Raw genomic sequence first — 72,089 nt, 5'->3', positions numbered from 1 at the left:
AGCGTCAAGACCCACTATCCAGAAGGAAATACGCGCGCGGCCCTACGGCCTTCAATACACAATATGTATGTATGCAAAAACAAAGTCTCTCAGCTGTGGAAGCAAAAAGTACAAGGAATGAAGCTCAATATATATACATACAGGAATAATTACAGTAATACGAATGTTCAAAACCGATCACGGAAAACGGGATAATGCAGTTGTCAATTCAGCAAAGCAAAATATTTTATTTGTCCTTAGTGCGAGATCGCAAAAAGTATCGGGTTTTCCCAGAACGTGTCTGCTCGTCGAACAAAGGATCCGTTGAAGAGACAGCGTCCTGCTGATCAGTTGAGTGTTCTGGTCTTGAGTTTTTCAATGACAATTGTTCAACAGTGTCTTTCTGCTGCGCTGAGGATTCTCCAACAGGCTGCGCGTCACTGAAGGGCACAAACGCCGGCAATGTTTCTGTTTCCGTTGACGCAATGCCTCTCCTTACCCACGGGTCTGCCGGCAAAGGGATGGGGACTCGTTTAGTGTGGGTGGCATGCACCCAATTCTTACGTCCCTCGAGACGAACGGCAGTCCTCGTGGCCAGGAGCACTTGATAGGGTCCGGTGAACCTCGGGTCTAGGTTATTTTTGCGTGAAAAATTTCTCGTCACCACCCAGTCTCCTGGCTGGAGCTGGTGGCCTGGACCCTCCGTCTGCGTCGGCAATGCGTCGTAAACCTGTTGGTGAATTAACCTCAGTTTAGCAGTCAAGTCATGTAGATAATCGATCAACATTGGGTACTCAAGATCAGAAAACATTCCTGGCCTAGGAACCCCCCACACATTCGCAGGACGGCCGAACACTATTTCATAGGGGCTAAGCCCTACTCGGGAGTGTACAGTCGCCCTAGTTGACAGTAATGCTAAAGGTAAAGCGTCAGGCCACGAAAGACCAGTCGTAGCCTGAATCTTCGCTAGCTTTAGTTTAAGGGTGCCGTTGTACCCCTCAACCAATCCAGCTGACTGGGGATGATTGGCGCTATGGAATTTTTGATTAATTCCAAGGCCCTTACACACACTCTTCATCACACTTCCAACAAACTCACTTCCGTTATCTGACCACACGACTCTAGGCATTCCATACCGAGGAAAATATTCCTTCAGTAGGATTTTCGCAGTAGACAAAGCAGTATTGTCTTTGAGAGGATAGGCCTCGATCCATCGAGAGAATGCGCAAACCACAACTAAAACGTATTTCAGGTTATTGCATCGCTCCATATGGATGAAGTCCAATTGAATCACCTCAAAGGGACATGAAGGGGGAGCAAAACTGCCAGGAGGAGTTGGGGTTCCTTTGCCAGGATTGTACATCATACACACCATACAATTCTTTACCAGACGTTCAGCACATTTCGTAATGCCATCATTCTTCCACACAGGAGACAACAATTTACAAATACCTTTCACGCTGATATGTGCTAACCCATGCGCCATTGTCACAACGGCCAGCACATACGCATCGGGCAACAACCATCTTTTCTGATCCGACAAATCAATCCAACAACCACTCGCATCCAACTTTCCCGTGCTTTCTTTCCACTTCGCCTTTTCAGTCTCGGTGGCCTCATTCTGAATTTCTTTCACGCTTTCAATAGTGTCTTCACACATGTTCGATTCTGTAGGCCACCTAACCGAACTCGTCACATACATCCGAGTGCTAAGGTTCCGGGCAGTCTCCTTAGCAATCTCATCCGCAAACGCATTACCACGACCAACATCATCCGTCACCTTACGATGCGCACTACATTTGACAAACGCAACTTGCGTAGGCAGCGTCAATGCATCCAAAAGATCATTCACCAACTGGCCATGCTGAATCTTCGTACCGTGCGACGTCAAGAAACCTCTCTCTCTCCACAATCGTCCAAAACTGTGAGCGACTCCAAACGCGTACTGGCTGTCAGTAAACACATTCACACGTTTCCCTTTCGCTAACACACATGCTCTAGTAAGAGCAATCAATTCTGCAGCTTGGGCAGAATTTTGATTCAACCTCGCAGTCTCAACAACAGTATTCAACGTTACAACAGCATAAGCAGTAGTCACATCACCATTCGGCAACTTAAAACATGACCCATCCACATACAAAGTACCATCCGGGTCTTCCAATGGGGTGTTTTTAAGGTCCACTCGACCTTTCGTTTCCTCTTCAGTCCTTAAGTAGCAATCATGTTCTGCTACTTCATCTGACTCTGCGCTAATTGGTAACAAAGTTGCCGGGTTCAGAACGTTACAACGTTTTATCTGAATGTGGCTTGCCAAGAGCGTCAACTCGTACCCAGACAACCTCGCACTCGTCAAGTGCTGAGTTTTCGTTCGATTCAAAAGAGTATCGACTGCATGCGGAACCATCACCGTAAGCATATTATCCATGACCAATCCTGCTGATTGTCGGATGGACACCGCAGCTGCCGCTGTTGCTCGTAAACAACTCGGCAATGCTCTAGCTACTGGGTCCAAGGTCGAGGAAAAATATGCACATGGACGCTGTTTACCACCAAAAGGTTGCGTTAAGACACTCAAAGCACAACCTTCTCTCTCGTGAACATATAATGTAAACGGCTTACTGTAGTCAGGGGTACCTAACACAGGTGCCGAACACAATGAATCACGCAGTTCAGAAAAACTTTTCTGACATTCTTCCGTCCATGGTAAAGGAGTTGAAACATCCTTGCACGTAAGAGCCACCAATGGTTTCGCTAGCAATGAAAAATTAGGAATCCATTGCCTGCAGTACGACGTGATACCTAGGAAGGCACGCACATCTCTTTGGGTTGTTGGCACAGCCATTCGCGCAATCGCTGCAATTCTCTCTGGGGTCAACCTCCTTCCCTCCTTTGACAATAAGTGACCTAGATAGGTTACTTCTTGACAACAATATTGGAGTTTAGTAGGTGACACCTTGTGATTCAACTCACAGAGATGTTGCAGCAACGACACCGTAGCAATTTTGCAAATGTCCTGAGTATCAGCAGCCACCAATAAGTCGTCGACGTATTGGATCAAGGCCGCACCGACCGGCAACCTAAACGCATCCAGTTGACCCTTCAAGGCTTGGCTGTAAATAGATGGACTTTCACAGTAGCCCTGAGGAGCGCGTTTGAACCGGAAGCTACGTCCACCGAGAGAGAAACCGAAAAGGTCCCTGCTCTCCTCGGCAATCGGGATGCTGAAAAACGCATTTTTCAAGTCAAGCACCGAAAACCAGGATGCAGAAGCTGGAATCAGAGTCAGTAGCGCCGTGATGTCAGGCACAACGGGAAATTGAGGAACAACAATTTTATTCACCTCCCGTAAATCGATAACAAAACGATAAACAGGTGGTTTTGAAGGATCAGTACGTTTTAGAATGGGCAGTACAGGACTATTGCACACGTTTCCCCGGGTCTCCTCAATAACATCTTTCTGAATCAGATCATAGATGATCGCTAACAGTGCCCGCTCACCATCAAGGGATATACGATATTGGGGAATACGTGGCAGTCGCACATTATTTTTCAACTGAACAACATAAGGGGAGATATCAAGTAGGCCCACGTCATTTGGACCTGTCGCCCACAAAGACGCAGGAAGAGAACTCAATTCCAGTGGGAGCTTGTCGAGAGACAAGTACATGGGAGAGACAACCCTTTCTCCTAACGTAAGCTTTACACCCGCAGGAGAACAATACAAAGTTGCGTACAAACGTTTAAGCAAATCCAGGCCCAAAAGATTTTCACCACAACCTGTGGTTAGAATCAATGGAGCTTCTAGCTCACGTGGCCCAATTTTAAGGGGCAAAGGGCGTGAAACTGGATTGCTAACGGGGGCGCCAGAGAATCCAACGGAAACATTTGTTAAGCCAGACAAAGGTGCGCCAGGGAGTTTCGAATGCATGATAGAACTTTTCGCTGCACCAGTGTCCAACAGAAAAGGCTCAACGACGCCCGATGTAGCAACCGCGACGTAAGGCCCTCTCTGATCAACCGGAACTGATACCACTCCCTCTCCTTGTCTTTGGCTGTCCTAGTAATTACTGTCGTCAGTTCCCTGATCGACGTAATAGTCGTCTACATTGTACTGCGCAGATCGCCCTTGCGATGATCCACGTTGATCGAAACAATTATTATTATTAGAGGAGTTATCAGAACGATCATTCTGGGTACCCCGACCTCTACCGCGTGATGCCTGCTGCGAACCACCACGACCTCCTTTAGATGAATTACCACTATTATGTTCATTCAAAACAGGGCAATTGAATTTAATATGTCCCTCCTGTCTACAATAGGCACATTGATTGTACCCTAACGACGATCTTTGGGAGGAGGAATCATTACGTGGCTGCGATCGATTCGATTGCGACTGCGATCTATTCTGTTGGGATGCATTCTGATTTGAACGCGGAGGATACGCTTGTTGCAACAACACTTTAGTTTTGAGCTCTTTCGTCTTTTTATCAGCACGGTCATTCTCTTCTTTTTCTCTATTTTCATAGTATTGTGCCGTAGCCAATATCTGGGCCGAAGTAGAAACGGCCCATGCACTTTCTGAATTCTTTAATTTATTGCTCAAATCGGGCAATAAGTTTGAAACAAATTTATCCACAAACAATCGCTGACCACCCTCGGTACCCATATCCTGTCCACTATGATCGATGAATGCTTCCTCGAACCTCGTAAAGAAATCGGAAACACTCTCATCTTTCTTCTGCTTGCAGGCTGACAATTTGTCCCAGTTTACTCTCATAGCTGGCATAAGCGTTTTCATTAATGTTATTATTCGTTGAGGAAGAGCAGCAATCAACTGCTCAGGCTTAGCGCCACCAACTTGCAACCCATCTGCCGCTACAATGGCCGCCCAATCACCACCTAGTTCGGTCGCGTGATTTTCCTGACGAATCTTAGCCCATACCGGTTGCGGTACAACATTGCCAAACAACATATCGATATCGGCAAGATTCATTACCGTAGCATCTCGAGCTGCGATAATTCTTTGTAATACCCTGCAGGATTTTTGCGAGGGTCAGGCAAAGATTGCTTCACCTGTAACACTTCCGATCTTTTCCATGGGAGATGTATCCATACTCTCTGAAAATATGGCGGGACCGGAGGGGCAGCTGCGGGGTTACCTGGCATCCAAACCGGTGGAACTTCACGCATGGGATATTGGCCAGACTCATCTGGTTGTTTTTCAATATCCTCAACAAACAATGCATGAGGGATTGGAGCGGGACGAAAAGATAGCAATCGTTCAACAGCACGTCGAACGTTAGTATCCACTATCAGCCCATTTGCGAACTGAAGCTGAAGATCAGCCAGAGCGGTGAGCACCTCGTCAGGCGCATCGGCCGCTATCTGATCATGAAGGAACTTACACATTTCGTTGAACACATATCTCTGGGTTGGTATATTGAATTGACAAAATGTTTCGAGGACAACACGGGGTGGACATCTAAGAGGATTTACCATCCAACCCATCGCCATATTATATAGCGCAACGCGTTCTCTGTTTCCAGGAAGCTGACTACGTCTCTGAGGACCATCGGAACCAGCGGACCCATGAACAGGTCCGAGCGAATGGAAGAAACTAGCAGCAAGAGGAGTAGTGCGAGAACGAGTAGAAGGAGAAGCATACGATACAGGACTAACAAGAGAAGGAGTAGAAACAGTAGCAACAGCAGGGGTTAACAAAACAGGAGCAGTAGCAGGAGCAGTAGCGGGAGCAGGAGTATGTGGAAGCGGAGGAGCAGTAGGGATAGCAACAGGCAAAGGAGCAGGAACAGCCGGAAGAACGGGTGCAGGATGAGGAACAGGCGGAGGAAGAATAGGTGCGGCAGGGACCACAGGAGCTGAGGTATCCTGTACGTACGGAGGTGGCGACTTCATAAGATAAGACATCAACTACCTCTTCCTTCTTTTCTGACTCCGTAGGCAAAGCAGGATAACATTTATCTATAGTCATACGCTGTAGTCTGTCAAACACTTCCTTATCCTTATCCTCCTTATCACGCTGAAACTGCTCAGCTTTCTTCACTATGGTAGCAACATTATCTCGCTGATTACGTTTATTCTGTCTGATTTCTTTCTGTCGGGCTTCTTTGCGCCACAACCGAAAGGCGTCAAACATGGCCGGCCTTGATTTTCGTTCGAACAATTTAATCTCTAGATTATCTAAGATCGGGGCCTCGAAGCTACCATGAGGTGGCCAACGAAGGTCGCCGTCCTTCTTTGTATATTTAATCCAATAATCATTAAAGGTAATTGGGCCTAGCCCATGCTTACTGTACAGGTCATAAGTAGGAGTTCCAACCGGAGGTATCGGACACGAGTCCTCCAGTCGGGAATCCGCACCACAAGGTCTGAAACAACTCAACAAAGTACTACGACCAGGCATCTTGCACACTAGCCGAGTTTCACAAACTTCAAGGGTTACGGGATTTACCAAGTCCCAGCAACGAATAAAACCCTCGGTTTTTGGCGGCTGCAGTCGTCAAACAACACAACAAAGTACGCTAGCAAAGTGTCACCGACAAAAACACTCACACAGCGTTAACAACAAAAACACTCGCTAAAGTGTCAACAACCAAGAACTCTGGGAGCGACCCACAAATACTTAACTCAAAGATCAATGGCGTCACCAGGAAGGCCCGTCTATCGTCTCGCTATACCAAGGTCTACGCCAGGCGCCAAAACAGGTCTACAGTCAGGGCAGCAGTCCGTCGCAGCCGTCCGGAGGCGGGAATCTTCGCGGGAAAAGTCTTCGGGCCACTTATTTCGACAACAGGATCGATGAAGCGGAGTGCACCTTCCCTCGGAGATTTCACACGAAGTTCCTCACGATCGTCGGGCTTGGACCGGTACCACTGATGCAGCCCCACGTTGGGCGCCAACTGAAGGACTGGGTTCTTTAAGACCCAGCGGTGCCAGGGCACAACACCTGAAACCTTCGTGGGTAACCTGCTCCGGCGTACGAATCACAGAGACACAGGACACTTCCTTCGACGTCAAAGATTCAAGGTTTATTTGCTGCAGGGAACACAGAAGTCACGACAAGTACACCACGTGCAACTTGGGGAGACTGCTTCAAATTGGTTCTGTGGATCGCTCCTTTTATACAGTTTTTACCCATAAGACAACATGGTACACAAAGGTTTACAACCCAGTTCCCACCATCATCCCCCAGAGGGGTCGCTTTGGTCACTTTGAAACACATGAGGTCCGGAACATAAGTGCGGAAACATTTGGCGGTTCCCAACTGTAAAACCCATCTTCCCACCATTAGCAAATTCCAATCAGCAGTAAAACAGATCGAAATAGGAACAAGGACAGGTGTAGAGGAAGACGGAGACAGTGAGGAGATCGGAAAGGGTGTAAAAGGGGAGGTATCGGGAAACACGAGATACAGGCATCAAAGGGACGTGCCTAATGAGATGCACGGCTGAGACAATAAGTCCGTGCGGCAAGATGAGCCTCGAGCGGCGCCATCTGCTTTACAGTAGCATCCCCCTCATCATAAAGACACTTACAAAGGACATGTGCCTTCCGCAAATATCTTGGGAGTCCCAGGGTCACGAAACGGACAGCGTCCGTTCGCTGGCTACTTGAGGGCAAGAGACAAAATGGATGCCGTATCTAAGATGGAACCCGTGGGTACAGATGAAAAACCCACATAACAAACGAACGGTTTAAGTTAGTACAGCGAAACCGCGCACACTTACTAAACTCGTCATTTGCGGTTCATAGATACCAGACTCGACTATATTCGTGCGAGTCGAAAACACCACTTACAATTGTCACGGAACCTCAAGTCTTTGGGAAGGAGAGAGGCCAAGTATATTTGCGGGGTTGGCACTTTGCCGAGAAGGGGAAGGAATTTTTAATGAAACTGGAGAGCTCCCCAACTCCTCAAGCGGGGGGTCAATACCCTCCCCCCCCCCATGGATACCAGGGTAGGGAAAGAGGGAAGGATAATGTCCCTGTTTTCTACAACTTGAACCACCTCATCTCTGACCTGTAGGCTATCCTTAAGAGGGGGTATCTCACTAAGAATTTTATCTTTACCCCTTTCCCAAAGGCTAAATAGTTGAGATTTTCCCTTTACTAGGGAAGCCTGGGCATCCTTATTTCGTAGGGGGTTAGACTTAGTTTTAGAGCAGGACCTGCCTACTAAAAGTCTCTCGGACCTCAATTTCTTGGCAGTCATAGTTAGATACAACTGGGCCGATTTAACCACAAGAATGTTAACACAAGAAAGTACAAAACAATAAGCAATAGATAGTCCAGGGGTCGGCACAGCCTCAGCCTTTTCAGCCTCTGAGGGCCTCCGAGGGCCCGCCCTTTGCCCGGGCTATGTTCCGCACGCGTCCCGCGTGCGCGTGGCCTGCAATGGCTTTTATCATGCAGGAGGTGGGGTCGGGAAGAGGACCAGCTGCGTGAGATGGCCAGCTGCACTGCAGGCTGGTCCTCGCAGTCCCGCCAATAGCCCCACTGCCTATAGAACCCTCGAGTCTTGTCAGGAGCGGCTCCCGCGAAGCGGAGGCCGCGAGGGGTGGGGTCAGAAGCAGCGTTGAGAAGCAGCAAGGAAAATCTGCAGAGAAACAGCGGTCCGTTTGTCCAACTATCAGGAAAGAGTCAAGAGTGCTCCGTGTGATGGTTACTCCAACCGATTATGAACTGGCAGGAGGCGGGGTCGGGAAGAGGACCAGCTGTGGGAGATGGCCAGCCGCACTGCAGGCTGGTCCTCGCAGTCCCGTCGATAGCCTCACTGCCTATAGAACCCTCGAGTCTTCTCACAAGCGGCACCCGTGAAGCGGGGGCCGCGAGGGGTGGGTTCAAAAGCAGCGTTGAGAAGCAGCAAGGAAAATCCACAGAGAAAAAGCGGTCCATTTGTCCAACTATCCAGTAAAGAGTCAAGAGTGCCTCACCTGCTTCGCTCCTGTCAGCGCGGCCCCCTGGCTCGGGGTGCTGCGAGGCGGTGCGGGATGTTTCTGTGGTGCTGCTTGGCCCCCCAATGCCGAAGCCGCTGATTTCCGGGCTCTGGAGCTCCCGCTAGGCGACTCCAGCCACTCTCTGCCGCCGCCAGTCCGAGGCATGGGGCGGGGCTGCCAGGAGAAAGCCGGCGGTCGGGTACAGCAGTGCTCGGGCACAACGCTCTATGCCGAACGCTGAACGCGGGCGGGAGGGCCCCTCGACTTCTACGGCTCAGCCGGCCCCAACCCCCGCCGTTCCGGTCCCGATCAGCACAGCAGAGGTGCCTCCAGCGCCTCCGGCACACCTCGCTCTGCTGGGCTCACAGGAACCAGCAAACTGCAAACTGTGGACTGGAGTAACACTTGCAATACCTCTCCGTGTACCGAGACTTGCTAAATAGGTTTTGCAACGGTCTATTTGGAAGGGGTGTTCCTTTCCAAAGAGAAAGTCTCAAAACCATGTACAAATGTTTTGCGACCGCAGTAACAGTAAAAGATTTTATTGCACAATTATTTAAAATCATTGCAATATGCGACCGCAGTTACTACCTACTTCAAGTAGGTGGTAATGCATTACCCCTTCCCATTTGCATGCAAAAATATTTTTTAAAGGTAGGCATTGTTCCCAGGGACCACGGCCTGCCCTTAAAAAATTAAACAAAAAGTTTCAAATGTTTTTTAAATGCATCCCGTTTTCCTTTAAGGAAAACAGGTTGCATTTAAAAAAAAGAAACTGCTTTATTTAAAAGCAGTCCCAGACATGGTGGTCTGCTGAGCCCAGCATGCCACCATCCCTTGGAGGGCTGGCATTCCCATTGGGCTTGCAAATTACAAGAGGCTCATTAATATTAATGAGCTTCACAATGTGCGTCCCTATTGGGAATCGCAAACGCACTGTTGTAGATTTTGTTTAGCTCCTCGCAATTTGCGACTCACAATATGTCGCAAATTGAGAGGCGCTGAATGAAATGGCCGTACATCTGACCCTTTGTTGCTAAAAATTCTAAGGATTCTCTGTTTATGTTTTTTTGAAAACCAAAGGTCATACTGTTTTTATTGCGATTACAGGGCATTTAAGTGAGTGCCAGATCCTGTTTATGGTTCTGCTGGTCAGCGAATGTCTTACTGGCCACTCTCCGCCCGATAGGACACCCCACTCCATAATTACCTACGGACCATGAAAACTAGAAACTAAGGCACTAGAGCTGCGTGTAAAGCTTTTTTAATTTACATTTGGTTTGCGTGTATTGTTGCCGCTAAATATGTTATTGCTATCTCTCGCCACTATGCTTCCCCCACACCCTCCGTGATGCACTCATCCTTGTGTAAATCTCCCCAGTGTGCTTTTTTGCCCACGTGCTTCTCTACCCAAATCAACATTTCTTTTTCTCGCCCATGTGCCACTCTTTTTTTCCTATGCTTCACGTAGCTCTCTGTCATCTCTTCCTCCCCATACTTCCACGTTGTTTCCACTCAGTTGCGCAATTCCCTTTGCTGCTCCAAACCTCGTCCTTCGTTATGTTTCTGCCCCCCAGCCTTCCATGTTACTTCTGCCCCCCTGGCCTTCCATGTTGCTTTTTCCTACTTGTACTCACTGTATACGGTTTCTGCCCCTAACACAAGCGCTCGGGTTCCAATCGCCACGTTCCTTTTTATTTTTGTTTGGTTTCTTCCCGTAACACGAGTGCTCTTTTCAGACACTCCATTCCTGTTTATCGTCACATTTGCTGTGACAGATGTCGCTCCGATCTCCGTTCCTGTCTTTGAGCACTTCACCCATGCACTAGTGTGTGCTCTGTTGACTTTCTATTGATGAGTGCTTTACACACTTGGCAAAATGAAAAGTTTTTTATGCGCTCCCACATGCATAAATGTTTTTTCTTTTTTTAGGTCTCGCCTTGAGTTGCAGCGCATACGCTGATCGCTTTGCGAGGCATGCTGTATTCGGGCATTTTTTAGAAGTGGTGTGGAAGCCCCGCCCATATTTCTCATTGTCTGGCGTCATCATCCATGATAAACTCTGGCTTCCTATTGACAGTGAGGCTTCCTAGTCCCTACTTGTTACTAACTGTCTCCTTTTGTGACCACCCATCAGAACTGGATCTTTTACTTGGGGTGTTATACTGTCTCCTTAATTTACTCAGTAAGCACTATGCCCCCCCCCACCACCACCCTCCGCGCCTGGACTCCGATCAGCACCGAAGACACCATCCGCTTGATGAACTCCATCCATTCCGGATCTCCGACCGACCCCTGCCCTCACCACGTCTTCAACAAGGCCGACGCAGCCATCGCACCCCACCTGCGAGACATCATCAACACCTCCTTCGACACCGCCACCTTCCCTGAGAGCCTTTAAGCACGCCGAACTCAGCGCCCTACTCAAGAAACCCACAGCGGACCCCACCGAACTCAAGAATTACCGCCCCATCTCGCTCCTCCCGTTCCCTGCCAAAGTCATCGAGAAGACCGTCAACAAGCAACTGGCCGCCTTCCTCGAGACAAATGGATCCCTCGACCCCTCACAGTCTGGCTTCCGAGCCAACCACAGCACCGAGACCGCCCTCATCGCTGCCACCGATGACATCCGAGCCCTGATGGACAACGGAGAAACAGCGGCCCTCATCCTCCTAGACCTCTCCGCGGCATTCGACACTGTCTGCCACCGCACCCTAGTGCAGTGCCTCAGCAACGTCGGAATCCAGGAGAAGGCGCTGGAATGGATCATCTCCTTCCTCGACGGAAGAACACAGAGAGTCCGCCTACCACCGTACAAGTCAGAGGCCACCAAAGTCATCTGCGGCGTCCCTCAAGGATCCTCGCTGAGCCCCACCCTCTTCAACGTCTACATGAGCCCCCTCGCGGCCATCACACGCCAACACAACCTCAACATCATCTCCTACGCCGACGACACCCAGCTGATCCTCTCCCTGACCAACGACCCTGCCGCCGCCAGAGCCAACCTTCACGAAGGGATGAAAGACGTAGCCGAGTGGATGACGACCAGCCGCCTGAAACTGAACTCAGACAAGACGGAAGTCCTCATCCTGGGCTCCTCGCCCTCCGCCTGGGACGACTCCTGGTGGCCCCCCGCCCTGGGCAGCGCACCCAAACCGACAGACCACGCACGCAACCTGGGCTTCATCTTGGACTCCTCCCTCACCATGACCAGACAAGTCAACGCCGTCTCCTCGTCATGCTTTAACATCCTGCGCATGCTACAGAAGATCTTCCGGTGGATCCCCACCGAGACCAGGAAGACGGTCACCCAGGCCCTCGTCACCAGCCGACTGGACTACGGCAACGCCCTCTACGCCGGAACCACCGCCAAGCTCCAGAAGAGACTCCAGCGGATCCAGAACGCCTCAGCCAGACTCATCCTCGACATCCCACGACACAGCCACATCTCCGGACATCTGAGAGACCTGCACTGGCTCCCCGTCAACAAAAGAATCACCTTCCGCCTCCTCATCCACGCACACAAAGCCCTACACGATCAAGGCCCGAGCTACCTCAACAACCGCATCAACTTCTACGCTCCCAAACGACATCTCCGATCAGCCAGCCACGCCCTCGCCGCCGTCCCCCACATCCGAAGAAAGACATCAGGAGGAAGATCCTTCTCCTACCTGGCCGTCAAGACCTGGAACTCCCTACCGACCGACCTGCGCCTGACCCAAGACCATCTCTCCTTCAGGAAGAAGCTCAAGACCTGGCTATTCGAGCAGTAGCAGCACTCCCCCCCCCCCCCCCCCCAGCGCCTTGAGACCCTCCGGGTAAGTAGTGCGCTATATAAATGCCTGTGATTGATTGATTGATTGATTCATTCTGCTTTGGCAATGAGGACAGCTTGTTTTATAAACCGTATAAGACTGCCGCCCAACTTTATTATCGCGTGCCCTGGCAAAATGCTTTTCTTTTCAAATGTATATGTTTTATAAAGTGCAGCACGCCAACATTTGTATTCATGGCGGCCTCACACTTATCTCCTGCTTCAGTGTAGATGTTCAAAGACTGAAATGCAGTAGCACCGTACTTGCTTGCAAGTCAGGGAATTCATATGCTACATATTGAAGCCTACATATGTAAGCATGTTCTGGAACTGCTCACGGAGTGTGTTCTTTGCATTTCACAATAAACAAGCATCCAGACTTAAAGCAAAACGACAAACGCAAATGAAATCTGTGCTTTTTTATACACTTGCGGACTTGGGTCTGATTGACTGGACTTCGCCCTGAAGCAAAGTCAGTAGCGGCGTTTGTGATGGAGAGCTTCCCCTCCTGTATCTTTTGCATGACGTGACCAGCGCCACTTGTCCATCTTGTCCCGGCGCCGCTTTCACCACATTTGTCAAACTGACTGTGCCGTTGTTCACTCAAATTGACTTGGGGTGCATCTCTCTTGTAGCTCTCTTGGGAAGTTTGCCCCGGGTGTCCTGGCTGAAGTAGGGCGACTGAATGGGAATAAAAAGTGTGGCGCTTGTTTAGGCAGAGGTGAATGTTAATCCCACTCTTCCAACCTCAGCAATTGCAGGTTGCTAGGCTTTTTTAAATTGCACTCCGACATCTGCTTAAGATCAGTATGTGTGTGTGTGTGTGTGTGTGCGCGTGTGCGCGTGTGTGTGTGTTTTCAGGGGGGGGGGTGGTTCACATAGACGTGTTTTCATGTCCTGAACTCAACCGGCTCCCATGGCTTCAAGCTTACATCCAGACAATCCTCCACTCAAAGTTGACCCTGCTCCAAAGCTCAGGCTCCCCTTCACTCAAAGTTGACCCTGCTCCAAAGCTCAGGCTCCCCTTCACTCAAAGTTGACCCTGCTCCAAAGCTCAGGCTCCCCTTCACTCAAAGTTGACCCTGCTCCAAAGCTCAGGCTCCCCTCCTCCCTTTCATTACTTCAACTTCAGAACCCTACTGCGGCCTTCACATCCAAACGGGCGTAGCTTGGTCAGTAAAATTGGAGAGCATGTGAGCCTGAGATTTCCTAACACTTACCATGGCATACCCAAATAAGATCTACTTTCCTATCTTTAACTTGGGAGCTCGAGTGAGAAACCTGACGTGACCAAAGCACAAAATGAATTTTTAACACGACGGATCAATGCTGCCTATCTGCTGTGATCGCTACAAAAGTAAATAAATAAAAAATAAATATAGCAGGCGCACAACTTTTATTTTCTATTTAGTGGCTTTTGTGGCAATGGCGGCAGGCCACCCTTTAGTTTTAAACATCTAAAGCCAAAGTGCGGCATGCAATTATTGCTTCAAAAGTAAATAAATAGAAAAAAAAGGCGGGCGGAAGGTGCATTGTTTTCCGTTGATGTATTTTTATAGCAATCACGGCACGCATCACTTTACTTTACACATATTCAGCTAAAGCGCGGTGTGCCATGATTGCTACAATAGTAAATACATAGAAAAATATACGTCGGCCGCAAACTTTCTTTCTATTTATTAACTTTTATAGCAATGGCAACACACCACGCTTTAGCGTTTAACATCTGAAACTAAGGCGCGGCGTGCCGCGATTGCTACAAGAGTCAGCCAGGCGGACGCCACATTTCATTCGCATTTACAAAGCCAATAGCTCTCCATTTAACTCATGCGAGACCTATTGCATTGCAAATGCTTATTTTTAATGTAACGTTCAACGATACCGTTAGATCGTTTGACGCTAAGTGCGTTTTATTTTTGGGTTTCTATTTCTGTTTATTTATACGAGTACCAATTCTAGCATCCCCGTTCTGCACTTCTGGCTTTTGTTCCATTTGAGGGTGCTACTTACAGGAATGTTTTACCCAGCAAGTTTATAAGGTGCATTGTAAATTCCGAGGAGCACTGTTGAAATTCAGCGGTGTGCAACATCGGGGATTGCTGAGCAGCCCCTCGCTGGGACAAGAGGCAGCATGGTCCAGCTCCCATTGGTTAACCAGCAAATGGGACTACTTTCACACCACCTTTTTCGTTTGGTGAAAAGGGCTTCCCTACTTTCTTCTAACAAGCCTGCATCCACTTGAAAGCATACTAATATTGTTCCGGTGCATTGCTCCTATGTTTTCCCTTGCATCATTAGTGTGCTGACTGCTGTTACTCCAATTCTCTTTCACATCCGAGTACTGATGTTCCCCCCTCTGGGTCAACCTTCAAACTTGATCCAATAAACACTTTGCTACAATGTGGAAGACAAGAAGGTGAGTTTGACTTTTATGGTCATGTATATATAGGATAATGAGTGGGTTATATGAGATGGCATAATTTTGTTGTGACATTTCTGTAAAAGTATGTGAAATGATGTTAGGGAAGCCCTGGTGTAAAAAGGTACGGGCAGGACTTTGGTTCGAGAAGAAAAGCTCTATACACCGTGGGCAAAAATGTAGCCTCCTAGAAACATCTGATTCCTAAAACAGAAGGATGACCCAGTCTATGGGGACCAAGGTGTTTACTGTATGAGCAACACTTCCAAACAAGCATTTGCAATGCCAATTGGTCTCACATTTGTGAGAGTTTGAGGTATAGGTGATGTACATGACAATATCAAAATGGAAACATGCATAGTCAATCCCCAGTGACATTTGTGTTCATGAATTGTAAAGGGGCCTTGAACAATGCGGGATGCTTCTTTGGTTGCAAATGGTCCTAGGACTCTGCACATCAAAAGAGAGTCTGGTGCACGCTGCCATAAAGAAGAAATGACGCAGGAAGAGAACGGACATAGAGAAGAGTTGAAGGAATAGCAGTTAGGAACTTGTTAGACAGATGTTCTTTTTCTTGTCTAAGCAATCAAAATATTATAAATATTCTTGCTTCGTTCCATCTGAGATTACCATCAAGTGATCACAAAATCTAAGCATGGCTTGGAAAAGCAGTGTAAGGATTTTATGTATGGTGTTAGTCAAGACCTCTACAGCATGGGGCAATGTATTTACCCACTTCAGTTGCAGCCGAGGCCTTTTTGATGTTACCAAACGTTTATGTATAATGTCCTTAGTATAGGGCTTTCAGACAGACTTCTTCATCCATTGGTCTGTCACGCACACTTTTATCCATTCTCTACAGCATTCAGCAATGGGTCACACTTGAGTCATTGGCTAACTTCACAATGAGTAGGAACATTCTGCCCTTTCATATGGAGCACGCTGACAAAAGCTAGTTCCCTTCAGTACCATGGACAATGCAATGTGTGCTTTTTGAGACCCAAAAGTATTTTTGCTTTCAGCTATTTTTTTTTGCAATAGAGTTTTGAAAAAATATGAAAAAAAGCAGCACTGACAAATGAAAAAATATGAAAAAAAGCAGCACTGACAAATCAGAAGGCTAGTGCTAGCGTCATAAGTTCTGCCTTTGCCAATGGTTGTTTGATTAGCCTTGAGCTATTTCTTCAGTGAATTTGACAAACATGAGTGCCGAGTTGAGAATTCCTCTTTTTACCCTGCTGTACATCATGAGAGCTATGAAATGGGCAATGCTCTACAACCTAACCAATGCAAATAAATACCTAAGTATATGTGCACGATGTTGAAAGTCAAAAGCATTAGTTTATGGTACATTACAGAAAGTGTGCCATTTGACACATGAAAGTAATTTTCGAATACAGGGTGATTGAGGTCGATGATCATGTTGTGCTTTTAGAATAACAAAAAGAACTGAGAAACCAATATAAGGGGGTAAGCTTGATATGTCTCCAGAGAAGATCAAAGGGAATGCTTTCAAACACCATGGTAAGAGGTGGCTGTATTTCAACAGCAGGCTTTAGCCGCAGCAATTAGCCTTTAACACTCTCAAGAAGCTGGGTCTCAGGTGAGAGACCGTCATGAGACCAGTGTGCTGTAAAGGAGACAGGCATTGCCACCCCCAGCATACAGCCATTTCCTTCCAATGAAAAACAGGACAACTGTACTTGCGTTAGAGAAATGTCAGCATTCTCTGGCCGTATTTATTACACTTCATAAACACAATGTTAAACAGAAATTAAACAGTTGTCTTTAATATTGCATAACATTTTGATATACATATGCAGCATCAAGTAATGCAGTATTCTCACACTCCATTAGGAGTCATGCTTGACCAACTCACGGCTCCTCGGGGCATCGTTTACAAGGCACACCTTCCACTCGCCCAAGGTGAGGAAGCCAGGGTCAACTTAACGTCTGACCCCGTAAAGAACCATCCATGAGCAACCCAATGAAGGTCCACCCCCTGGCACCCAATCAAGGGGATGAGGCTGGGCAACCGGGCCATACCTTGGTCCCCTGGCGCAGCCATCATCCCCCCTACTCCCCCGGGGCATATCATGGGATACCCTTCAGGGCCAGGGACAATTGCGGCAGCAGGTGCCTCCCGCCCTTCATCAATGACCGTGTCACCCCTGCCCCGGGTAATTCAAAATCAGCCATATCTTGAATCCACCTGCGCTCGAATTTGTGATGCCCCACGTTGACAACCCGGTTTGTGGTCAAAACATGAATCCTTAAAAGCAACAGGAATCGTTGGTTTCATGAACAACTATGACTCCCCCTATCAGTGTGAGAAATGCTGTATAGCAAAGGCAACCAGGTTTTCAATAAAAGGTTTGGTACCATGTACCGATAAATGGGCCCCGCCCTGGTGAAAACACGCCTTTCCCCTGAAGGCAACCAGGTGAAATTGTTTTTAGCCATGCTGTGTTCAGCAATCGTTTCAGTCTACAGTTCAATCATTTGACTGATTCGTTCAGACCCTTCACGGACCGACCGAATTTCCAAATTCCTCTTGGAATCATATGGGACCATGTTATGATTGCATCTGGGAATCTCCTAGCCAACCATGCAATCTCAACCAGCAGAATCTCAAACATGGTCCTTCTCCCCCCAGTCGCCAAATCATTGCCGCCTATGTGACGGAGGCGAAAACCCAGGGGTTGAAATGTCTTCAATAAGTCAGCGGAAGCCCTGTAGATGGAGAAAGCCCTTGCCAACCCAATGGAACTGAAGCCCAGCATCAGCTGCCTGTTTGCACAAACGACTCCGGGCAAGCAGCAAACTTGCACAACGCACGAAGGAATGACCGACGATCCACACACTGGAGGAAGCCATGTGCCCTAAAGAAATATTAGACAAGAAAAAGATTGATGTCACTGAAATGGACAAATATTAACCCGTGTCTCATAACATATTTAGCCGCACATAGCGTTTAAAGCAATTGGATTTCCACCTGCCAATCTTCTTCACCGCTTCTGTGCTAAGTCCCGCTCCAACAGCAGATATTGCTGCCCCTATTCTGAAGGAATGCGTGTTAAATGTACCCTGAATGCCCACTGCCTGGAGGTCATTGTGCATAGTATGGGCAAACTGGCATTTTAACAAAGGAACACCCGAAGCGTGTACCAATAGGAAAGTGGATGCCACTTTAGGAGACTTCTGCAAATATGCATATGTTGCCTTAACTAGACCCCCCAAAAAACTCCTGGCTCCCCTCAAAATCACCTGATACCCTCTTCCACATTGTTACATTTTTGAGCGTGGAATGGTGACCACCAGGGCGTCCCACAACCAAGAAATACTACTGAGTCAAATGCCTCAGTGGATGTCCTGTTTGGACCTCTCCACAATTTTTGAAACCGTGAAAGCCCCATAGAAAGCCAAAGCAAAGGCTGCTGTAAAAAAAGGTTACCTCGTACCCAGTCTCACATACACTGTCCAAGACCCCCCAAAAGTTCTCTCCAATTTGTCAACATCTACAGGGCACCTCTTCTCTGGGATGCACCCCTCCGACCTTTCTCATCCCCTCAATGCTTGACTAACTAAGAAGGATTTCGAATGAACCATGTCTCCCCCCAATTTGGCAATGAAAGCGACTTCTGCTTAATGGCGCCTAGCAGAGGACACAGAGCCCCCTTGAACTCTCAGATGTTCTACAAAATCCAACTAATTACCCAAACAAAAAAGGGAAGTCTGAGGACTGAGCGCTGTAAGCCATATAACGACACATAGCCTTCCTGTAAGCTCCCAAAGTTTTAGGCGCTAGGCTGGCTGCAATTAGCTCAGGGATAGTTGAGTTCCAAGGCTCCAGTGATGTGCCGGGAAGTGTGTGCGGTTCACCTCTGCCTGTTGATAGCACCGAGATTCCTGCAGCTTAAGATGAGACAATGCATCAGCAGCATTATTCAAAACTCCGGGTACATGCCTTGCTTTAAACAAAATGTTATTCATTAAATAGATCAAGACTTGTTCCTTTAACAACATGAGCACCTTCTTGCCCTTTGCATGCTGACAATTCATACTTTCCTCCACAGCCATGTTATCGGACCAAAATGTAACTGATTGATTACGAAATTGGTTAGTCCAGATATGCAAAGCTTCTAATTTTGAGAAAAGCTCTAAAAAGGTGATGCTTTTTACCAAGCCAGGTTCAAACAAAGCCTGTGGCCAGGCCCGGGCACACCATCTCCTGCCCAAAATAGACCTAAAACCGATGCTGCCCGCTGCATCTGTGAACAAACCAAAATCATGACTGGATCGCGGAGGAGAAGGCCAAACCTTGGAACCATTGAAACCTGAGAGGAATGGCAACAACATCCTCAAGTCCTGCTTTTGTTCTGCTGAAGGGTGACTCCCATGGTGTTTTTCTCCCAGGCCTGACATAGCCTGGGCTATAGAACATGAGAGAAGGACGGCCCATCGATATTATATGTAAGTAGTAGAAGTAGTAGTTTTATTGTGTAAGTTAATTAAAACCCTTACAAAATCACTCAACGGCAAAAGATCATCAAAATAAAAACCGCAGTTACATTATTTATAGAGTCAAACAATAAAAAGAGTTGTGGTACAGTTTATTTTGACTACTCAGCCTATTCCATTCAGCTGGCTTCTGCCGTGCTCCAACGGAGTAACAGTTCGCCCGATATGCTTTGAGCGGTCCTTAATTTCCTCTTACGACAGTCTCATAAGGACCCTGTGACAAATGTACGTGAGTAGAAGGTGCCTTTGGGTTGCGTAGGTTTTAAAATAAACTATTTTATAAAAAGGATATTGACCTCATATAGCAGCCTCGTTGTTAGATTTTATAATGAGGATGCTGCAGATCCATAAAGTGTCAAATGCCCAATATTTAACAAGAGGTTATTATGATGTATTAAAGGAAAGGCTTTTTCTCATAAGGACCCTGTGACAAATGTACGTGAGTAGAAGGTGCCTTTGGGTTGTGTATGTTTTAAAATAAACTTTTTTATAATAGGATATTGACCTCATATAGCAGCCTCGTTGTTAAATTTTATATTAATGATGCTGCAGATCCATAAAGTGTCAAATGCTCAATATTTGACAAGAGGTTATTATGATGTATTAAAGGGAAGGCTTTTCGCATCGTGTGTATCCCGACAAAGAGTGCCAGTTCCGGGAAGTGGTGAGCCTGCGTCCAAAATCTGGTTATTGTGCACAGATCTCTGCGTTTTTTCATCTCCCATTCCCATGAATTGTTTGAAACAGCACACCAGCTGTACATTCCTCCTCTAAGGCAAGCCTTCACTGTTTGTCTACAGGATCTTATCCTCCCGGTGTTGAAGACTGTTTTCAGAAGAAGTTGACCTGCAGCATCCAGTTCTCGACAGGCACATAATAGATGCATGATGCTCTCTTATGCTTTCCAGCAAAGACGGCACTTAGTTATTTCCGAAGATCGCTTCCATGGTGGAAGGTGCGGCAGGACAGGCAGGATACCCATTTGGGGGGGCGTGGCTTGGCCGTCGAGCAGAATGGCTGCCTAACTTCGCAGCTCCGCCGACCAAGAAATAAATCCGACATTTATCCGACTTTCTTATGCAGTAACTCGGACCTGCCGAGGCCAAGAGATCGACAAACACATCCGTCTACACTCCCGCTAGCTTGGAGGAACGGAGACCAAGGGCGAGCTGTTACCGTGGATCATCTGATGCGGAGGCGCGGCCTGGTGCCCTTCACGAAGCCGGGTACTAAAGTAGCGGATCGCCCGCGGGTGGTGTACATGGAAGGCCAGTGGTGGCGGTGGCTGGCCCGCTCTGACTACGAGCAGTGAAGCGGAGGCTCGACACCGACCTCAGGGCACATGAGGAGGAACAGCCCATGAGGCTCAGATGGTAGATGGGACCTAGAAGTCGAAACTCTGACCACCGACGATCGCCCATAGGGAAATACCGGGGACATTGAGGTTACCGCGAAATACTGGAATGCACTGGCGTTGGGCAGTAAGTGGCCCCTACGGGTGATGTGTCCCTCGTTGAGACCCTGCAGAACTGCGATTATTACAGGAGTGTCATTTAAGGAATAGAGATTAAAGACGTGCTTCCGCGTCGGGTTGCTTTCGGGAAGCGGAATATAAATGCGAGAGCCGCCATTTTGAGACGGGCTATCAGGATCGTGAATGGCAAGCCTCCACAGCTAAACATGCCCCGATCCTTTGGGATGGACGGTTGGTGATCAGAGAAAACAGTTAGCAAAAATATGTGCCCCTGTGTGAAAATGATGAGGCGGGGGATATACCGTGGATAGCTCATACCGACTGCTGGAGATCTGACATTGCAGATGAAATAGTAGGGCGAAACGGACTGCAAACCATTCTGACGGAAGGTGGGCAATGATTGTACATATCAGGAGACTGCGGGGCTTCCAGTAAGGCATGAACACCTGGGTCTTGGAGGGCGCAAGCGTATAGGGCGCCCAACTGCACACTGGTGTGGCGATACAGACGGCGGAGGCCGGAGTAGGCGTGATTGGACGGGGGGTAACCGAAGAGGTGACTTTCCATTGCAAAAACTAGCCGTCTGCAGACACGGTTCCCTCCCGGGGCGAGACACTGCTGAACAGTCCCACTGTGTAATAGGCTTCGCTGCAGATGCAGAGTGTGGAATATTGTGATTTACGCCACTGAATGAGCGAGTGTACATGTTCCACCATGGGAAAACCAGACACACGCCAGCCCAAAATAACGTTTGACAAAACTAAGCTAAAGCAGCCCGGGGAAGAGCAATCAGGCCAGGAGACGGACGGCGAGGGACCGAGTCAGACATCCACTGAGGACATTAAATCCATGCTCCTAGACTTGGAAACGAGTCTGCAGGGAATAGACACCAAAATGGACACTCTAGCTGCCCGGATGGACAGCATCACGCGCCGGATGGATAAACAAGAAGGTAGAGTGGGAGTGTTGGAAACGCGGGTGACCGAAACGGAAGAGGGCCAGACAGAGCTCGAAAAGAAAGTGAGAGGTATGGACAAGGTACTGGCTGTAATCCAATAAAAAAATGAGGATTTGGAAGCGAGATCGAGAAGGAACAATGTCCGCATTACGGGAATAGCAGAATCTACAGACATATCAAACATGGAGCTCTTTATAGAAACAATGATGAGAGACCTGTTTGGCGAAGGACTATCCCCGATGTTCTTAATCGAGAGGGTGCACAGAACTTTAGGGCCCAGACCAAAGCCAGGAGCCCCACCAAGGCCAATCTTGGCCAGAATCCTGAATTACAGAGATTGGAACACAATAATACGCATGGCCAGAGACATGGATAAAATACAATATAAGGGAAATGACATAGCTATGTATCCGGATTTCACCCTACAGGTACAAGCAGCCCGCAGAGAATTTATACCAGCGAAGAAGATATTCCAACAAACAGGCACAAAATACGCACTGATATACCCAGCGAAGCTGAGAGTGCAGTGGCCTGGCAGACCCACCTTTTTTGTTGACGCGAAGGCGGCGCTACAATACGCCAAACAACTGGCCAAAGAACAGAAGCAACAGGCGAATTCGGAGGAGCGGGAATCAGCTGACAGGCTAAGTGACATTGAATAAACTTTATATTGTGGTAAAATGGTACAGCCTGAACATGTGGGGTGGATACTGTGGTTGCTGAGGGACAGCAGTACACTACAAAGGAGGGGGTGGTTCATGATGATAATGGTCACTCTCTTTTGAACTGAACTGTTAGAGCATGAGCAGGAAAATGAAACCTTCTCTCAACAAACAAACATGGTGAATTTTATTTATAGTTTTAGCTTCCTTGGGCCGGCAATCATACCGCAAGACAGTAGAGTACCTAAATGAATTATTCTAATCTTATTTTACCACAAGATATGTAGGAGAGAGGGCAATATTACCAACAAAGAAGAAGATAAGTGAACTACAGACTAGGGTAGAGGTCGGAAAAAGTCATCTGCCAAACAAAAACCCGTATAATATAAGGAAAAAAAGATAATGCAGAGATAACAAGAATGAAACAAAAATATAATCCATTGTGCTTTGCACAAGTGGGTTCGTATCTCATCCTTGTCACCAGGTGGAAGGAAGACAGCAGGTAAGGGTCAGAGAAACTTTATTTCTCACCAGCCTCCAGGCAGCCACTGCCATCCTGGAACCCAACACCAACATTCCAATACCCCAAGATTCTACCATAAGCTCAGAGCAATCATAAAACCCAACATTAGGGAAATAATAGTACTAAATATTAGTACTGACTGGGGTCAGCAGAGCCCTCGGCAGCTGTGCATGGTGGTCGGTGCCGGCTGACCAGCTACTCCCGGACCTGTCTCCTGAACGTCCCTCTTCTTGCCCTTGGGTGCTGATGTGAGAAATAAAGAAGATAAGAAAAATAGATTAGTGATTTAGTTAATCTCCACAAAACTTTTATGACCAGCAAAAACAGATCGCCTATGGTACTAGTTTTGAGACTACCGATTATCGTTGAGTTGCCTATACTAATTCTAAAGTCCCTATTACAATTTTGCTCAAAAAAAACAAAATTTGGAACTAATGCATTGCTGTGAATGATCGTTGATTCTATTCTCATGTCTCAACCCCCTGCATGGACCAACTCAGTCTCCTTTTTTTGCAATGTATAGATGAATACTACACATCGCTGTAAAAATACTTTGAACTGTACGAGCTAAATAAACAAAGTCACAGAGAGAACACACTACTTAATAGTGGAGAGGTGTAATGCAGCAGCCACAGTGGCTGATTCCAGAGTACGGGGCTCGCGATCCCTGATGGCACCTCAGCTTAGCACCCTGTGACTCGGGGCAATCTCCCTGATGGCCCCCAGTGCCTTGAGACCCTTGGGGGAGATTAATTTGTGCTTTACAAAACCACATACATATATACTAATATTACTGAGTCACTATAGTGACAGGAGAACCGTCTGCAATTGCTTCTTAACTGATCAGCCAAAGCGAGCATCAATGATGAGTACAATTAGGTAGTACCGAACACCTGCCTAGCAGAAAGTAGAAACTCGATCACACAATAATATTCTATGTGGGAGTCAGAAGAAGAAGATGTTGTTTCCTGTCTTTCTGCCATCCTGTTGTTTTTTCTGCTTCCAGCTCCAAAAAGGGTCCTTCTTCCAGGAGAATAAAGCAAATAGTGAGGGAAATGGGTGGGGTTTTTGAAGATTCTAGATCTGAAACTACTATGAACCAATGAAAAGTATTCCTTTAGAGTCACATGACTTGACGTGCGCACTCGGGTGCGCCCACGTGGTGCGTGCAGCCGGTCGTGCACGTCGCTTCAAAATGGCGTTTTACCCGATTTACATAAAAGTTTCATAACATAAAAAGGAGGCAAGGTAGACGCTCCCTGACCCCCTAGAGCTTCTCAGGGGGTCCCTAAAGAACCCCGACGGGCAAAAACCACCTTTTTAAAAAAAATTAATTTGCGAGGTGCACGACCGGGTGCGCGCAGCTCGCAAATTTTTCTTTAGGGACCCCCTGAGAAGCTCTAGGGGGTCAGGGAGTGTCTACCTTACCTCCTTTTCACGTTTTGAAACTTTTATGTAAATCGGGTAAAACGCCATTTTGAAGCGACGTGTGCGACCGGGTGCGCACACCCAGCAATTTAAAAAAAAAAAAGGGTTTTTTTGCCTGTCGGGATTCTTCTGGGACCCCCCGAGAAGCTCTAGGGGGTCAGGGAGTCTCTACCTTGCCCCCTTTCCACGATCACCGCTATAGTTTTTCACACTCTTGTAAATCGAGGTGCGCGCACCTCGTAACTTTTTAGGAAAAAAAATGTTTTTTTTGGCCTTGGGGGTCCTTAATGGACCCCCTGAGAAAACCTAGGGGGTCAGGGAGTCTCTACCTTGCCCCCTTTTCACGATCTCAACTATAGTTTCTCACACTCTTATACATCGAGGTGCGCGACCGGGTGCACGCACCTTGTGATTTTGTAAATAAAAAATATATTTTTTTGGGCCTTGGGGGTCCTTAATGGACCCCCTGAGAAAACTTAGGGTGTCAGGGAGTCTCCACCCTGCCCCCTTTCCACGTTCTGCCCCTTTGTTCTCTACAATATGTTGACTAGCACTGACAAAATGGCGGTCAACACTTCCTGATTTCCACCGAATCGAATGTTGACAGACGTCAAACAGCAAATCAAAATTCCGCTTGGGCTCAGGGGTGCGCGCACGGGTGCGCGCTTATAGATTTATAATTGATTTCAACTTTAATTTTCTCAGCAACTCCTGGAGAGATTTACACCACTTAAAGAAAAGCGTAATCTGCGAACGAGACTCCACCTTTTTGCCAAATTTCTTATAATTCCATTCAGCCGTTCGGGCTGTAGCCGTGTCTAATCGTCCTATGGAAAATAACATGGGGAAAACACGTTTTGGGATCCCCCTTTTATCTCAGTCTGCACTTGACGAATCCCCCCCAAACTTTCAGGGAAGGAGCGGAGCGGAACGGGCCATCTTCTTTGAGAATTTTGCAAAGATTCATCCACCGGCGCCAAAGTTACTCCAAATAGAATGTTGCGGATTTCCTATGGAAACTAGGTCCTAACTATAACTACCTACTGGCAACCGCCAGTAGGTAATATATATATATATATATATATATATATATATATATATATATATATATAAAATGTTTTTTTAACTCAGGACTTCACTTTGCATCTGCAGTTTTGCATGTGCCTTTTCTTCCCCCTCATCACCTGGACTTCCCGGATGCTCTTTTGTGCACATTTTTTGAGCCTGTTTTTGAGCTGGCAGACCCGTGTGTGAGAATATTAGCAGAATCTACGCACACAAGTTTCTGTGCATGCACCTCACATTTCTTCTACCAGTTCAAGCTGTTACAAGCACAGAGCTTGGCAGTTACCCTGCTGCACTACTTCGGACATGACAGGGAGTTAGTTACTGCTCATGAATGTCACCGCTTCCCAGGAACTCAAATGTTTAAGGAGTTCTGCCTGTGTTTCCTTTTTTGCTGATATTCAAAAGGATATTTGGAAACATCCTTACCTCCATCCATTCCTTTTGCGCTCCCGTAGGTGCTAAAAGAAATAGCACGATGCTGCTGTGCCACACCCTGTGATCTGCCATCTGCGGCATTCATTTGTCTGCCTTTGCTGATCTTGAAACTTTAAGAAATTAATTATCAGACTAGCAAGCAGAGCTAATGTTGCCAAAAGAGGGTGGTTTAATCACGGCGTGCTGAAGCTCTAACTGCTACTCCAGACAGTGCACACAAGGGATTATCTAGAGTTTTTACCAAGTAACACTATGGATGACTTTATCCAGCAAGAGGGCTGTGCCAATTCAACGAGGCACAGAGAGAGTAAATGAACAGCGTTCAAATGACCTTGAGGACATCCGTCAATACTTTCAACTTGTGGTAACGCAGAAAATATTCAGAAATGCATTAGGAGTAAGGACATAGGGCCTGAAATGACAAAATGTAAAATATGTTCTATCACTTACCCACCAGTCATCTCAATCCCAATTACAAAGTTGGCAAAGGACATTTTCCACCTTTGTATAACCTGGTGGCAGCATTTCCAGCTCTGTTTGTCGGTCTCTGACTCACATGTGCACTGCTCGGACAACTGGGCTGGAAAGTTACTGGGATGCTATTTTTGTTACAGGCCCTTGAGGCCAATTTGCAACAATGCAAAATCGGAAACTCCAGTAACGAAACCGGTTTCCACCCTTGTAGCTTCCCGGGTTCTGACCAACTATGATGTACAGTGCCGGAGTGGGCCATTGTTACGAAGTTCATTCTGCTGCAGCACTTGCAGCATCTCCCATGCTGTCTGGTGCATGGCCTGAAGTCCGTCCCTATCAAGCTCTTGCAGCAGCAGCAGGATGGCACTAAAGACTTTTGCAGGGCTGCCCTGGGCCCACACAGGAAGCCCTCTTAAGAGGGCAGCCCCACTTAGTGCCACAGGATGGCACACTGTTAGCCTCCCAGTGTTGGGGGAACCTCAAGGGTCAAGGGTCAAGGGTCCCCCAGGAGAGGTCGGCCCTGGGTTTCAAGTTTAAAGGCCTGTTGAGTGGCAGAACTGTTAGGATTTGTGTTCGACCTCCTGGTCACAGGTTCAGATCCTGGTAGGTCCACTAAGCATTTTATCAATCTGAGGTCAATAAATCAAGTACCATGGAGTTGAGAATCACTAAACATATGTGAATTCTCCTGCCCTACAGCCTTAGCTGACAGCCTTGCAGGGTGGGCATTATCATCCAACAAGTGTGCTACGGTCCAAAGATAAGGGAAACTCTGGGTTAAAGCATGAGGCACAACAAAGTATTAGAAAATATTGCTTAAGAATACTAGCAGAAATTTGGGAGGGCAAGGCGTCACATAGGGTGGTGACTGGCTTAGTTCAATGGGCATGCTCCAACGAGCGCTATACACAGAGGTGTGAGTTGAGCATCAAACTGGAGACCGGTGAATTTTGGTGGTCTGAAATAACACCCGGGCAGGTGTGGCAGGGGGCTCGTTCAGCGGAAGCCATGGAAACCTCGCGCAGGAGGGTGAACAGCGCCATGCGTATAGTCACGGAGAATAAGGGTGGTTTTAGCCTGTATGGGTTACTGCACGCCAAGTCCACAGGGTGTTTAGATCCAGATGGGATAAACCTGTTCTAAGGGGGGATGGACCTATTCTTGCTTGATCTGGGGGAGGCCTTGGTGTGGTGGTGAGCCTCAGCAAGGCCTACCAGTGCAAGGGATTCACCCTTCTCTGCACAGAGTCCTCAGACCAATAGGAAGAAGTTGGCACAGACACTGGAATAGAAAAGACAAAGTTTAATAAACCTCATGAGGTGGAACTACATTCACACAACACCCTTCGGTAATGTATGAAGTAGCACACTGACTGGAAGGAGCTTGGTCCTTTTATACCTATACAGGGGCTAAAAAAAGAAGGTGGTATAAGGTATAGAATACTTGTTTCAAATGCATACAAGGTCATACAGACAGTGTGCTAGCAACAAGTGGGAAGGGCTGACAGTAAGCTAATTCTGGGGGACACATCCTGACAGTTACAAGTTAGGGACATCTGTAAGCTTTACTGGGCATGTGCAAAGCAGAGGAGGATAAATATATCTCATCTCTAGACAGATTTCAAGAGCAGTTACCAGGAAGGTAGGACAGAGCACATGGTGAGCACCTGGCAACCAAAATGGCTGCCAGAAATACAAAATAGATTCCATAAAACGGACAAGATAGTCTCTAAATACAGGATGTCTTCTGCTAATGCTTAATCTAATCGCTGCTAAATTAGGACATTGGAATCAGCAGGGTGTAGGTAACAAGGTCTATTGTGGTGGGGGGCCCCGGGGTGGCGGTGGCCACACCCAGTGCTGTGGCGGAGTTACAGGGGGATCCAGAGGCTGTAAGGTACAGTAAGGGTACCCTCTGCAGGAGCACAGTAAGGGTACGAAAGCCAAAAATCCCCAGGGAGGTCCCTCGCGTTGGACCCTGGAGGAGCGACGGTGCCCCATTAGTCCTTCCGGCAGTTGTGGACCTGAGCAACTGGGGTTGCCTGCAACTCTCTGCCCCCCTGAGCTGGGAGGGGCGTGAGTAAGGGGGTGGACTGGCGGTCCACCGGTGGGAGGGGCTATCCCCTCCCCCAAATCGACAAACACCGGTTGACGAGGGCCACTGGGAAGGTTGGCTCATCAGGTGGGCAGGCGGCGAGGGGCTGCCTGCCCTGGGATCGCCCGTAAGATAACCCATCTGCACTGCTCGGACAACTGGGCTGGAAAGTTACTGGGATGCTAATTTTGTTACAGGCCCTTGAGGCCAATTTGCAACAATGCAAAATCGGAAACTCCAGTAACGAAACCGGTTTCCACCCTTGTAGCTTCCCGGGTTCTGACCAACTATGATGTACAGTGCCGGAGTGGGCCATTGTTACGAAGTTCATTCTGCTGCAGCACTTGCAGCATCTCCCATGCTGTCTGGTGCATGGCCTGAAGTCCGTCCCTATCAAGCTCTTGCAGCAGCAGCAGGATGGCACTAAAGACTTTTGCAGGGCTGCCCTGGGCCCACACAGGAAGCCCTCTTAAGAGGGCAGCCCCACTTAGTGCCACAGGATGGCACACTGTTAGCCTCCCAGTGTTGGGGGAACCTCAAGGGTCAAGGGTCCCCCAGGAGAGGTCGGCCCTGGGTTTCAAGTTTAAAGGCCTGTTGAGTGGCAGAACTGTTAGTATTTGTGTTCGACCTCCTGGTCACAGGTTCAGATCCTGGTAGGTCCACTAAGCATTTTATCAATCTGAGGTCAATAAATCAAGTACCATGGAGTTGAGAATCACTAAACATATGTGAATTCTCCTGCCCTACAGCCTTAGCTGACAGCCTTGCAGGGTGGGCATTATCACCCAACAAGTGTGCTACGGTCCAAAGATAAGGGAAACTCTGGGTTAAAGCATGAGGCACAACAAAGTATTAGAAAACATTGCCCAAGAATACTAGCAGAAATTTGGGAGGGCAAGGCGTCACATAGGGTGGTGACTGGCTTAGTTCAATGGGCATGCTCCAACGAGCGCTATACACAGAGGTGTGAGTTGAGCATCAAACTGGAGACCAGTGAATTTTGGTGGTCTGAAATAACACCCGGGCAGGTGTGGCAGGGGGCTCGTTCAGCGGAAGCCATGGAAACCTCGCGCAGGAGGGTGAACAGCGCCATGCGTATAGTCACGGAGAATAAGGGTGGTTTTAGCCTGTATGGGTTACTGCACACCAAGTCCACAGGGTGTTTAGATCCAGATGGGATAAACCTGTTCTAAGGGGGGATGGACCTATTCTTGCTTGATCTGGGGGAGGCCTTGGTGTGGTGGTGAGCCTCAGCAAGGCCTACCAGTGCAAGGGATTCACCCTTCTCTGCACAGAGTCCTCAGACCAATAGGAAGAAGTTGGCACAGACACTGGAATAGAAAAGACAAAGTTTAATAAACCTCATGAGGTGGAACTACATTCACACAACACCCTTCGGTAATGTATGAAGTAGCACACTGACTGGAAGGAGCTTGGTCCTTTTATACCTATACAGGGGCTAAAAAAAGAAGGTGGTATAAGGTATAGAATACTTGTTTCAAATGCATACAAGGTCATACAGACAGTGTGCTAGCAACAAGTGGGAAGGGCTGACAGTAAGCTAATTCTGGGGGACACATCCTGACAGTTACAAGTTAGGGACATCTGTAAGCTTTACTGGGCATGTGCAAAGCAGAGGAGGATAAATATATCTAATCTCTAGACAGATTTCAAGAGCAGTTACCAGGAAGGTAGGACAGAGCACATGGTGAGCACCTGGCAACCAAAATGGCTGCCAGAAATACAAAATAGATTCCATAAAACGGACAAGATAGTCTCTAAATACAGGATGTCTTCTGCTAATGCTTAATCTAATCGCTGCTAAATTAGGACATTGGAATCAGCAGGGTGTAGGTAACAAGGTCTATTGTGGTGGGGGCCCCGGGGTGGCGGTGGCCACACCCAGTGCTGTGGCAGAGTTACAGGGTGATCCAGAGGCTGTAAGGTACAGTAAGGGTACCCTCTGCAGGAGCACAGTAAGGGTACGAAAGCCAAAAATCCCCAGGGAGGTCCCTCGCGTTGGACCCTGGAGGAGCGACGGTGCCCCATTAGTCCTTCCGGCAGTTGTGGACCTGAGCAACTGGGGTTGCCTGCAACTCTCTGCCCCCCTGAGCTGGGAGGGGCGTGAGTAAGGGGGTGGACTGGCGGTCCACCGGTGGGAGGGGCTATCCCCTCCCCCAAATCGACAAACACCGGTTGACGAGGGCCACTGGGATGGTTGGCTCATCAGGTGGGCAGGCGGCGAGGGGCTGCCTGCCCTGGGATCGCCCGTAAGATAACCCATCTTGTTGGCATATTTGTTATGCAAATAAACCTGCAGCAATTTTCTCCCCTAAAATATGTGTTGTGTCTGATTATTTCTCAGAAGTATTGCTGTGGGAGGGATGTTGCCGATATTGGCACTATGCAGGGCTCCCCCGGGCCCACACAGTGGGCCCTCCTGAGAGGGCAGCCCCACTTAGTGCTACAGGATGACACACTGTTAGCCTCCTAGTGTTGGGGGAACCTCGAGGGTCCCCCAGTCATGCGTCACTTCCAGGCAGGAGAGGGCGGCAGAGAGGTACTTATACCTCTCCCGCTCTCTAAGCACCCTCTTTCTCTTGCTGCCCTGATGCCGTTTCCCTCCCCACCGCATACCCGGCGTACAGATGGGGGGGGGGGGTTTACTAACTTATTATTTTGTGTTGCTGTAAGGTACAGTAAGGGTGCAAAAGCCAAAAATCCCCAAGGAGGTCCTCACATTGGACCTTGGAGGAGCGACGGAGCCCTGTTAGTCCTTCGGTCTGTTGTGGACCTGAGTAACCGGGGGTTGCCTGCAACTCTCTGCCCCCCTGAGCTGGGAGAGGCGTGAGTATTTTATGTTATGTTATGTTATGTTAATAGTTTTTTATAAAGCGCACGTACACCCAGGGGCTTCATGGCGCTAATTGACAGAGAATCCAGATGGAAAGGGAGAATGCCTAAGCCGATGAGAAGAGCCAGGTCTTAAGCTGTTTCCTAAATGCTAGGAGGTCGGTGCAGGAACGCATCCCCAGAGGGAGTTAATTCCAAAGTCCGGATGCAAGAGTAGCGAACCTGCGTCCGCCCTGACGTTGCAGTTTGAATGTTGGTGTGACCAGAAGATGGAGATTAGCAGACCGAAGATTACGGGAAGGAATAACCTGGGCAGGAGGATGTTGATAAATTGAGGGATATGGAGAGATTTGAAGACCATACAGGCTGCTTTGAATTTTACTGGCTGAGCAAAATGAAGCCAGTGGAGTTGTTTTAGCAGGGGCCTAGCTGACTGCAGGTGGGGCTGCCGGTGAATCAGTCTGGCAGCCTGGTTCTGAGCCAGTTGGAGATGTTTGCCCAGGTAAAGAGGGAGGCCCAGGTAGATGGAATTGGCATAATCCAGATGGGACAGTATGAGCGCTAGCACCACCTGGATCAAGGCCGACTGGGTCAACATCCGACTGATTTTCCTTATTCTGCGGAGCTGGTAAAAGCAGGAGGGTATCACCGAGCCCACCTGGGCCTTCAATGACAGATCACTGTCGATGATTACTCCCAGGCTCTTAACCGATGCGGAGGGAGTGGGCGGGAGACCTAATTCACGGCGCCAGTAATGTGGGCCCCAGAATATTTGGCTTTTTCCGTTAAGGATAATTTCTGTCTTGCCCGGATTCAGTTTTAAATGATTTGAGTCCATCCAGTGACAGATATGTGGCATGGTCTCTTGAAATTCCCTAATAGAATCGGGAGAGCTGTCTATAGTGAAAATGAGCTGAAGGTCGTCCGCATAGTTAAATGTGGCGGCCTTAAACTTTCTCAAAGATTGGATCAAAGGGACTAGATATAGATTAAACAGAAGAGGGGACAGAGAAGAGCCCTGAGGAACCCCGCAGGTGATCGGGAGTTTAGGGGCAGTAAAAGGGGCCAGGCGGACCGCTTGACTGCGGTCACTGAGAAAAGAGCTGATCCAACTGTAAGCTGAGCTCCGAATACCAGCTTGTTTGACACGGTCGAGCCGGATGGCATGATCGACCTTGTCAAACGCGGCAGACAGGTCTATTAAGACCAAAGCCTGAGGTATTGCTTTGTCTGCATGGGTGCGGAGAGAGTCCATGACGGCAGTAATGACAGTCTTGGTGGAATGAGCAGGCCGGAACCCAGCCTGATGGGGATCCCCATCAGGGCACCGGTGGACTGGCGGTCCACCGGTGGGAGGGGCTATCCCTTCCCCAAATCGACAAACACCAGTTGGCGAGGGCCACCGGGTAGGTTGGCTCATCAGGTGGGCAGGCAGCGAGGGGCTACCTGCCCTAGGATCGCCAGTAAGATAACCTACCATGTTGGCATATTTGTTATGCAAATAAACCTGCAGTAATTTTCTCCACTAAAAATGTGTTGTGTCTGATTATTTCTCAGAAGTATTGCTGTAGGAGGGATGGGGAGAGTTGCTGATATTGGCACTAATCGCCCTCTCTCTTCCAGGTACAACTCCCGGTCTGCTTTGGGGATGCAAAGGAAGAGAACTTGTCCCGGTGAAGGGGCTTCATGCTCAGCTGCTCCCTGACCTTGTTGGTCTCCTCCATGCTGAAGATGAACATGTCGCTCTCCAAGTCGGTGGCAACCGCAGGCATTGGATGGCAACCATTGCCTACTCTGGGGGAAGGGGGCAGCCGGAGGTCCCCTTCCTCCATGGCCTGGCTCATCCTCACTCATGGACAATGTTCCCTCTAATTTTTTCTTCTATGTGCAGCAGAATAAGGTCTCTGTGAGCTGCAGCCAAGGCTATGTGCGCCAGGAACCCAACCACGTGTGTTGGTGCAGCGACAGATATCAGTGCAAATATTGCTCAAACATTTGCTTAATAAAGTGAAAAGACGGTGTATTTCTACACATACAGCACCACATGAAGTGTCTTAAGGAAGGTTTGCAACATACAACAAACATAAAAACAATACAATATTCAAAAGCATAATCTCCATGTAAAGTCTTTTAATGTAACAATGTGTCCCTAATTATCACTTGTCAAATGTGAATGCTACATCCATGAGAGTGTCTGTGTTATTCAAGATTGCACCACAATGGGTTCTGTGAAAATGCATTGTTGTGTCATATCCTTATCCAACCACAGAACATTCCTTATATGCATTATATCTTGCTGCATTCTTCCATGCCTTTCACAGCCCTGCCAAGTACCACCCATCAGGCTTAGACTCACACATTTTATTGTGGTGGTCTGCATCACCACACTAAAATGCATTAATCACACATTTGTGGTGCCTTGACAACACCTGCGTGCTGTAAGGGAGAAGCTGGAACTGTAGCGGCAAAGTGCACGTCATGTGCACTATTGCAGTAGATAACGCAGTCCACCCTGCCAAGAATTTGGACCTTACTGAATAATGTGCTGAACTAGTCTGATGTATTTTCAAACCCCCGGGACACTTTCAGCAGCACCTGGACGTTGTCTGATTTCCATCTGCAACAATTATCAACGTGCAAGACGGACAAGGCTTTCTTATTAAAGACTACTGCTGGGCCCATAACAAATCAAAATAAGAAATATTATTTTTTTGCAAGCATTTTGGAGTCTCTTGTTCTACTATTGTGTTCCAATATAGCAATAATCTTGTGTGGCATGCTGCGATGTAGACCACTTTTTACTTTCCAGCATATTGGTTAAGCTGTGAGTCATATAAAAGTCATACATATGAAATTTTCATAACAGGATTCGTCTCTGTTGACAATGTAATTGCTGTCTTCCTGACAGAACCATTGTAGCTGAGAAAGTGAAAGCGGTGTTGCCGCTGAATGTAGGCGAAGCACGTCATTGTGCCTAACCTAGGAAACAACTCAATAAAGGACACCGTACACATACCTTGTAACAACCAAGTAAAGGGGCCTGCAGCCATGGGAGGTTACAAATGATGACATGGCTGTACTAAGGAGGGACTAACAAGCCTAATAACGACTCATACTGTTGCCACTCAATGCCACCAACTGTCAACAGTTAAACACTAGAAACACCCTTACCACCTTATACTATAACTGGAGGATTTGAGTCGAGGTGGAGTGTGAGGTAGGGATGAGTATTCAACGCTGAGGGTCATTGTCTCTCTTGGGGACTTCCTCCCTGTGATTGACACACTCCCCCCAAACCCACCCCCTCCCACCCCTTTCCTCGCTCAAGGATTATCACTGTGGCTCGGAGGTTGGCACCGCTTTGGCACTTGCTAAGCGATGGGCACTGGAAACTGTAAAACTATTTGGCAGATTAAAGTGCACCGAATTCAAGGTATCGGCATGAAACTGCTGCCTATTTTGCGGATGCAGAGTATTTCATTGCCATATAGAATGGAGAGGCATTCCCAAATATTTCCCCTTAGTTACTGAGATAATTACAACAAGAATACTATTTAATATTGCCAGGATGTGATTCCTCTGAAAAGCTAAAGGTGGAGCCAGGGACAAAAAATTCACAAATATTTGGCTGTTGAACAGTAAATAGTAGGGTGACCAACCATCCGTAAATTTCACGGACAGTCCGTAATTTTGGCTGTCTGTCCATTGTCCGTGAAGGATTCTTTAACGGACGCCATTTGTCCGTAATTTTAACCGGGCACAGCTTGCCCCCACCTCCCTTCTTGACTCCAATGCTGTATGAAAGCTCAGACCCCCAGCAGCACTGTAGAGGCACAGCGGGATGGCAACCCTCACACCTCCAGCCCTTGATGAGCTGTTAAGAGGTGCTTGAAGGTGACAGAGGGAGGGGCTGCAGGTTCAGGAGCAGGGGGCATCCATTCACATGCAAACAGCCCTGAATGCGTCTTGTATCTGCTATTTAGAGGGGGGCTCACACATTCCATTTCTACCCAGGGCCCCAAACATCCTAGACTCGGCCAGATTACACCCCTGATTACACCGAGGCAGCACCTGCTTCTCTTCACCGATCTTAATTACTGTCACTAATTTGTAAGCAAACCTCGGTTCTTCAAACATGCATAATGTAATACAATAAAGAAATGGCACAATCGCACCCACACTGATTAACAAAGTATGGAGGACAATCAGTTCAATCAGTTCTCTTAGAGTATCTCCTGTAAGTACTGTATATCACAGTGGGGGATGGCATTTTGGACAGAGAGCCTGTCTTCTCGGTGTCTTGTGCAGGAGGGGGCGAGAAGCCCAAGATGATACTAGAATACTGCATGCCCACCCCTCTGCCCACCCTGGTGGATCCTGTTCCCTCTCTAGTGATGGCTCCTGTCCCCCCTTGTGATGGCTCCTGCCCCCCCTGCCTGTGGTGGCTCCTGTCCCCCCCCCCCCCCGCCTGTGATGGCTCCTGTCCCCCCTGTGGTGGATCCTGTCTCTGCCCTGGGCGGCTTCTGCCCCAGTCCTGGAACGGCCCCTGCAGCGAGGGTGAAGTTCTTGATGGGCCTCTTCTCAAAAGGGCTTAGCTCAAAATTAATATTGAAAGGTGGGCGAGTAAGTAAGTAAAGGGATGTGTGAATGGCTGGATGAATTAGTGAAAGGGTGAATGGATGAATAAAAGATTGAATAAATGGATAATGAGAGAGGATTGATGGATTGATGAGTGAGGGGAAGGATGGAGAGAAAATGTAAATAGCTGGATGTATGGGTGGAAGGGTAGCTGGATGATTTATGAGGGGAAAGATGGATGAGGGGAAGGATGATGGATGGATGGGAAGGATGGATGGATGAGGGGAAGGATAAATGGATGAGGGGAAGGATGGATGGATGAGGGGCAGGATAAATGGATGGGATGGATGGATGGGTGAGGGGAAGGGTGGATGAAAGGAAGGATGGATGAGGAGAAGGATGGATGGATGACGGGAAAGGATGGATGATGAGGGGAAGGATGGATGGATGGGTGATGAGGGGAAGGATGGATAGATGGATGGATGGATGATGAGGGGGTGGGTGAAAGGATGGAGGATGAGGGGAAGGGTGGATGGATGGATGATGAGGGGGTGGGTGAAAGGATGGATGGATGGATGATGAGGGAATGGATGGATGATGAGGGGAAGGATGGATGGATGATGAGGGGACGGATGGATGGATGATGAGGGGAAGGATGGATGGATGGATGATGAGGGAAAAGGATGGATGGATGACGAGGGAAAAGGATGGATGGATAATGAGGGGAAGGATGGATGGATGATGAGGAGAAGGACAGATGGATGGATGGATGGATGATGAGGGAAAAGGATGGATGGATGATGAGGGGAAGGATGGATGGATGATGAGGGAAAAGGATGGATGGATGATGAGGGAAAAGGATGGATGGATGATGAGGGGAAGGATGGATGGATGATGAGGGGATGGATGGATGATGAGGGGAAGGACAGATGGATGGATGATGGGTGGGTGAAAGGATGGATGGATGAGAGTGGGTGAAAGGATGGATGGATGGATAAGTGAGTGGGTGAAAGGATGGATGGATGGATGATGAGTGGGTGGGTGGGTGAAAGGATGGATGGATGGATGATGAGTGGGTGGGTGAAAGGATGGATGGATGAGTGGGTGGGTGGATGGTGGGTGGGTGAAAGGATGGATCAGTGGATTGGATGGTGGGTGGGTGAAAGGATGGATGAGTGGGTGGGTGGATGGTGGGTGGGTAGATAATGGGGGGTAGGTAGATGAGTGAAATGATGGATGGATTGATGGATTGATAAGTGCAAGGGTGAATGAATGGACATATGAGTGAAAGGGTGGGTGTAAGGATGGATGAGTGAGTGAAAGGGATGGTAGATGGACAAAAGGATGAATAGATGTGTGAAGGAGTGAAATGATAGATGGATGAGTGATAGGGGCAATGGATGGATTTATGAGTGGATGAGTAGATGGATAGATGGATGGGTGGGTGGATGGAAGGATGGAAGGCTAAGTGAAAGGGTCGATGGAGAGAGAAAGGGAGGATGGATGGATGACTAAAAGAGTGGATGGGTGGAAGGATTAGTAAGTGAAAGGATGGCTGGATTGGTGAAAGGGTAAATGGCTGAATGGATGAGTGAATGGATGGATGGGATGAAGAGTGGATGGATAAGTGTACCGATGGATAGGGTGAAAGGGTGGATGGATGGATGGATAATGGATGATGAGTGAAAGGATGGATGAGGGGATGGATGAGTGAAATGATAGATGGAAGGATACATGATGGATAGGTTTGCAAATGGTTGAATATGTTTGGAAATGGCTGGGCTTACTTATATACTATTGCGCGACCTCTGATGTGTCTGTAAAACGTACCTATTGTCCTAAAGTTTTGTCCTGAATTTTGACCTCCTGTCCTGAATTTGTGTCCTGAATTTTGACCCTTTGTCCTGAATTTTTACACTCACCGTCCTGAATTTACACCAATGCCAGTTGGTCACCCTAGTAAATAGCTTCGTAGATACAGCAGTATTAATTCATATGTGCATTTGAAGCAGACTGATTGAAGGGCAGGCAGCACAAGTTGCAGGTAAATCGCTATTTTTTGTATTAAATCATTTTAGTAATTTGGGGATTTGAAATCATGTATCATTCTTGTGGCAGTGATGAATTTAAAATGTTCCAGCATTTGCAACAAGAATTTTAGATTCTATTAAGGACACAGAGGAGGATTATGCTTCCCAAATCTTTACTACTCAAAATAGCAGCCAATGAAAAAACAGTAAAACATATGTAAAACACTCCATGTCCCAGGAGGCTTAGAACCACGCCGCTTTCATTAACCAATCCAAAGGGTCCATAGTATACAAAATAGCGAGGTACCATTTTACTGCCTCTTTCTTTGCAACAAGAAGTCTTTTTCCTCAAAGTAATCAAAGCAGGATACAGTTCAGTCTCTCAACGGAGAGCAACTTCAATAACAGGTCCCAGATGAGACAACTTATCCACAGACATCGAAGATTTTATCACCAAGAGACATTCTAGGTCTAGCTCTGTTTGGAATCCATTCCTGAAATCAGAAACAAGTTCGAAAACCACAGAACAAAAGTTTGGTATTTAAAGGGAGGGGGGAGAAAACACGTCTTATGCATCATATGACAACGTGACAGTTGTAAACCATTCTTACCTGTCCCAACAGGTGGGATAATACTTGCCTCAGTGTCCTTAATAGAATCTAAAATTTTTGTCGCAAATGCTGGAAAATGTTTTATTCTATGGCAGGACCAGAGGCTCAGATTAATGCTGGTTCAAAGCTGACCAACAACAACAGAAGAAACATGTGCAATGGGTTTATAATAAAATACTTTAAACATTGAGTCGGATGACCAATCCGCAGCCTTCAAAATATCTTCTAATCTGGATCTCATAATAAAGGCTTTAGAGGCCATAACACCCCTCGCGGAATACGCTCCATACACAGAAACATCCATACCTGCTTCATCCATCACCCACGTGACCCAACAAGCACCAAAGTGCCAGCCGAAACTGAGCGAAAGGGTTCAGGATTGACAAAAGCAATGGTCCTAAGGGATCTGATATGTGAGACTAAATACGTTCTTCATAGACTTTCAAACATTTCAAGACACATAACCTATCATTATGAGGAAAGCAGGATACTCAACTGAACGAGACATCATTTAGTTCTTCTAGAAATAATGAATGATACACCCTGGGGAGAGAAAATCCTTACTGCAAGATCTAAGGCATGCACATCGGAAAATGAACTACAAGGAATAAGAAATAACAACATAGTGAGTTTTGATTATAATTGTTTCAGTGATAAATCTTTATTGTCAGCAGGGCCGGACTGGCAGTAGGGGGAACCGGGCAATCCCCCGGTGCACGCCACGGAGTGGGGGACGTTTTTGTTAGGGGTCATAACAAAATCGACAGAAAACCGGCCCTGGCAATGAGCTCGGCGGCACCCCCAACCCCCTATGGGGGGCGGGGGGAGGCGAGCACTTTACCAGGGCCGGTTTTAGTTCCCAGTCCGGCCTTGATTGTCTGACCAGGATTGTAATAATGAAAGAACATTAGACACATCCCATAGCATAGTGTGTCTGGGTCTCAGTGGACGAGTGACCCTGATACCTTTCATTAACTTACACACAATCAGATGGATCCCCACTGGTTTCCCATCGATGTGATCATGTCCAGCTGATAAAGCCAACCTGGAATTATTCACAGATCTATAACAAAGAACTGCATCTGCACATTCAGACATAAAATTCAAAATCTCCTTCAAATCAGATCCTAAGGGATCCACCTGCCAGTGAAGGCACGGATGTATGATGTTACATCCCAAACGTTTTCATCGCAAACATTCACATTGCAGTTTTTACATCGCAGACACATTCACAACGCACGCTGTCACAATGCAAACGATTACTTCGCTCCACCATTGAAATACATACAAAACACAATCACTACGCACATAAACACCCGGGGCCTCATTTATGAGGCCCCTTGCGCCATCGGAACTTCACTTTTCATGAAGTTCCGTGGCGCAGAAGCCAGCGTGGTATTTATCAGGCAGCAGTACGCCAGTTTTTGTGGCGTACTGCTGCCTGATAAATATCAGTCCCTTTAACGCAGTGTACTGCGTTAAAGGGGCGTGCAATGGGTGTTGCTGGGGGCGTTCCCAGCAACATCCATGGCCTTTTGACACTGCCCCAGATTTACGAGAAATCGTAACTCTGAAGCAGTGCCAAAAGCTTACGCCTCCCCAGGGGAGGCGTAAGGGAGGCGCAACAGGGAGAAATGTCTTTATTTCTCCTCGTATTTCCTTTTTCTATGTGTGCTGCATTCTATACCACACATAGAAAGAGGAAAAGCCTCTTGTGATTATTTTTGTACAGAAAGGTTTCCCTTCCTGTACAAAAATAATCTTCCCCGCAACGCAGGCACCCTTGCACCATTGTGCAAGGGTGCCTGCGCTGGCGCAGGCAGCCCATTGTGCGCCGGCGGAGGGGAAAAGGACAGGGATGCGCCGTATCTTATAGATACGGCGCATTTCTGCCCTTTTCTTTTGCCGTAGGGAAGCGCAGCAGGAAGGCCTGCTGCGCTTCCCTACGGCAAAAAGTCATAAATGAGGCCCCCTGCATTCTTTAACATCACATTTTTATCCTGAAATAACACACACTACCCCAAGCACGAGCACACCCCTCTGAAGTGGCGGTGGCCCTGGTGCTGGTCGTGACCAGTGGGGAGCCCTAAAAAACCCTTGCGCGGAACTACCAGGTCCGGGAGGAGGGCCTGTGACCCTGCTGGCAAGAAGTGAGTGCAGCGAGGTGTTGTGGCTCTGGGTCCGCTGTGGCGCAGGGCCCGGATCACACTCACGCCGGGGCGGTGGAGTCTTAGCTGAGGGGCCTTCCTTTCTTGTGGCCCCTGCCCCAACAACACCGTTGTGTGCTAGGGTGACCAACTGGCATTGGTGTAAATTCAGGACGGTGAGTGTAAAAATTCAGGACAAAGGGTCAAAATTCAGGACACAAATTCAGGACAGGAGGTCAAAATTCAGGACAAAACTTTAGGACAATAGGTACGTTTTACAGACACATCAGAGGTCGCGCAATAGTATATAAGTAAGCCCAGCCATTTCCAAACATATTCAACCATTTGCAAACCTATCCATCATGTATCCTTCCATCTATCATTTCACTCATCCATCCCCTCATCCATCCTTTCACTCATCCTCCATTATCCATCCATCCATCCACCCTTTCACCCTATCCATCTGTACACTTATCCATCCACTCTTCATCCCATCCATCCATTCACTCATCCATTCAGCCATTTACCCTTTCACCAATCCAGCCATCCTTTCACTTACTAATCCTTCCACCCATCCACTCTTTTAGTCATCCATCCATCCTCCCTTTCTCTCTCCATCGACCCTTTCACTTAGCCTTCCATCCATCCATCCACCCACCCATCCATCCATCCATCTACTCATCCACTCATAAATCCATCCATTGCCCCTATCAATCATCCATCTATCATTTCACTCCTTCACACATCCATTCATCCTTTTGTCCATCTACCATCCCTTTCACTCACTCATCCATCCTTACACCCACCCTTTCACTCATATGTCCATTCATTCACCCTTGCACTTATCAATCCATCAATCCATCCATCATTTCACTCATCTACCTACCCCCCATTATCTACCCACCCACCATCCACCCACCCACTCATCCATCCTTTCACCCACCCACCATCCAATCCACTGATCCATCCTTTCACCCACCCACCATCCACCCACCCACTCATCCATCCATCCTTTCACCCACCCACCATCCACCCACCCACTCATCCATCCATCCTTTCACCCACCCACTCATCATCCATCCATCCATCCTTTCACCCACCCACTTATCGATCCATCCATCCTTTCACCCACTCTCATCCATCCATCCTTTCACCCACCCATCATCCATCCATCCATCCATCCATCCATCCATCTGTACTTCCCCTCATCATCCATCCATCCCCTCATCATCCATCCATCCTTCCCCTCATCATCCATCCATCCTTTTCCCTCATCATCCATCCATCCTTCCCCTCATCATCCATCCATCCTTTTCCCTCATCATCCATCCATCCATCCATCTGTCCTTCCCCCCATTATCCATCCATCCTTTTCCCTCATCATCCATCCATCCTTTTCCCCCATCATCCATCCATCCATCCTTCCCCTCATCATCCATCCATCCTTCCCCTCATAATCCATCCATTCCCTCATCATCCATCCTTCAATCCTTTCACCCACCCACTCATCATCCATCCATCCATCCTTTCACCCACCCACTCATCATCCATCCACCCATCCTTTCACCCACCCACTTATCCATCCATCCATCCTTTCACCCACTCTCATCCATCCATCCTTTCACCCACCCATCATCCATCCATCCATCCATCCATCTGTCCTTCCCCTCATCATCCATCCATCCTTCCCCTCATCATCCATCCATCCTTTCCCCTCATCATCCATCCATCCTTTTCCCTCATCATCCATCCATCCTTCCCCTCATCATCCATCCATCCTTTTCCCTCATCATCCATCCATCCATCTGTCCTTCCCCTCATCATCCATCCATCCTTCCCCTCATTATCCATCCATCCTTTTCCCTAATCATCCATCCATCCTTTTCCCCCATCATCCATCCATCCATCCTTCCCCTCATCATCCATCCATCCTTCCCCTCATAATCCATCCATTCCCTCATCATCCATCCTTCCATCCTTTCACCCACCCACTCATCATCCATCCATCCATCCTTTCACCCACCCACTCATCATCCATCCATCCATCCTTTCACCCACCCACTTATCCATCCATCCATCCTTTCACCCACTCTCATCCATCCATCCTTTCACCCACTTATCATCCATCCATCCATCCATCCATCTGTCCTTCCCCTCATCATCAATCCATCCTTCCCCTCATCATCCATCCATCCTTCCCCTCATCATCCATCCATCCTTTTCCCTCATCATCCATCCATCCTTTTCCCTCATCATCCATCCATCCATCTGTCCTTACCCTCATCATCCATCCATCCTTCCCCTCATTATCCATCCATCCTTTTCCCTCGTCATCCATCCATCCTTTTCCCTCATCATCCATCCATCCATCCTTCCCCTCATCATCCATCCATCCGTCCCCTCATCATCCATCCATCCTTCCCCTCATCATCCATCCATTCCCTCATCATCCATCCATCCATCCTTTCACCCACCCCCTCATCATCCATCCATCCACCCTTCCCCTCATCCTCCATCCTTTCACCCACCCCCTCATCATCCATCCATCCATCTATCCATCCTTCCCCTCATCATCCATCCATCCATCCTTCCCCTCATCATCCATCCTTTCCCGTCATCCATCCATCCTTCTCCTCATCCATCCTTCCTTTCATCCACCCTTCCCCTCACCCATCCATTTATCCTGCCCCTCATCCATCCATCCCCTCCGTCCATCCATCCATCCTTCCCCTCATCCATTTATCCTTCCCCTCATCCATCCATCCTTCCCCTCCATCCATCATCCTTCCCCTCATCCATCTTTCCCCTCATAAATCATCCAGCTACCCTTCCACCCATACATCCAGCTATTTACATTTTCTCTCCATCCTTCCCCTCACTCATCAATCCATCTATCCTCTCTCATTATCCATTTATTCAATCTTTCATTCATCCATTCACCCTTTCACTAATTTATCCAGCCATTCACACATCCCTTTACTTACTTACTCGCCCACCTTTCCATATTAATTTTGAGCTAAGCCCTTTTGAGAAGAGGCCCATCAAGAACTTCACCCTCGCTGCAGGGGCCGTTCCAGGACTGGGACAGAAGCCGCCCAGGGCAGAGACAGGATCCACCACAGGGGGGACAGGAGCCATCACAGGCGGGGGGGACAGGAGCCACCACAGGCAGGGGGGGGCAGGAGCCACCACAAGGGGGGACAGGAGCCATCACTAGAGAGGGAACAGGATCCACCAGGGTGGGCAGAGGGGTGGGCATGCAGTATTCTAGTATCATCTTGGGCTTCTCGCCCCCTCCTGCACAAGACACCGAGAAGACAGGCTCTCTGTCCAAAATGCCATCCCCCACTGTGATATACAGTACTTACAGGAGATACTCTAAGAGAACTGATTGAACTGATTGTCCTCCATACTTTGTTAATCAGTGTGGGTGCGATTGTGCCATTTCTTTATTGTATTACATTATGCATGTTTGAAGAACCGAGGTTTGCTTACAAATTATTGACAGTAATTAAGCTCGGTGAAGAGAAGCAGGTGCTGCCTCGGTGTAATCAGGGGTGTAATCTGGCCGAGTCTAGGATGTTTGGGGCCCTGGGTAGAAATGGAATGTGTGAGCCCCCCTCTAAATAGCAGATACAAGACGCATTCAGGGCTGCTTGCATGTGAATGGATGCCCCCTGCTCCTGAACCTGCAGCCCCTCCCTCTGTCACCTTCAAGCACCTCTTAACAGCTCATCAAGGGCTGGAGGTGTGAGGGTTGCCATCCCGCTGTGCCTCTACAGTGCTGCTGGGGGTCTGAGCTTTCATACAGCATTGGAGTCAAGAAGGGAGGTGGGGGCAAGCTGTGCCCGGTTAAAATTACGGACAAATGGCGTCCGTTAAAGAATCCTTCACGGACAACGGACAGACAGCCAAAATTACGGACTGTCCGTGAAATTTACGGACGGTTGGTCACCCCCGGCTTGTGGCGTCTGCAGCTCGAATAAGAAATTAGGAGTGCATGGCAGGTCAGATGAAAACAAGAAAGTTCCATGAACCTAGACAAAGAGCAAAGACTGGAAAAATATTTCTGGAAAAATCGTTAATAGTGTGAGTAAACGCATAATGGATCATGCTTCCAGGGCTCACAAAATACCTTAATGTTTCTGATAGGTATGTCTTGTAGGCCTCTCCGGACCTTCATGCCAACATATGGTAGAGGTTGGCACTGGCGCGGCTATGCCACCACATGTTGGAAATACCACAAGGCAGGAAGAACAAACGCAATGTTGGAATGCACAATAATAATGTATTTAAGAAGCAGAGGAGATACATGTAAGAGAAGTTTAATTGCTATGGTTAAATTACTCACTTTCAAATCCGGCAACTGAATTAACCCCGTTTTAACACTAACAACAGGGCTTTAAGTAGGCCAGGTCCTGCCGGTGCCCTAACATGTATGCCCACACTTCATAAAATATGACATCGCCTGGGCAGAACTTACTTATTGCCATCTGTCGTAACCCCAGAGGAGAGACATTGGACCGTAAGTAATCAGTGTTTGTGCCGTTGGGCGGGATAACGCCCCTCTCAATCACTACAGTACCCCTGGTTGGCGCCTTGTACAGAGGGGGCACTTTTAGACCCTCCTCCTGGGCTGGGGTCCTCCAGGCACCCATTATTGCAAATAAAAGTGAGTAAACTAGACCTAAGGGCTAAGCATGGGCGGAAAATCCGTTACGCTCGCGGATTTTGCGGATTTTCGGGAAATCCGCAATCCGCGAGATTTGCGAATTTCCCGCAAAATCCGCAAATTCGCACGCAGCGGATTTTTTTGGCGGCGCGCGGCGTTGGTGATACAATTTTTGCGGCGCGCGGCGTTTATCATCGTTTGCCGAGTTGTTTTTTTCGATAGTTTGCGAGTGCTGCGCCATTTTGGATCTTGCTGTGTGATCCCGCGGGAATTGGCGAGCGCGATTACGTCATCGCGGCTTGCCAGCGATAGTTTGTCAACGCGAGTACGGCGAGATCACGTCTCGCGGTACTTCGCAATTGCGAGATTTGAGATGCGGCGAGCGAAAATATAAATTTGCAATTCTGCACAAGAAATCCACCAGCAAGCAGCATAAACCTTCTAGAAATGATGATTTTTATCTGAATAACTCCTTAGTTTGACATTTGCCTGCACTTTTTTAGCGAGGAGTCCATTTTGGGGAGGGGGGCAGGGGGGTGGGAGGAAGGAAGTGCCCCACAGTCTTCAACTTCCTGTTCCTGTTCAGCAGGCTCCTCCCAGTGCTTTGTCCATCTCCTGGTCACTTTTCATTTGGGTCTGGAGCTGAAAGGATTACTTTTTGTGGATGCTGCTGGATATTTGGATTTGAGGCCTTTTTGACTTTCTTTGGATCACTGTTGGATTAGAAATTTTACAAGTAAGTTTGTTTGGGGCATTACAGTTGCTGCAATTAAAATTTTGGAATTTTCGATTTTTGGGCTGTTTTGGGGCCTTTTGCCCAGGGGTAATCAGTGGTGGGTGGACTGAGTCTTTCTGTGGGTTGTCTTGAACTTAAACATCATGGAGGCCATGGATGAATTGGGATTGTGCTGATTTTTCTGTGTTTTTCGATTTTTGACCTGTTGTTGGGGCCTTGACCAGGGGTAGTGAGTGGTGCATGGGCCTAGTCTTTCTGTGGGCTGTCTTGAACTTAAACATCATGGAGGGCATGGATGGAATGGGATTGTGCTGATTTTTCTGTGTTTTTCGATTTTTGACCTGTTGTTGGGGCCTTGACCAGGGGTAGTGAGTGGTGCACCTAGTCTTTCTGTGGGGTGTCTTGAATTTAAACATCATGGAGGGCATGGATGGAATGGGATTGTGCTGATTTTGCAGTGTTTTTCGATTTTTGGGGGTGTTCATGGGGACAGGCCATGTGGGTGGGGGCCATTTTGAGTGCTGGTACAGGCAGGCCCTGGCCATGTGCTAGGAGGCAAGTGGCCATTTTGAATGCAGGCTTTGTTGTTAGGCCTCCAACCATTTTGCCTACTTTTCAACCTTTATTTATGCCCAGGGGTAGTGAGTCTTGCATGGGCCTAGTCTTTCTGTGGGTTGTCTTGAATTTAAACATCATGGAGGCCATGGATGGAATGGGATTGTGCTGATTTTGCAGTGTTTTTCGATTTTTGGGGGTGTTCATGGGGAGGGACATGCCATGTGGCTGGTGGCCATTTTGAGTGCAGCTACAGGCACTGGCCATGTGCTGGCAGGCAAGTGGCCATTTTGAATGCAGGCTTTGTTGTTAGGCCTCCAACCATTTTGCCTACTTTTCAACCTTTATTTATGCCCAGGGGTAGTGAGTCTTGCATGGGCCTAGTCTTTCTGTGGGTTGTCTTGAATTTAAACATCATTGAGGCCATGGATGGAATGGGATTGTGCAGATTTTTCAGTGTTTTTCGTTTTTTGGGCCTGTACTTGTGGCCTTTTCACCAGGGGTATTTGAGTCTAGCATGGGCCTAGTCTTTCTGTGGGCTGTCTTGAACTTAAACATCATGGAGGGCATGGATGGAATGGGATTGTGCTGATTTTTCTGTGTTTTTCGATTTTTGACCTGTTGTTGGGGCCTTGACCAGGGGTAGTGAGTGGTGCATGGGCCTAGTCTTTCTGTGGGGTGTCTTGAATTTAAACATCATGGAGGGCATGGATGGAATGGGATTGTGCTGATTTTGCAGTGTTTTTCGATTTTTGGGGGTGTTCATGGGGAGGGACATGCCATGTGGCTGGTGGCCATTTTGAGTGCAGCTACAGGCACTGGCCATGTGCTGGCAGGCAAGTGGCCATTTTGAATGCAGGCTTTGTTGTTAGGCCTCCAACCATTTTGCCTACTTTTCAACCTTTATTTATGCCCAGGGGTAGTGAGTCTTGCATGGGCCTAGTCTTTCTGTGGGTTGTCTTGAATTTAAACATCATGGAGGCCATGGATGGAATGGGATTGTGCTGATTTTGCAGTGTTTTTCGATTTTTGGGGGTGTTCATGGGGAGGGACATGCCATGTGGCTGGTGGCCATTTTGAGTGCAGCTACAGGCACTGGCCATGTGCTGGCAGGCAAGTGGCCATTTTGAATGCAGGCTTTGTTGTTAGGCCTCCAACCATTTTGCCTACTTTTCAACCTTTATTTATGCCCAGGGGTAGTGAGTCTTGCATGGGCCTAGTCTTTCTATGGGTTGTCTTGAATTTAAACATCATGGAGGCCATGGATGGAATGGGATTGTGCAGATTTTTCAGTGATTTTCGTTTTTTGGGCCTGTACTTGTGGCCTTTTCACCAGGGGTATTTGAGTCTAGCATGGGCCTAGTCTTTCTGTGGGCTGTCTTGAACTTAAACATCATGGAGGGCATGGATGGAATGGGATTGTGCTGATTTTTCTGTGTTTTTCGATTTTTGACCTGTTGTTGGGGCCTTGACCAGGGGTAGTGAGTGGTGCATGGGCCTAGTCTTTCTGTGGGGTGTCTTGAATTTAAACATCATGGAGGGCATGGATGGAATGGGATTGTGCTGATTTTGCAGTGTTTTTCGATTTTTGGGGGTGTTCATGGGGACAGGCCATGTGGGTGGGGGCCATTTTGAGTGCTGGTACAGGCAGGCCCTGGCCATGTGCTAGGAGGCAAGTGGCCATTTTGAATGCAGGCTTTGTTGTTAGGCCTCCAACCATTTTGCCTACTTTTCAACCTTTATTTATGCCCAGGGGTAGTGAGTCTTGCATGGGCCTAGTCTTTCTGTGGGTTGTCTTGAATTTAAACATTATGGAGGGCATGGATGGATTGGGATTCTGCTGATTTTGCAGTGTTTTTCGATTTTTTTGTGCTCTATAACTGAACTGATGTTCCTCTGTCTTCCATTTTTTTTAGGTGCACAAGACTCAAGAGAACCACCAGTGCCAGGAAGAAGTCCTGCAGCGGTGTGTGTGTGCAGCATAACGTCACGCGACGTCACGTCTGGCCTCAGACAACTCTACAATTCGTGCAACCGCGGCCTGCTGTCTGACCTGCTCTGAAGAAGATGGCCCCAAAGAAATTTCTCCGTAGCTCCTCTAGCAAGAAAGTTGCTAGTAAGGAGCAGAAGAAGCAAGTTACCAAGGAGGCTGGTGTGCCACCCGCCACGTTTTTTGGGAGCAAAAAAAAAGTACGCCTGCAGCAGCAGGATCTGCTGGGGACCAAGCTGGGAGCAGCACCCCTGCTCCATTGGGTACAGTGCCTCCACCACCACGCCAACTTAAGTCAAAGCCCTTGAGTGCTTCAGAGGCAGTCAGTGTACTTCTCCAATCACCATCGACCAGTGATTTTGGCTCATCGCAAGAAAGTAGCAGCAATGTCCCTGAATCAACACAGGTTGTTGTAACTCATCTGACAAGTGTTGAACAACCACAGCCGCAACAACAACACCATGTGCAAGTACACGCCCAAGTACATGTGGAAGGAGAGGCAGCAAAAGGAGATGCGCAAGCAAAGGTGCATGGAGGTTCACAAGTGCCCACAATAGTTGTTCCTCCCGAAGTAGGGGCACATCAGGAAATCGACAATGAAGCCGAGGAGGTATCATTGGAAGCCACTCCTCCTGATGATCATTCATTGTCTTCCACATCCCTAGCAAGGAAAAGATCAAGGGGGGTGTCTACTACATCTTCTTCAAGCCCACCTCCTTCTGATGATACAGATCCAGCTTGGGAACCACAACTGCGGTCTGACAGTGAGGCACACCATGATCTGACACCGGTACCTAAGCGTAAAAGGAAGGTCGTCCAAAAACTCAAACCTATGGAGTGTGATGAGGCTCAACAAGAAGTGACAGATACTGCTGGCGATGAAGCCTCTCACGATGACGACGAGCCAGTCATCACAAAGGTCACTGCAGCCCCACCGGGCATGCAGCAAAGAGACATTTTGACCCTATCCCGAGAAGCTGCTGAGCGTGATGATGATGTCGGCGAGGAGGCAATGGAAATGGAATCATTAGATTTGGAGTTGAGTAGTACACCAAAACCTACCGCTTCCATATTTCTTCCTCGCAAGAAGGTACCCACCTCGTCCTCGACCTCAATTCGTGGTGGTGAAAGTGCAAAACGTACTGAAGTTCGGCAATCCACATCCTCCACTTCATCTGGCATTAGCAGCAGGACCACCACCACCAGTATCGCCGCCTCCTCCGGCCCCCGAAGACATTTCAAGTCTCCAGTTTGGGACTTCTTTAGTGTTTGCCCAAAAAAGGAAAACGTAGCCATTTGTAGCCTTTGTAAGCTTCGAGTTAGTCGTGGTAAGCTTGGTTCTAACTATGGTACCGGAGGCCAGAGAGGTCATCTTGAGAGAGCGCACCCTGTCCAATGGTTTCCGCACCTAGAGGCGGTCAAGAAAGCCGGAATTGCACGTAATGAAAACGTTGATTTTTCATCTGATGATGACGAGGAGGTAGAAGACGATTCAAACACTTCACTTACACCCACTTCCCCTGTCAGCAGCAAACCCCATGGGAGCCACACTAAGAGTGTGGGAGAGAGTGAGACATCAATGCGGAAAAGTTCATCAGCGAGCGTAACTGGGTCGAAGAGATCATCATCATCCCGTAAATCCTTGGTCCAGGGCAACATTAAAAAGATGTTGTTTACAGAAGCGCAATATGAACGCAACCACCCAATGACCCGTCTGTATAACACTAAGCTGGCTAAAATGCTAGCTCTGGACCTTCTCCCTTTTTCTTTTGTAGAAGGGGTTGGTTTTCTAGAATTAGTGACAGCGCTCTGCCCTAAATGGAAGGTTCCTAGCCGGTTCTATTTTGCCCGAGTTGCGGTTCCAGCACTACATGAAGATGTTCTGAAGGTGATTGGGGCAGCTTTGCAGAAGAGTGCTGTTCACACTATACATCTGACAACAGACATGTGGACCAGTGGCGCAGGCGCTGATTACATGTGCATCACTGCACACTGGGTCTCTTTTTCAGGGGCTAAAGCAAAGCTAAACGCAGATGTTGACACGAACATTGTTTTTAAAGGTGCTCGGAAACATGCAACACTAGCCATGTTTGGTTTGGAGAAACGTCACACAGCAGAAAACATTTTGGATGTCTTTAACACAAAGGTCCTTAACTGGCTGTCCCCACTAAAACGCCAGGTTGGTTATGTTTCCACGGACAATGGCGCCAATATAGTTAAGGCCATGAGGGACGGTTACTATTTCAGAGTGCCGTGTTTGGCGCACTGTATAAACCTGGTTGTCCAAAAATTCTTGGGTAATAAAGGCAGTGCAGCGTACAGTGTATTGGAGACCTGCCGAAAAATGTGCAAGCATTTCAGGCATTCTTTTAAGGCCCGGAAGCAGCTGAGGAGCCTGCTATATCAACGTCAAATGCCAGTGAAAGCACTCATCCAGGAGGTGGTAACACATTGGAACTCAACCTTCTACATGCTTGAGCGTTTGTATGAGCAGTATACGGAACTCGATCAATATTTCCTTAAAGAGGGTACAGAGGAGCTGAGGATGGGTGGGCCGCAATGGAACATAGTTGAAAGCCTGACACGCATGCTTCGTCCTTTTGAGTTCTTCACGCGTGCAGTCAGCAAGGAGGACTCTAATTTGGGAAAAGCTATCCCATTGTTGTACATGCTGGAGGACCAACTGAAGGAGGTGTGTTCTGTGTTTGGAAAAGATAAAAACCAAGACTCTTTGCTTCTGGCTGAGCAATTATTAGAGCTCCTACAAGGTGATGAACGTCTTAAAAAGATCCACTCAGAACAGCATTACATTTGTGCTACTATTCTGGATCCACGCTACAAAAAGGCGCTGGCAGGCCAAGCATTCTTTCCTTTTGATGATGAACATGTTCCAAAGTACAAACGTTGGCTAGCCTTGTCAGCCAAGAAGTTTGAAACAGAACGGCTGGAAATTGAAGGAAATGGCAGTACATCAGCAGGCCATCCCCAGTCAAAACAATCCACTTCTGCACCTGTGGCTGTGGCACAAGTGACCTCTCAGCCGTTAAAGACACCGGCAACCGGATCATCTGCACGAAAGACAACAGAAACATTGGAGGCTGAAGAGGATTGGCTAGCTCTGCGTGGGTTTGGTTCTCAAAAGGTCAGAGGCACAGCAAGAGCTAAGCAAAGTGGAGGAACCTTGGATGAGGACCTTGAGTCGATGGTGAAGGACTATCTGAATGACTCAACAGAGGTCTATGTTAATTCTGACCCATTGGCGTATTGGCATGGGAAAAAAGAATTGTGGCCACAGCTCACCAACCTGGCTTTAAACTACTTGTCTTGCCCACTCGCAAGCGTGTCTTCTGAACGGGTTTTCAGTGCCGCTGGTGGGATTGTAACTCCCAAACGGAGCCGCCTCTCGCCCAAAAATGTGGAGAGGTTAACAATGATCAAGATGAATCAGCACCTCATACCACCAGATTTCAGAGTACGAGAGAGCGTGCCGGATGAAGAGGAGGTGGCCAGCAACATAGATGAGGGAATTTCTACTCTGTCAGGTGACACTGAGCTCACCCTGCCTGAATTCGCAGAGTATGATGACGAAGCCTTATTCTTATTCCTGGACCGTGATACCGAGCCCTGAAAATGAGACAACGAATCAATAACTTTCTTTTTCATCCTTATTCCCTTTTATTCCTGTGTGTCTGTCTTTCTTTGTTGTGCACAGTTAATATAATTCAAACTTTAATCAGATAATCACAAAAACAAGCCCATCAGCAGAACTGTCTTCACTTGTTTGCTAATTGATTTGAAGGTGCCGCAGTCTGCATTCCTCAGGTTCACAAGTTCAGAAGAACATGCTCCTCTATCCTCCTCCTCCAGACTCCTATTTCCATCAAAGCAGAGGGCTGGTTTACGCCCAATGAAGAAAGACTCAGCACTTGTGGGGGTGTTGTTCTACCTCTCTGCAGGTGAGTTGACGGGTCTGGGGCCATTGCTGGGAAGCACTAAAAGTGGTTTGGACCAAATCCGAGGCGGAAAATTTTTTGTGGTTTTGATGACTTGCTTGCCTTTTAGGTGCTCTTAGGGGGGGTTCCGTCTGTTTGTGGGTGAGTTTCGTGGTCTGGGAGCACTGCTGGGACACTCTAATCTTGATTGCATTTGCTTTTCAGGAAATCCGTCGTGGCAACCCCGACTTATGGCCTAGCTACGCAGTGCGTTTGGACCGAAGGCCCAGAAATATTGCAAGTATGAGATTTTGCTTTTGGCCTGTTTGGGGGTGTTATGCTTCTTGGCGGGTGGGTTGGCGGGTCTTGGGGCATTCCTGGGAAAGGTCTAATACCGGGTAGAAGTGGTTGGGACAAAATCCAGGCCGATTTTTTTTTGGCTATTTCTGACATTTTGCTCTATGTAGCGTTTTCGGGGGCCTGTTTGGGGGGCTTCCTGGTGTTTGTGGGTGAGTTTCGTGGTCTGGGAGCACTGCTGGCTATATATACTTTACTTTGCAAGAGGTTTGAAGCAAATCCATGGTGGCAGAGGGGACTTAGGGCCTAGCTGCAGAGCGCGCGCGGAGTGATTTGGGAAATTTGTGAAAAATTGACTAAGTCCCCATTTTTGTACTTTTGCTCTTTGGCTGTTTGGGGGTTTTCTACTCGTTTTCTCCTGGGTTGACGGCTCTGGGGCCATTGCTGGGAAGCTCTAATACCGGATAAAAGTGTTTTGGACCAAATCCCAGGCGGAAATTTTTTTGTGTTTTTGATGACTTGCTTGCCTTTGAGGTGCTCTTAGGGGGGGTTCCGTCTGTTTGTGGGTGAGTTTCGTGGTCTGGGAGCATTGCTGGGACACTCTAATCTTGATTGCATTTGCTTTTCAGGAAATCCGTCGTGCCAACCCCGACTTATGGCCTAGCTACGCAGCGCGTTTGGACCGAAGGCCCAGAAATATTGCAAGTATGAGATTTTACTTTTGGCCTGTTTGGGGGTGTTATGCTTCTTGGCGGGTGGGTTGCCGGGTCTTGGGGCATTCCTGGGAAGGTCTAATACCGGGTAGAAGTGGTTGGGACAAAATCCAGACCGATTTTTTTTTTTGGCTATTTCTGACATTTTGCTCTATGTAGCGTTTTCGGGGGCCTGTTTGGGGGGCTTCCTGGTGTTTGTGGGTGAGTTTCGTGGTCTGGGAGAACTGCTGGCTATATATACTTTACTTTGCAAGAGGTTTGAAGCCAATCCATGGTGGCAGAGGGGAGTTAGGGCCTAGCTGCAGAGCGCGCGCGGAGTGATTTGGGAAATTTGAGAAAAATTGACTAAGTCCCCATTTTTGTACTTTTGCTCTTTGGCTGTTTGGGGGTCTTCTACTCGTTTTCTCCTGGGTTGACGGCTCTGGGGCCATTGCTGGGAAGCTCTAATACCGGATAAAAGTGTTTTGGACCAAATCCCAGGCGGAACATTTTTTGTGTTTTTGATGACTTGCTTGCCTTTGAGGTGCTCTTAGGGGGGGTTCCGTCTGTTTGTGGGTGAGTTTCGTGGTCTGGGAGCATTGCTGGGACACTCTAATCTTGATTGCATTTGCTTTTCAGGAAATCCGTCGTGCCAACCCCGACTTATGGCCTAGCTACGCAGCGCGTTTGGACCGAAGGCCCAGAAATATTGCAAGTATGAGATTTTGCTTTTGGCCTGTTTGGGGGTGTTATGCTTCTTGGCGGGTGGGTTGCCGGGTCTTGGGGCATTCCTGGGAAGGTCTAATACCGGGTAAAAGTGGTTGGGACAAAATCCTCGCGGAAAAGCCTTTAGTTTTGGCACTTTTTGTAACTTAGGGTTCGTTAGGGTTAGCCCCAGCAGCAGGATTGCATGTGTTTCGGGGTGTTCTAGATTTTTCCAACTGAGTTCTGGGGTCTTAGAGCACTCGTGAGAATGTGTAATTTTGGTTGCAAGTCATTTGAAGAAAATCCATGGTGGGAAAGGGGGGATTTGGCATAGTTAAAGAAAGCCTTTGCCACTATTCTTAACTTAGGGTTCGTTAGGGTTAGCAGTATTTCTATTGCATGTGTTTGAGTGGGGGGGATTTCGAGTCTTGGAGCGATGCTGGCTATGGCTACTTTTGCTTGGTTGCTTGCAAGTGGTTTGAATGCAATCCACGGTGGGTAATGGGTAATTAGGAAGGGGGTACTTCGGCCTACTTTTACTTTCAAAGTAAGTTTTGTCACCAGTTTTCTGCTAGGCCTCGTTTTTTGAGATTTGATTGGGGGTCTTCTACATTTTTGCGACTGGCTTTAGTAAGGGTCTGGGTGGGAGCACTGCTAGGAAGATCTAATTTTGTTCTAAAACACAGTTTACAGTACACCTAGCTTGAGGGGCAAGATCCGCTACATTAATTTGCCCATACTTATTTATCCTTCAAAAGGTGACTCAGAGTACGCACTTTCAAAAATATTGTACTGTCTACTAGGAAAATCAAATTGTGACTTTTTGCACTCCACAGCCTACATACCTTATATTTATTTATCAGTGGTGTTGTAATATTATATCACTTCCTGTTTTTCGTTGAATAACTACAGGCCGGGTTTCAGTCTCTGCAATGGGGAAAAAAGGATGGAGTCAGGCTTCACAGTAGCGAGCCACAATTCAGCATCAGGCAGGCAGTGGACAGGGTGTCTTCTGGTGACCAACATCGATGGACGAAGCGTCGGCTGCAATGGAGGAGTGCCGCTAATAGGAGGATTTTTTTTCTGCAGGCAACTTACTTACCACTTCCAACAGGACCACTACAACCACATAGATACAGTATCCCTTGCCTTTTTCTCTGACTGTGACTGCATTTCTTGGATATCTCTCTGCTTCTAAATTGATCCCTTAACACATCACTTAGTCCACTCCACTATCACATCTGCACCACACATAGTCATTTGTAAGTGCTCCTACGTAATTCGCAAGTCGCAGCACGCCCCAGGCCGTAGAGGACTGGGATGGCCCCAATGATGAAGCATGTCACCAAGGGGCAACCCTGGTGAGTGAGGGGACACCTAGAAAACAAGCAATTTCTCCTTTTCTATCTACTATACCTTCCAGACCAACCCCACTGAGTGTTGTTGTGAATGGATTTATAGTGACCAGCAAGGCTCTCGGGTATCTGGCTAAGTACAGAGACCTTATGTTGAATATCGTTATCAATAATTCCACACAGGCCCTGTACTGTCGCATTCTTTCTTCCACAGTTGTCGAATGTACTACTTACTTTTCACTGACATGCATGCAGTAGTGCATGCACTTTCAAAGATTGATGGATAGGTTTGTACCCAAAGAATTGTTTATGTTCCATTGTTTGTCTATGCTGTGCTTTTTTTTACAGGGTGTCTTCTGGTGACCAACATCGATGGACGAAGCGTCGGCTGCAAAGGAGGAGTGCCGCTAAAAGGAGGATTTTTTTTCTGCAGGCAACTTACTTACCACTTCCAACAGGACCACTACAACCACATAGATACAGTATCCCTTGCCTTTTTCTCTGACTGTGACTGCATTTCTTGGATCTCTCTCTGCTTCTAAATTGATCCCTTAACACATCACTTAGTCCACTCCACTATCACATCTGCACCACACATAGTCATTTGTAAGTGCTCCTACGTAATTCGCAAGTCACAGCACGCCCCAGGCCGTAGAGGACTGGGATGGCCCCAATGATGAAGCATGTCACCAAGGGGCAACCCTGGTGAGTGAGGGGACACCTAGAAAACAAGCAATTTCTCCTTTTCTATCTACTATACCTTCCAGACCAACCCCACTGAGTGTTGTTGTGAATGGATTTATAGTGACCAGCAAGGCTCTCGGGTATCTGGCTAAGTACAGAGACCTTATGTTGAATATCGTTATCAATAATTCCACACAGGCCCTGTACTGTCGCATTCTTTCTTCCACAGTTGTCGAATGTACTACTTACTTTTCACTGACATGCATGCAGTAGTGCATGCACTTTCAAAGATTGATGGATAGGTTTGTACCCAAAGAATTGTTTATGTTCCATTGTTTGTCTATGCTGTGCTTTTTTTTACAGGGTGTCTTCTGGTGACCAACATCGATGGACGAAGCGTCGGCTGCAAAGGAGGAGTGCCGCTAAAAGGAGGATTTTTTTTCTGCAGGCAACTTACTTACCACTTCCAACAGGACCACTACAACCACATAGATACAGTATCCCTTGCCTTTTTCTCTGACTGTGACTGCATTTCTTGGATCTCTCTCTGCTTCTAAATTGATCCCTTAACACATCACTTAGTCCACTCCACTATCACATCTGCACCACACATAGTCATTTGTAAGTGCTCCTACGTAATTCGCAAGTCGCAGCACGCCCCAGGCCGTAGAGGACTGGGATGGCCCCAATGATGAAGCATGTCACCAAGGGGCAACCCTGGTGAGTGAGGGGACACCTAGAAAACAAGCAATTTCTCCTTTTCTATCTACTATACCTTCCAGACCAACCCCACTGAGTGTTGTTGTGAATGGATTTATAGTGACCAGCAAGGCTCTCGGGTATCTGGCTAAGTACAAAGACCTTATGTTGAATATCGTTATCAATAATTCCACACAGGCCCTGTACTGTCGCATTCTTTCTATTCTTCCACAGTTGTCGAATGTACTACTTACTTTTCACTGACATGTATGCAGTAGTGCATGCACTTTCAAAGATTGATGGATAGGTTTGTACCCAAAGATTTGTTTACGTTCACAATTGTTTGTCTATGCTGTGCTATTTTTTCTTGTCTCCCAAAACCTTTCCCAAAAACCCCCGTACCCATCCATTTTTCAAACCCTAACCCTCTTCCCCCGGGCTGTGTGGTTTTGATTGATCTGTGACTAAATGACAGCAATAAATCCACACACTTGCTGGGGAGGATAAGGTGATAGCAACAGGCTGGTGAAGAAATCCGAGGATATATTCTTACTCTGCTTGACAAAGAACCATTGCTAATGTGAAAGAACTTCAACCGAATTACTAGTTATACTTTACCATTTGTTAGGCTACAATGTGGCACTGTTCTACTGTACTTCTGTCACCTGCTATATTCTCAGTTGTACCGTTGAATTGCTCAGGAGGACAAACCAGATTTCATTTTCTTTTTTTTCATAGGCATGCAACTGCCACTGTGTCACACCACTAGTACCACCGCTATGAGGAAATTTTATCCGACCAAGATTGCCAACCATATTCGCTGTCTCCCGTGGAGCCAGCCCTGGGTCTAGCCCTACTTTCAAACACAAATTACAGGTAAGATAAGCGTTTGGTGGTTTGGGGGTATCATGGAGTATTAGTACGAGAGACTAGAGACTGAAGGTAGTACTACTAAAGTCCTAGGACTCTTGGATTCACTTCGTCTGTGAGAGGCACTTAGTGTTGAAAACATTTGGGCATTTACACTTAAAGGAAGAAAATGGAACTAAACTTTCAGGAAAACAAAGTCAACGTTAAACCCCCACCCACCAGGCAAGCAGTAAGAAACGGGTATGCTCAGATAAAGTTTGAAAAAGTATATTTATATCCCTAACAAAATAATCTCCCGCAAGACCCTCCCTAACCCCAACGATTGTCCTTCAAAAGTCCCCAAAAACCCAACTCCCAATTCCCACCCCCCAAAAGTCTCTAAAAAAGGGGCAAGGGACACTATGGGCGGATGCTTTCAACTTTTTGGGCCAGGGCATCATGCTCCTGGCGGAGCAAGGCGTGCTCTACGCGGAGCCCCTCCAACTGGTTGGAAAAGTGGTGGAGCTCCTGCTGGAGGCGGGACACCATCAGGGTACTGCGGCGCAGGCGTGCCTTCAATGCCTTGTAGGTGCAACGGCTGTGAGAGGAAGCTGTAGCTGTTGTCCTTGCTACTCGGCGGTGGCGTTTGGCTTTGGCAGCCCGGCTCAGTCTGGGTGGACCACTGTGCTGGGTGGCACTGGCAGCCCGTGGGGGAACGGAGGCCGATGCAGACGACGTAGTTGTTGTGGTCGACTGCACACTTTCTTCGTCCTCCAGGGCCACCAGCCGCCGATATTCGGCCACAGTGGCATCGATCCTCCGTTGCCGGGCCGCTCTAGCCAGCTCCTTCCTCCTTGTTCGTTTGGAAGGAGAACCTATATGAAGAAAGAAAGACATAGTCTGTAACCAATGCTCCTTAAGATTAACTCAATCATTCAGCAGAAATTTGTGTTGCACTACAACTAGCAACTTGCAAACGCATTACATAACTATTGAGGCCAGTATCTATCTAACCTCACACTTCTTCATCCTTGCTCTAACATTAGTGGGAGTTTAAGGAACAAATTCTACGAGCACTATGGACTTCCATTAGAGTCGACTATGAAAGTACACCAGTCTTATTCTTCTTCTTGTCTCTTGTTTTGGAAAATTGGTACGTTATCTTCTGCAAGCCGGCATAATGCCAGCGCAGTAAACTTGCACCCGAGAAAAAGAGACGCACGCCATGAGGAGTGACCTAGACTTGCGTTGCGTTACTGTACCCGTCCAGTACATGCAGGTGGTGAAGCTCTTACTTTTCTATTATGGGTGGCACTGAGAATACTCTGTTACAACTCAAGGGCTACTCCTTAATTAATTTAACTTTCACCCTACAGTGGAAATGAGTACTAGAAATGGAAAATTGAAGAAGATAAATAATCTGATTATCTATCACTTCAAATGGGATGTTTTTGCTTACATATATGGGATGACTTTTGGTGCTTTGCTTTTTATTGAGTGACCAGTGATACATCCACACATGAATGACTGAGTACTACTAAACTTATTAAGAGAGGTAGGGAGTGGCCACCGTAATAACCGGATCTATGCAGTGCTTGCAATACAAACTACTGGTACTATTGATGGTAGTATTTGGACAAAATTAAAAGTTCTTTTCCTTGCCTTTCCTACACTGGAACGGACGTGCGGGTGCAGTGTTACATGCTCTTCAAAGTTACACTTAGTTCATCCACTGACCGTCTACTCTCTCTAGATCATGGGTACTCACAAACTTTCTCTCAGGGGCTACATTTACAGTGTAGTTTGGGGCCGAGGGCCGCACTGGTGGGGGCGGAGTCAGAGGGGGCGGGGCTAAAGCAAAACGATAACTTGTGACCATGAGGTTGCACACAGGTCCCTGCAGCAGATGCCCTCACCCACTGAGCCACCAGACACAGCATTTACATACATCTCTCTCCCTCCTGCTCTCCCTCCTGCCCTCCCTCTCCATCTCTCTCTCCCTCCTGCCCTCCCTCTACCTCCCCCTCTGTCATCTCACTGTGTGTGTGTCTATCTGTGTCAGCCTTCAGCCCGGGTTGAGACCGCTTCCTCAACACGCACACACAGACAACAACACCAAAGTACTTAACAGGTCTTTAAAAGACCATTAACATATTATTGAGGCTTTGTTTGTTGTAGCGCCCCTGCTTCTCCACCCTGACAATCACTGCTTGCCCGGCCCCACAGAGGCTTTGTTCTATTTCACCTCTTTGTGGCCTTGCATCTCCACTCTGCTCTGTGGGGGCCGGGGGAGCAGTGATTGTCTGCAAGGTCTGCGCACCGCCAAGGAAGGCTTGCCGGGCCACCACCGGCCCGCGGGCCGTACTATGAGTACCCCTGCTCTAGATACACATATGCTATCTAAGAGTCAGATAGTAGCATGATCCAGGTATATGGACACACACAGTTTCTGTGTCACCCACCCAGGCTGTTGTCCTTCCACCCATCATTGCTTCATCATTCACCCAGCCATGCATCTCATATTCTTGCCTTCCCAGCTAGTCTTCAATCTCAATAAGTAAGGAATATATAAGAGCTTACCTCTGGCCGCCACCACCACCGTCTCAACTCTCACAGCCGCCGCCTCCTCCCCTGAAGAATCGCCCTCTGCCTCCGTGTCGAGCACCACCACCTCCACACTGGCCCCGCCACCAGATGTTCCACCTACAAAGTACATTTAAGAATGTTAGAATAAAGCACTCACTAGTCTTTGGTCTAGGAATGAAGACATGTGAAAACAATGTAATTTGTGACTGTCTACGTTAAAGTTAAAAAAAATGTCCCTTTTTCCAGGGAAGGTTGTCTTGCTGCACTTTTTGGCACAACTGATGAAGGCTGTTTTTTTAACACGCACCATTTTTCTCCACACAGACAGAAGATGGACTTCTAACAACAAGATCAAGTTGAAACCAGGTGAGAGCTCGGCTCGACCACAAGAAATGTCTTCAATTAATCGTCAGCACTAACCACTTTTCCATTATCAGTTAAACGTTTAGTTTTATTATGACTTCATTTTAATAAATGTGTTTACTTTTAATAAAGCTTTTAAACTTAAATACAATCTGTGTATTTTGGTCCAGACTAGAGTGACTGAGCGAAAGGTTTTGCAATTTTTGCAAGCATGAGTCCAGATAGAACACTTCAAAAGACATTATGGACAATCCCAGAGGACTGCACTAAGTTGATAGAGCTATTGCTGACTAGAATCATGGGAGTTTCGCCAACCGTGCAATCTTAGTTAGCTACACAGACAGACTAATAAGAATAATCTAGTAATACCACAGGGAGTCATAGTAGAGGCAGGATAAGAATTTAGATACAGTCTACAAGAAGAGCAAAGACAATTTTGAAAAAAGTCAAATGAGGAACGCTAGGAAAAATAGGTACTAGTCTAAAATGAAAACTTACTGGGGCCAGCATAGGGGCGCTCGCCTGCCCGATCCTGGCCCTGTTGAACAGCATACGCCGCCTGCTGCTCCTGTGTCCTCCTCTCGCCCCTGGGGGGAGCTGACGTACAACATGAAAGAAAGAACAGAAAACATGGATGATTGTTGCTTGTCAATGTCAACCAAATCAAACATTTCAAAAGAACAATAACAAAATATTTCCGCGAAATTATATTGATTAGGGTTAGTTTTCATTTATTTGCGGACCTGTGACTTCGAAAGTCACGTAACTCACTAAACAAAGTACTGAAACGTTCACCTAGGACTGGCAGGCAGCAGTCCGCAGGCAAGACGCAAAGTGACAGACAAACTCCATTGTGATTTCAGTCAGATCAGTGCCAACACTAACAGTTGCCTGCTACATTACCAGTCATTGAAATAGTCAAACTATCAATCCACCGCCACTATTTTTCTTATTGTCAGGGGTACAAAGGAAGGGGCAGATTTAAGCCCCTTGCGGCTCTTTTGCGCCGTTCTTGCGTGACTTTTGTGACGCAGCAGCTAAACAAAAAAGGGCGCCATGGCGCGGCGTATAATATTATAACAACGTGACGCATTTGGGAGATGCATCCCGTTATAAAGCCCTGCGCCATCAGGGGGCGTTCCGGCGCAAGGGAGGGCATTCCTGCGCTGGAACACATCCTAATAGTGGCTGAGGGAAATCTACAAAATTTCAATCAGTCACCTTTAGGACAATGATGCGTCACACAAACCCTGCACCTGCTTGAAGCAGACGTACGGCTTGACCCAGCATTGGGGAGATAGGGTACCCCAGAGCATTGCTGGAGCTGCGCCATCGTTGTGACGCAACTCCAGCAGTAAAGCTTCGGTGACGTTTTGGGCCCATGGTGCGCCGCATTGCAAATACGGCGCACCATGTTTGGTGGTGGTAGCGGGCCGCACAATTAATGGCGCATCCCTGCTACTTTGCAGGGATGCGATGGTAATTGCAATTCTGCCCCTTAGGGGCATACTTACTTACGCGTTCTGGCGCATCTCCAGAGATGCGCCAGATCAAATGCGTCACGTAAAACTACCCTTGCGACACAGCAGATGCGCCTCATTTACATTGCGGCGCGCCCTGGCGCAAGGGTAGGCACTTGCGTGACGCATCTCGTCACGTAAGAGCGGCGCATCGCTGGAGTCACGTCGCCAACGCAATGCAACTCCAGTAATGCTCAGGGCCACCCAATACTTAACATGCTGTGTCAGTCCTTTAGCCTGCTTCGAGCAGACATAAGGAATTGAATTGACGTAGCAGCGTCGCAGAAGTGCCTGCGTTAAATCTTGTAGATTTCACGCAGGCAATTTTGCGAGGCGCACAGCCGCCGGACCGCCCACCCTGCGTACTAGGAACGCACCCATTGTGGTGCAGGCCCATGGCTTTATAACGTGACGCATCTCCCTAGATGCGTCATGCTGTAAATGACTCGCAGGGATGCGGCACGTTTACGCCGCTGTTGCGTCACGCAAGGCAACGTAAACATGGCGCAAGGGGCTTGTAAATGTAATCTGCCCCCTAGTGTCTAGCATTACGCAGTTCTGTAAAGTACACTCATACATAATAGTTACTCAGGCCAATGAGACCACGAAATAGAAAACAAATAAGCATAGTAGCAACGCCACTGAGAAGGAGAGCAGTGCACCTGAAATGCACAGGAGATTTTGAAATATAATTTAACTACAATGTAATCGTCATCAGCGGCATTATTGGCTTGCTCCATGTAAAAAACAAATATTTGCAATACAACAACACAGAGCAGGAGAAAACATCATAGTAGTGAGTGATTAAATGGCTACTACTACTCACCAAGCCCGGGGATCTCCAAGCCGAGCTGGTCCAGCAGGTCGTGCTCGCGGTCCAGGAGGTCCGTCCAGCGATGGGTGACCTGGCTGTAGGTGCGCTGGACCCCGTAGAGGTGGGATATGGCCCAGCACACCTTCTCCCACCGCTTCCGACGCTCCTGCATGTTGTAGCCGCCGGCCGCGATCCTGCCGCCTCCCGCGATGGTCCTGGGCAGGCGGCGCTGGACGAAGTAGACCAGCGCGCCCACTTCCTCCGGGCTGAATATCTCCCGTCGCGTCACCTGCTCCCCCCTCAATCTCCCGCATGCTGTCCTGGCACTGGGTCCAGCACTACTCCCCGCCGCCGCTGCGGCCCTCAAGTGCCTGGGCAGCTTCACGGCGCCTGGCTTGACCATGGTCTGGGCAGGTAAGGTAGGAAGGAGTAGAAAATTAAGAAAGAATAGGATAGGGAAGAAGAAAAGAAAAGAGTTTAAAAAAGTAGTTTAAAAGTAAAGAAAAATAGCAGAAAAGACAAAAATATACAGCTAGGAAAAGAGAGGGATAGATAAGAAGCAAAATCGTAAAAAAAAAACTGAAAACAAGCAAAGGATGGCAAAGATACCAAGAGGATTAAACACCATGCCCAGACACAGGAAATGAATGAAAAACAAGATGGCCGGCGCCCGTTCACGAGCGCGAAAGTAAGTTTGCGCGAGATTTTCCTCGCGATCTCGTGCGAACCTCTAGATTTCCCGCGCGATCTCGTGCGAACCTCTACTCGCAATGCGCTTACTGCGTGAGATTATACATAGCGGGCGGAAATGGAAATACGTCACGCAAACAAAATGGCCGCGCCCGTACTCGACCTTGGGGTAAATTCGCGTGTTGCGCTGCAAGCGGCTCGCGAATACTGCAAAAAAACTCGCGAAACAACAAGCCGCAAAAAAATAAAATGCTCATTCGCACGAATTGGAGGCTTCCGCGGTCGGTTTCGCACGACGCCGCGCCCCGCGAATAGCGCGAAAAAAACCGAAAAACGATTTCAGCAAAAGCAAAAGCAATGAGCAGGTGCAAAAGGTCAACCTCATGATTTGTAACGATTCTTTGTAGTGCTTCCTGAGGGGGCCCTCCAGAATTCGGTTGCCTGCTTGCAACTATTGTGTGACCCTGCTCTGACCTTAACTGTATGCCACAAAGGTCCTGATTTACAGCTAAAGGAGCAGACAAGCAGGTGCCAGGCTGGAACTTGAAATTCTTTCAGTGACACATTAATTAGCCCCTAATTCATTATTGTCAGTTGGGGCAGGGCAGGTGTTGTTAATAAACTAACCCCAAATTAATTCATGTCAGTTCAAGCAGGGCAGGTGGGCTTGCTTTTCCCCCCCATCTTCTACAGTGATGATGAACCAGAGGGTGGCATTGATGTAACAGAGGGTGGCATGGGTCAAAGAGAGGGTGCCAGTGGTGAAACAGAGGGTGCTGGGAGGCTGTGATGATGAACCAGACGTAGAAACAACATAGTCGCAACCGTTGCGAGCCGACAAGTAAGTTCGCAATTGCGAACTAGTACCAAATCCTCGCGAACTGGCAGAAACAATTGCGAACACACAAAAAAAAAAATCCGCAAATTTGCGGGAATTCGCTGATTTTGCGGATTGCGAGTTCGCAAATCCGCAAAATTCGCGAACGCGAGATCCGCAAAATTCGCCCATGGTTACTAAGGGCACCAATAACAGACACACATAACTTAGGGTTCTTGGCCAACAGGCATACAAGCGTTCATGCACAAATAACTCTCTGCAGCAGGTGTGAGGGTGATGTGCATCATCATCATCATGAGGCACGTGCACTGGATACCACAAGGCTATGCACACCAGGAAAGCATGTCAGGCCAGCACAGGGATGGGTGATGCAGCAGGGGAGCACTGTTATTTTTGTTGTTGCTCAAGGAGAAGGGTAAAGTTGATTGGGTGGGTACGAGGTGATGCTCATCAGGGGCTTCAGGATGCTGTACACAGTGGGCACAGGCAGCTGAGGGTACAGAATGATGTACATTAAAAGCACCAGGTGACATGCACCAATGGGAACATTCTCTGTGCAGTCCCATAGACTCAGTTTGTAGACTCACCTGCCACTCACTCCTGCCGTGTTCGTGCTGTCATGTTCATTGCAGCACACGTTTTCATCGTGCTGTCATCTTTCTGTCTCGATAGAACAAAAGTTTTTATTTTGCAGAAGTGCTTTCAAGCATTGCATATGATGTATTTCCCTAATGTAACCATATGTCATTGCATATGTCATTGCATATGATGTAGTTCCCTCATGTAAGCATGATTTCTGTCCCGTGGTATGATGTCAGTATGTCATAATCCGCGGTATTTGACGTCATCATGTCATAATCCGTCACGTGCCCCGTGCGGTCATCTTCCGTGTTTGTGCGTTTTGATTTTTGCATATGCATCATGTCATAATCCGTCACCGATGTCACTTTTATTTTCGCTTTTATTTAGAGCAAGTTGCTTTTAAACATTGCATATGATGTAGTTTCCAAATGTAAGGATGATGTCTATCCCGTGGTATGACATCAGCATGTCATAATCCGTGGTATATGTCGTATTCATGTCATAATCCGTCACGTGCCTCGTGCGGTCATCTTCCGTGTTTGTGCGTTTTTATTGCGTATGCATTTTGTCATAATCCGTCACTTGTGGTGCTTTTATTTTTACTTTTTGCTTATTTTGAGCAAGTTGCTCTTCTTTTCGCTTTTCTTTTGAGCAAGTTACTTTTCTTTTTTAGCAAGTTTCATATCGTGCTGTCAGCTTCCGTGTTCGTGTCTCATATTGAGCAAGTTGCTTTTATTTGCATATTGCAGTGTTCATGTCTCATATTGAGCAGCTTCCGTGTTCTTGTCTCATATTGGGCAAGTAGCTTCCGTTCATAATCAGCTGTCAGCTTCCGTTCATAATCAGCTGTCAGCCTCCGTGTTCGTGTCTTCCGTGTTCGTGCTGTCATGTTCATCGTAGCACGCTTTGTCATGGTTAGCGATGCTATTGTCAATGCGCATTAGTAGCAGGCGTTCTAAAAGCATGCGATGTAAAGTCTCCTGCGAGGTCAAAGTCGCGTTACGATGGCAGCGCGTGAAAATACCGTCTTTGTAATGGGTGTTTCCCGAAGGCACCAACCCATCCAGAGCTTCCATGCTGCAGAATATCTCTTACAGCTCGGCAGCCGCTGATGAAAGGCCCTCCATTCGTTCAAGTCTCCTGAGAGCATCCAAACCATGAGAGTTAGCTGATTCTGAAGGACCAGAGGATGCTGGGGGCTTAATGGGTCCTGGAGCAACAGTGGAAAAAGGGGCAGTTGAAAAGGCAGATCCACTCACAACTCCAGCAGAGTCAGAAACCACAATTGTGTCTTCCAAAATGGTGTGACTAATACCAATGAGGCAGACTGCCGCCGGATTCCACAACTATTCTGATCTTCTGTGCCAGTCAGAAGTGCCACCATTCTTGGGCAATATTGGCCAACAGAGAGGCTCCTGTACCTCCTAGGCAGTTCATATATCTCACCGCTGACACATTGTCCATCCTTATGAGATGTAACAATTGCTCTTCAGTCGGGAGATCAATCTGATGGCAAACAAGCCCACTAACAATTCTAGACAATTAATGCGTAACTTTAATTCTTCTACTGACCACCGGCCACCTGTAACAAAGACTCTGCATGTTGCTCCTCAACTCCATCGACTAGCATCTGATTCAATAACTACATCAGGAGATGCTTCAAAAATATCCTTGCCATTCTAGGCCTCCATATGTGTAAACCACCATTGCAGTTCTTCTTGAGTGTCTTGTGACTGAGCAATCAAGTGATCGCAACTGAACTTTTATTGAAGCTAATAAATATGGAGACGTTGTAACGCTCTGTAATGGAGAGGTCCGGGAAAATTGCCGGAATCGAAGAAGCCAGAAGACCCACAATCCTCGCCAGGGACCTCAAAGAAACCATCTGTCTTGACAGAGTCGTTCGTATTTCCCTTTAGATGGATTTGTTTTTGGTTGCACGGAGGAGCAATTGAGCTTTCACAGAGTCTATTTGAAAACCTAAGAAGTCCACCTGTTGGGACGGTCTTGTCATGGATTTTTTGAGGTTGATTTCAAAACCAAGCTCTTGCAGTAGGGAGATTGTTTGTTGTAACTGCGTCCACAACTGATTCTGATCTTGTGCTAACAGAAGCATGTTGTCGAGATAAACGATCATGCAAACTCCCATTTCTCGTAGACGAGTGACTACTGGCTTCAACAGTTTGGTGAAAACCCTAGGAGCTGATGAAAGGCCGAATGGGAGGATTGGTATCGAAACCACGGACCTTTCCATTGAAATTATAGATATTTCTGGTGCGAGGGACAAATTGGCACTGTTAGATAAGCATCTTTTAGGTCCAAACGAGCCATCCAATCCTGTTCTAATATCAGGACTCTGAAAAGATGGATCCATTTCATCTTAAAATGCCTGTAGACAACAAAGGGATTGAACTCTCTGAGATTTAACACTAATCTATGTTCTTTTGTACCAAGAAGATGTTGCTGCAAAAGCCTTCATGATTGAAGGGTCCGGCAGCAATAGCCTGCTTTGTCAAAGGTTCTCATAGATCTGAGTCTATGAAAGATTGTTTTTTATGAACAAATGGAGAGGAACAGGAGGAGCTTGTTGAATGGGAACACAGAATAACTCTATTTGATACTCCTGAACAGTGCTCATGATCCACGCATCTGAAATGATCTTTGCTCAATTGTATACAAAGTGCATCAGTCTGCCTCCCCCCCCCCCCCCCCCCCCCAAGGGAATTGAAGGTAGACAAGGGGTTGTTACCTGAGGTTTGGGCATCATTATTCCTGAAACCTCGGTAGATCCCTCTGTTATATCGACCATGGAAACCCTGAGACCTAGTTGGGTAGTATCCAGCCTTGTCCAGCTCTTGTGTATAACCATTGCATCTAGGGCCGAAGCCACGTTGAGGACTTTGCCAATTGTATCAGCCTGTCGAGCATCCTCTGCCACGACATGCCCTGCCAGAGAGGGTATGGAATACTCTCTTGAGGGAGGATTGCGATTTGTCAAGGGATGTGAAGGGGTTAACGAACTTTGCAATATCCTTCACAAAACATTTGCCAAAAAGCTGGCCCTCTGCTTGAGGACCTGGTTTGTCTGAGGCCAATTCCCCAAGTTGCGGGTCAATTCTTAGGAGGACCGACTTGCTTCTCTCTGAAGAAAGCGCACAGTTTGCATTGCCGAGGAGGCAGATCGCCCTCTGTGTCCATCCTGCTAGGACCTCCGGATGGATAGCTGTACCAGTCTCTTGCGCCTGCACGCTAATTCCAAAATCTTTGCCAGTGAGCCAGAGACATCAAGATCAAGTAGTTTCTCCTGACAGGCCCTTAAACCCTATCTATACCCTTCTTTGGGTCTTTTTTGTATTTCTTAAGAAAAGTCTGCATGAACATGTCTATTTTGGGGGTCAAGGCAGTTTTGCTTGGAAGGTCTGGTCGAGGGCACTCTGATCTCAAATGGGCTGAAACCTCTTTATCAAAGCTCTTGAGCAGGTTTGTCTGCATATATTCTGCCACCCTGCGGTGGGTGCCCAATCTGAAGAGGGAGGGTGGGCAATGCTATGAGGGTCAAAAGTGAAAGGGGATGGATTAGGAGGAAGTGGATGCGCTTCTTGGCGCGTTTGCGGGGGTGCCATTGCTGTAAGGAATCAGTGTTGGTGTCTGTGTCCGTCTGCAAGGGGGGCAGAGATGTTAGGCAATGGGGCAGGGGTCAGAGGTTCCACATTGGTATTGCGGTCTTTGGCATTGTGTAACTTGGAATAAATTGTGACATGGGGCCAAGAAGAGCCTTGGGGTTCAGAAGATGGTAGAGTAGGGGTAGGGGTAGGATTGCCAGATGGAGTATTGGGGTGGCACCTACCAACTGATCCAGATGGAGGGAGATGGGCAGGAGAGCAGAGGGAAGGCCCTTATCTAACATTTTATCCAAAGTTTTATCAATGTGAGCATCCATATTCTGGTTTTAGTAGTAATCCTCATCTTCTGCAGGGCCATACGCAGCGAGCTCCTCCTCATAGACTTCACAGTCTGGAATTAGGTGACTAAATCTTATATTCCACTCAAAATCCCCAGTGAGAAGCTAATTTTACAACCAAGACCCGCTAGTAAGAGGGTATCAAGTGAGGCCACAGAAGGTACCGCAAACCCCGGTTGTTTAGGGCTAACAGAGGGCATCTATCCCCTCCTGCCTACTTAAATCAGGGGTTTTTCCAAAAATGTATATTTCTGTGCAGTCAGAAATTAGAAAGAATTTGCAGGAAAAGTGTTAAAAAATGCTCAAATGTGCTTAAATTGTACTTATATGAGGCCTGGTACCGGCACAACACTGTCGAGCTGTTTTGCCTCAATTCTTCAAGTCTGAGGAGAGGTTTCAACCAGCCGGCATGTGGGAGTCTGCTGATGTGTGCACTGACGCATGCAGACTCCTAAGACGCACACACAAACAGCCCAATCAGGCTTCTGTACGCGACCTTGCTCCCATGGGGGTCCAGACCCTGCCGGTAGAGTGAGGAGGGCTCAGCAGCACGGCACAATTCGCTCACAGAAGCAAGTTTAATCTGCAATAATAAAATACAGCGATAATGTAAATTCCAAAGAATACTTAAGATAGAACAGCGAAACACGCACTGAAGGAATTCGGAAAGTAAAGCATATTGAGCGGAGAATGCGACGCAAGCGCTACATGGCTAAGGCAGTAGAAACATAATAATAAATAAAACTATTTAGCATACAGACATTACCAGCTTTATAATGAACAAAATAACGAGGCACTTATCTTGACTGCGGAGCAGCAAATAAAGAGGCTGTACTATGGTGCCTCGCTATTTTGTATACTATGGACCTTTTGGATTGGTTAATAAAGGAGGCATGGTTCAAAGCCTCTTAGGACATGTAGTGTTTTGCATTATGTTTTGCTGTTTTTTCATTGCCTGTTATTTTGAGTAGGGGAGATTTGAAAAGCATGATCTGAGCCTCCGCTCCTTCCATGGCTTCTCAATGCTGCCCATGGGGTTTGTATTTTGTAACTTGTTAATCGTTTTACTGCCTCCCCATCTCCAGTGAAAAGCCTATTTGGGCTAATTAGGGTAGTTCGAGCTGAGGCCCCCATAACCTTTTTCCCACATAAGGTATCCATGCCAATTTCTTTTCCTTTTTTTCGCTCATTATCTTGGGGATTCTTAAGGTACCAAAGATTTGTGGATTCCCTGAAGGGTACCAAGAAATTTGCCAAAATTCATGTCAATTTGGGGGTTTGAGGGTAAATGATAAAAAGGTGCTGCAGAAGAAAGCCTCTGTTTTGTTTTCCCTGCAAATAGGATCAATGAAGAGTTTATGGTGCTAAAATCACCATCTTCCCAGTTTTCAGGAACAAAGTTTTGTCATAAAATCCAATTTTTCAACACTGTTTTGGCATTTTAGTGGGACATAGCCTATTTTTCCAATAGTTTGTGCTTTCATCCTCCTTCCAGTTAGTGGTATAAATAGGTGGAAAGCCAATGGTGGATCCTGGAAAGCTATACATTTCTGAAAATTGGACAAAATTCAATCTGCAAGCAAGGAGTCATTTGTTTAGATCCTTCAAGGTTTTCCTTTTGAAAGTAACAGTTTAAATAAATAAATATTGAAATTGATTTGAAAAAACAACTATTTGTGCCTACGTCGTCAACTATAACTTCTTCTAACTATGTCAGATTTTCAAAAGCAAAATATCATTGCGTCCACCGGATCCTTCTGGTTGAAGGGATATATAGGGCTTGGAGGTTCACCATGAACCAGAGGTACCCAGAGCCAATAACAGAGGTGCATCTTGCAATGGTTTTTGATTGGACACCAAGAATACAGCAAACCATTTGGTAAAATACAAAGGGTGAAAAATAGGTATCAAGGAAACCTATGCATTTCCAAAATGGGAACAAGATGTGGAGTTTAGAAGCAGTGGTTATTTGCTCATCTCTGGAACTCATACTAGCATGTGAATTAAAGTGCATTTTTTAAAATAACTTTTGTATACACTGTTTAACATTTGGAAGGCACAAATGCAGAGAAAGATACATTTGTAATACCACTTGTACTACTATTTTAGGTTCCCCTAAGTCACCCAATAAAATTGGCACCTCACTTGTGTGTCTAGGCATAGTGACCGAAACAGGAAAAAACCCAAATATCAACGTGGACACATCACATTTTACCACTGATAACAGACCCTTTTTTTGCAATGTGCCTAGCTGTGGATTTTGGGCCCTAGCTCAACCAGCACCTAGGGAAGACTAGCAACCCTGTATAATTTTTAAAACTAAACACCCAGCGGACCCCAAAATGGGGTTGCTTGTGTGGCTCTCACCTGGGGCCATATGTAGGTAGCTAAATACCGGTCGGTAATGGCCGATATTCTGTAAGTTTCCTGTTACCGACTGGTATTTAGGCATTTGAGATGTAGGAGACCAAATTTAAGGATTCGGTACATATGAATCCGTAAATACCGATTCATCATTAGCGAATTCTAAATTACCGAATCGGA

This window comes from Lissotriton vulgaris, chromosome 7 (assembly GCF_964263255.1).
Source record: "Lissotriton vulgaris chromosome 7, aLisVul1.2, whole genome shotgun sequence".
Lineage (NCBI taxonomy): Eukaryota > Metazoa > Chordata > Amphibia > Caudata > Salamandridae > Lissotriton > Lissotriton vulgaris.
Note: the sequence above shows the minus strand (reverse complement) of the source record.